The 61,707-nt window shown below is 33.6% G+C and overlaps 1 protein-coding gene across 1 annotated transcript; it reads left to right on the plus strand.

Annotated features, from left to right (window-relative positions):
* The first annotated feature begins 20,660 nt into the window (after positions 1 to 20,660).
* Positions 20,661 to 51,452, plus strand: LOC111057432 (homeobox protein E60-like). The gene is made up of 3 exons (XM_039441449.1): positions 20,661 to 20,739; positions 42,757 to 43,089; positions 49,274 to 51,452. The coding sequence occupies exons 1-3, from the start codon at positions 20,661 to 20,663 to the stop codon at positions 49,288 to 49,290; spliced, it is 429 nt and encodes a 142-aa protein (XP_039297383.1). The 3' UTR covers positions 49,291 to 51,452.
* Positions 51,453 to 61,707: the final 10,255 nt, after the last annotated feature.

The following is a 61,707-nucleotide window of genomic DNA, read 5'->3' on the forward strand; positions in this document are numbered from 1 at the left end:
GCGATTAACAATATTGGTAATGAAGTTCAAGCATTCAAGGTGCATGCACCACAATTGAAGGTGCATTGGTAATCGATTGTTTAACGTCGAAATTTTGGTTTTAAATTTTTACTCAGACATTTTCACCAGCTTATGAATTTTCACCATTTCACATTTTTACCATTTTATGAATTATATGTTATATACTGTGCTTTGCGGGGATTCGTTCGAAGCATGGATAGGCTTCTGAGCTCTCACTGGCACCGAACGTCATCTATTATTGATAGACTAGGCCCATAGTAGCTGCTTGAAACCAGCTTCTTTCACTGTTCACTGACATTTACAATTACTTCCCGGTGGTTTCAAACTCGTATCAAACTATAATAATTATTGATTACTCCCATATAAATTGATAAATAATATTATTAACCGATATTAGAAGCATTTAATTTGGAATTTTATTCAATAATTATTATTATTATATTCATCAGCATTTGTACGAATGCAGTCTCTCAATCTAAAACTGTGGGTCTATTCACCTTGTCATCCCTCACAAGACCCACGTAAATGCCTAGGGCATTATATCGTCCTCAACAAAAAGAATAAAACAAAATCTGGGATATCGAAAGAACACATGATATCATCCCACGTCTCAGGAGCGGTAGAAAGCCGTTAATTTGTGTTCCACGTCACAGTAATACTTAAAGTTCCTACTTTGTCAATGAGGCTATTTTGTGAGCTTAACACGACGATAAATCTTTGGAATGATTTGGAGGGAAGTGCCGCCAGCCGCCAAAATGAAACACGAGACTGTTTCGAGTCTTTAAGGTTAGTTTGACGTTTGAAAAAGTGCAGGATTAACTAAGCCATCGGTCATCTGAGGCTGACAGTCGGCGGCTCTCTTTGCTAGAGGTGAGTAGGCTAGAAATAATCAGATCCTTGTTATGTTTAGTTGCGATATAAATTATTCGACAAAATCACAAGATTTGGAATTGTCAAAGCAAAGGATTTTTGTGCGCTGCTCGAGTTGGGGACATGGCTAATTGCCGGGGGTGATTAATGTGCTTTACAGCTGCTGATCAGAACGCCACTTGCCACTTCACACTTGATCAAACGCAACGCAAAGCAACCATCGACTTGCCTTCTCCATGCGTGTGTCATTGCTATCTGTGTGTGGTCCCCGGTCCAACCCGCTCTTATCGTTTCCATTGAATTAATAAATTCTCTTTCTCGGCCATTCTGTCGTTCTCTGATCTTGATCACCGGATATATTCAGTTGCAAGTCAAGTCATCTTCCCATCGATCATTCTCATTAATCGCTGACCATGCCTAATTGACATCACAACTGTTTGTTGACTGCTGTGGCCAGTGGATGCCTTATCTGTTGCCCTGCAATTATCTTTCTCAATTCGGCTGTTCTTTTTTCGATCTAGCTGTCTTTTAACATTCCCTGTTGCTACTGTCCGTATGCTGCTCCCTATAAAAAAACTGGAAATGAAGGATGCAACGGTAAGCTCTGTAACTCTGTTTTTTCTCTTAATTCAAATCCCCAAATTCTCATTTATAGGAACTGAAAATAATGAATGGAAAAACTCTCTATGGATACTTATATTTCATCCACAAATTATGAGCGAACATGAATCGAAAGTGGACTAAATAAAAATTCAATTGGGGTTGAAAACCGACATCAACAAGGGATTGATCACTGAACAGTAGTCACAATTCCACGAGTAATTGAAGAGTCCGTGAAACAGGCCTAGAGTTCTTTCTCAAAAGGATATAACAGATCTTGGTAGATAGCAAGAGAGTTCTCCAAAAAAGTTGAAATGTAATTTTTCTGATCTTTAGCCCCCTCAATTAAGATCGACAATCTTTGATGATTGGCATTTTTTAGAATATATTTGGTTTATCTAATATATCATATCTTATGGGAATACTAGTCATACGGAATAAAAATCAAGAATTGGTCAGAGATATTTTATAAAATATTTAATTACGTAGTGGGCCTAAAAATGCTACTGACGAAACAACAGCTAATACAATTTTAAGAGTGTGAAATGATGACGGATTCTTTCTAAGTTTCAAAATCAAATTAGCTATTTGCATAATGGACAAAATTAACTGCTTTCTTAACAATGCACAAAGTTTACAGAGCATTAATGAATGAAGAGAGTATCGTGTGTGGTCTGTCTACAGCACGATTCATTAGCTCAATAACAAACTACTTTTTCTTCTCATCCAGATACGGTAGTGAACTCATTGACATATACAGTCCACTAAAAACGCTACTAGTTTAATAAACAGTTCATCAAACTATTCATGAATCAAGTGTCATTCAGCAAATCAATTCTTGAATGAATGAACAACGTTATAAAATATCTGAATGGCGTTAACTTCTATCACTTTACTTTTGCGTCAACGTATATAAGTAATAGTTTTTACTGCTCACATAGCTTCACGAAAAAGAACTACTAGGATCTAGGACTATCGGCTTGAGCTAACAGTGAAATTTGGAACATAAACATATACCATGGCCATAGGATATCTCTTCTTATGCTATATTTTCTCTATGAAAATTCGTAGAAGTCTTTTACATAATAGAATAAAATTGTAAAAACTGAGTATTAATTCTTTTTTGCCAAAGTTGTTATCTAGTTAATCCAATAATTGAAGCAAATCAACTTCTTATTATTAGGCTACAGATGTACTATACAAATTTTCATCCTCCATATTATTATTATTATTGTCATTTCATTCATCACATGACAAGTGAGTGGTTTATTGCAGTCAAAGTCGGCCTTTGGCAAGACTTTGGTGCATTACTAAACTGAAGTGTTCAAAAATGATCTCACAATGGATGCTGTGCTGAGAACAACTGCTTTTTCCATGGCATATTTTGCACTTTTCGATATTCCCATTCCGATATTCATTATTATTATTATATATGGCTTTTAGTGGTGGGGCGACCCAAAGGTAGTTCCACCTCGCCGTATATAGTCCAAAGTTCCCTAATGGGAAACATTGGGAAACCAGACACTTAGGTTATAGTGAGCACAATACATTAAATTTACACTTTTCACTTCGGAATAAAGTTCTTTTTGATTCTCCATTGTCGGTGTAGACTCATGTTTGTCAGATGTATGATAATTGGAAAACATAGTTTCTCATCAGAGTCTGAATATTTCAAAATGGATATCAATCACTTTTAAAAAAGAAAATGCTTCTTTCAACTGGTCACCAAACATCGAAGATTTCATGTTCAAGCTATCACGAAACTGACTATTGTTCAACGTTTAACCCCAATCTATGATACAGTAGAATCTGCGACCTTTTACTAATTTTCAAAGCAAACTTTATATAGTTTTTGAATAATAGAACTGACTTGGAATGCCTACTTATACTTAACTAATTTCGAAAGCAGCCTATACGAATTATTGAGGGTTCAAGTTTTGAATAACAATGCCTAAAATCAAAACAGGATGCAAAAAGTTCAAAACTCGTCATCGACTTGACATTTGGTGATTTTTTCTGATGTTGATTTATTTCTCGAAAGGTAATCCTTTCAATAAGTCATCTTGGTCACATTAATAGCTACAAACGATTATTGGTGATGATGATTACGACTGGCCAAATCGATTTTTGGTGCGGCTCCACACTTATAATTATTATAAAGTGCCTCAGACTCACTCAAGTGGAGGATTAAAAGGTGAGTTACCCAACAGTAGTCAGCACTCATACACATACTGATTGATAAGCGGGAGTAAATGGGACTTTGCTAATTTTGAAAAAAGGACTTAATGGGATCACCCTTTAGCGGACCCATTTAGCGTTCATTTCCTCCTCTAGTCACACGACTTTTCGCCTTCCACACATGCTTTTTCACGAGTAACAAACCCCATAAATTTTTATTATGGTTTTGGATTGGTTTCTGTATTTATCTTTCAGTTTTCCACGCACTTGACACTAATGTTGTTGTAAAGTGTCCAGACCAAGATGAATTGCTTTCAAGATGATTGCGTAATACGTCGCTTAGGAATTATGGTTAATTCTCAAAGAGGAGAATCATTCATGCATTATTGTTGATTTTTATTACTAATGCTTCAATACAGACTTAAACAGAAATACATACAAAATATAAATCTACAAAACTATTACTAGTATAGTATAAAAGTAGTACGCTAATTCAAAAACTGCGTTAAATTTGCAAGATATTTTCAGGAAGGAAAACTTATTTTAGTATTTTTCAAGAATAAACTAGAAAAAAGATTCCAATGAAGTCTGTACAGAATATTTGTGTATTAGCCATGTAGCAAAAATGAAAACGAACTATTAATTACTGAATTGTCCTGGAGGATACTGAATCAATAATAAATCGTTGAAATTGAAAAACATCATGAAGAATAATATAGGAAACACAACAAAACATCATGAAGAATAATATAGGAAACACAACAATAATCATAATTATTTATGAAGTGGCCACTCAGTTATAGGCTACGAATTACCATCTCTAACTTTGGTTAAGATTTTGTTGAGACGATCGCCCTTTATTTTTATAATGGCTTATCGGGAATCAAACTTTAATTCATGCTATTGGTCAAAAGCCTTGTTAGGTCTATATTCTTCAAGCCTAATTTCTCAAGAGCTTAGATCTATCATCCATTTCATAGAACTATTTTACAATTTTTGCAAAGCAAGCCACATGAAATGAAATGTTTTCACAATTACACAGGCTGAAATTGAAACGATTACTCCCAAAATTTAAAAAAAGCTATTTAGTTTACACTGTTGAGAGAATGGCGGACCAACGAATGCCAAAAGCAATGTATAAGGCCAGGATGGAGGGTAGAAGAAGACAAGGGAGGCCACGCAATCGATGGAGTGATGAAGTGGAGGATGATCTCCGGAGGATGGGAGTTGTGGCATGGAGACAAAAGGCATGTGACCGTGATGTGTGGAGGGCTCTAGTGCGAGAGGCTAAAGCTCACATCGAGCTGTAATGCCAGAAGAAGAAGAAGAAGAAGATTTAGTTTACACACGCTAGGCCTGTATAATAGAAAAATTTGTTCTATTTTTCTAGAGAGGTCTTGCTTTTATTGTTGACAAATGGTCATAACATTAATTTGAAATGATTGGGAGTGAAATCATGGGAACACTATTCGTTTATAATAGAATAATTCATCTCCCGAATTCAGCTGACGAAGTTCGAAACAGGGTTAAACAGGTGTTCACTTCACTCTCCACCAGTGAACTCCGTAATATAGATTAGGGTTATGTAGAGTTATGTAGTATAGAGTTCACTGCGATAAAACATCGATTTTCAGTTCACAAATAGTTGTGACTATTGTGACTACATTTGGACTGATTACATAACAATTCTACGTTAATATTTCCACTAGGTTCTAACAGCTATTTGAAACAGGCTAACTCATTTAAAATAGCCGTTTCATTCCACTCACTAAATAAACGGGTTGATAACATTTTTTTGCAATTTATCTTTACAAGTGGCTTTAAGAGTTCTTATTAGATGAGAGCAAAATGTTGTGAGAGTGTATGTGAGCGCAGCAAAAAGATAATTTTATGCAAATAATAGGCTATACCGTGTTCTCAACCTGAGAGCGTGTTGATTCACTGTGTAATGCCGTGTTATATCTAATGATTAAGTATTCACACAAAGTATCATGATTACATGTTGGAGAGTAGCCAAACAAATAGAACTGCTAGAGGGCATTATTCCAGCCACATTGGTGATTTCAATTGGGCGAATAGCACATACTAGTCTAATAAGGTTTTACTGTATTAGTAGCGCATTTTATCAAATACAATTTTTATGAATGCGTTTGAGCTTTCAATTAAGATATGGGGGAACAAGGAAACTCCTAGGTTATGAATTAAAATTTTTTTAAGAGCACTGAACTAATTTTTTGATCTGCTAGTAGTCCTCTATCTCTAAAGCCTCCTTATTATTTACCACTACTATAAACATGATTTTCTTTGCTAATTGCTAAAGATCTATCAATAATATTATCAGTGAAATCTGGAGATTGTTTTGCAGATTTGGCCAACCTTTTACTCTAAACTGTAACAATCCTTACAGTTTTTCACTCCTCTTTCCAAGTGGACAGTACTAGGTTTGTCAAAACCTAATAGCGTAAATTGAATAGTACAGGTCGATTATACAATCAATCAAGTTAATGTGATAATGTACATGGTAACAGCTAACTCTACGATCCTTGTTAAAATTTATCACCTTCTTATTACTGTATCAAACTATCAGGGAATCTAAATCAAATAATAGAGATTAATATCAAGTAAAATATTTGTCCTGACTAGGTCACCCTTTATGCTCGTTCACTGGTCCATTTATATTTTCAAGGGTGCTTTGATTTTTTAACTTCCATTGTAATAAATGAAATATATGTTCAAGACATCATGAAGCTATGTAGCGTCTACGTAACTTATATATACGAGTATGAGTAATGAGACATTCCCCTCACATAGGCTATTGCCTGTGAGAAAGGTTAAGGATGATAGGCGAAAGGTGTGCTAATCAGTTGAATAACTCAACTATCATTAGCAACAGTTCAATATTGAATTACTCATCTCTATAAATTGCTATTTTTCAAAAGCGCATGCTCTTTTCACTTCGCTCTGATATTTTCCAATAAAATTCTATGATAGCCAGGTTTAACTTACAAAATCACTGTTTTTATTCAACTATGTATCGATCAATGCCTGAATCCTGTAATCAATGTTCTACAGGTATCAATGATAATTTTTTAGTATTCATTTTTTGTAAATGCCCGCTGTTAAGAAACTTAATTGCATGCTCACTCATCCCATTGAAAGCAAAAGTAACGGCTGCCTACATCCAACTGCGAACGATCAACAGCAACCTCTTTCATTCAATTCCCTAATTTGAAGCTCAATTATTTCGACTTCTGATCCGATGATAGAAGAAGATGCATGGTATCCTCACCCGGAATCCTCATAATAGTGAGAGAAAGAATTAGTGAGAGTGCCTTTTATAAGTGAATCGAATCGTAGCGGAAGCTTCCGACAGACTGGTCGATGTCGAACAAGTTTTTTTCTGGTGCGAGGGGCGCTCACAAGAGCGAGAGAGCAGATCGGGAGTGAGAGCCTAGTTCGAAAACGTTCAATATTAAACGAGACCGATCCGATTTCACGAGGAGATCGAGCTATATGAAAGACTAATTAGTTGAATAAGTTAATTCCCAACAGCTCAATATTGAATTACACATCTACATCGTGTGAAAGAGCTTGATACCTGTCTGTGTTTTGAGACGTAATAATTTTGTGCAAGGAGTGGATCTGGCTTGTAGCCTGCAATGAGCACGCGATGCATGGTTTAGGTGGGCTAGACATTAGGCAGGTATTAGGTATTAGACAAGGCCATGCTTCGGCTCAATCTCAAGCTCAACATGCAAACCTATTGCTATTGCTGACGGTGTAGCAGACGAACGAGCAAATAAAATAAGACATCTTAATTATTTCGAACACCTGACTGTGCTACTACAGATTTTTTCTACTTCTTCAATTAACATCTTGATACTTTGAATCAATATCTCAGTCCGTTACTCCAACAGCAAACTTTTCAATCTCATGAGCTTCAAAGAACTTTTGTCTTGGCATATTATTTTCTCAAGGAACTAGAATGCATTCATTTTTTATATACAGTAGAAAATAAGGGCGCTGATAGGCATTATCTAATCAACTGTTTTTTTTGTATGATGCCTACATAAGCTCCTGATTTGTCTGTAGATAATGGAAGAGAAAATTATTAAGACTTCTGGCCCACAATCCATTTTCAATAATTTTGGATGAAAAATATTTTGTCAATTAGAATGGCTAATAGTCATCGCCATCAATAAATATGCAAAAAACTGAACAATTGTAATTTAGATGATATTCGTAAAAGAAATATATTACAGGAGACAAAATAATGTTATTATCTTATGATTGCTTCATTGGATTGTAACATTCTCCTCTATCTATATAATCTATCTCTAATCCATAGAAAAAAATTCAATTCCAATGGGAGAGGAAATCATTAACTTTTTGTCAATTGTATACTAAAGCTTTGTAGTTTTTTAGTAGGTTGATATTGTCCCCATTTTTTTGTGAAAACTGGTTTTGATGAATCGCTTGAAATGTGATAGCCCAACGTTGAGACCCATATCGTGTCTAGTGTCTAGTTTGCAATTAATATTGGCTGCTTTTTTGAGGAAAATATTTGGAGAAAAAGAAGCGGACGAAGAAGGAAGGAATGAGAGTCAAAGATGACGTGAAAAGGAGGGAAGGAGTGAACAAGATCGTCTCGTACTAATAGTTCTGGTCTGGTCCGAGTTCTGTGGGTGGGCAAGCTCCAAATGAAGACATCAACTTGTAGTGCAATCGGCCACACACGTCTTTCGATAGCACTGGACAAAGAGGAAACGAGAGAGGAGAGAGAAGAGCCAAGAGAAGGCCTTCTCTTCAGTTGAAGAGCCTCTCTTTCAAATCGTCTCGCCAAAAATCCATTAATCTGTTTTATCAGCATGAGAGCCCTTGACAGGCATTTCTCTACGCCTAAACTAACTTACTGAAACCTGATAATAAAATTCTAGTGCTCGTCTCCAAATGAACAGTTATGTCCCCAAAGTACCTTCCTCCTTCCTTTCCGTGGGATGATTCTCCTTCCTCCAGTCATCTCCAGTATTAAGCACCCAAGAATAAGTAAACAATGACTGTTACTAATGTGAGTTGACTCCACGCAGCCTTTATGCTAGCTGAACACAGGAAAATGACCAAGCAATAAATTACAGTCTATACTCCATAGTTAACATTAAACGTTAATTACTAATAAAATTATACATTACATTACTGATTTGTGAATAAAACTCAAGTGTATTCTCAAAATTAAAACTTTGTATATACTATCCGTATAGACTCAAGAATGGATGTTGAGTTCATGTAAGTTGCAAATAAAAATTGTACAATTGGATATAATTAAAAACAGTATATAGAATTTTTTAATGTGGATCATATAGATCAATCAAATAACGTTTGGCAAATGATAGGCTATTGTGTATAACGTTTCTGTTTTCTCCTACCATTTCAATAGAATTTTGCAATCATGAAGATTGATTAAAAATTGAGTATTTGAGTCTTGAACTTCCAGACCTGGAATTAATATCTAGAACTAATATCTAAAATTTTTGAATATGAATCATCTAGATCAATCAAATAACGTTTGGAAAATGATAAGCTATATTGTGTAGAGCGTTTGGGTTTTCTCCTACCATTCCAATAGAATTTTTCAAACATGAAGATTGAATAAAAATTAAGTATTCAAGTCTTGATCTTCCAGCATGATAAAATAGTGCGGATTTTCAAAATTGATTGGTGAGGGATTACAGGAGTCAGCACTGTAAAGTGGATGTAGAGAAAATTCATCGTCGATTCCTATGAATTTGATGCAATAGGAAGGAAAAATAGAAATGAAAAGATTTCAGTTACAACGCTATTTCCACAGCAATGCATTTTTCAAATTAGAAAAATAATTACAAGAATATGAAATATACATGGTACTTTAAACCAATTTTATCCATCTAAGAACTACAAGACTCAACCTATTTCGGACTATGTGTTATCTAAATTTGGGAGAGGATTAGCACAAGGTTACCTTATTTTTCCTCTCCCTATCATTTTGATGATGTACTTATTGTATAAATGATTAAAGAATATTATTTACAAAAGAGTGGGTTTGCGGGGACAACTCCAAATGTGAATTTTTCTTGCAAAGAGTTTTAGAGGGGTGTTGGAAAAGTGAACTTCCAAATCTTGTGCTTCATCCAGGGTACTTCAAAACACTAAGAAAGTGTGTTAGAAAAAGCCGGCGGAGAATCGAAGAGAATGGACTGTGATCATCTATTTTGACTGAGTAGGCCTGTTGAATGTCCATGCTTCACGGAAAACACATATTTTCAGCTGTGACTTTCATTGCCACTAATGTTTGGTCGTCACATTAAAATTTCCCTCAAGTTCATTCATTCATGGTATAATTTCCCACATTTTGTTATTTACTAGTGGAAAAGAATTTATGAGCCCTGAACACCTCAGGGGCTTAAAACTAAGGATACCTGTAGCTTAAAAAATTATCGTATCTCCTCAATTCATAATAGCTTATTCTTCTCAGCTCGCCAAGACGGGCCAAAATCATCTGCCAGATTTTGTGAAAACTCATTTCTGAGGGTATTCTATGGGTATTTCTATTTCCCTATTCCAGAAAGGTTCACTGATTCTGTCTTCAACGCTGGGTATCTCGTTTACATAATTGTACACCCGTCAAATTAGTACTTTGTGTTGAATTGTAGAACAGAATTTTCTATTGTATATTGAATGATTTTATTCAGAATATTCCTTCTGGGTTTCATTCGTTTGATTTATAAAGACGGTATTTCCCACTTTTACACGGCTATACTATCCTCGATCCACTGTGATTCAAGATGAATGAATGACAACTGCTATTGTAGAGGATGAAATTGTCTTGGTTTCCAACTTAGGTACAATTACAAGTTTTCTCTAGTCTGAAACATAAGCTGCTACAGACTCAGTATTTAAAAGCTGTTTATGAGCAGTGGAAGTATGAAAAAACTGGCTAAGACTTGAAATTGAAGTATAGATTTGGATTGATATCTGTTGCCAAGAATCAGCATCGAAGACTGGAGCAGTATTGAAAATAGATAATCCTTAAATTAAGTAGTTCTCTAGGATTGAAGGGTGGTTTGAATCATAATTATGTTGTACTATTCAAAATAAGGCAAAACTTCATCAGCTGTTACAGTGTGTGAGGGAGTGTCGTGAAGTCTCCAAATTTGCGCTACGTAATTTAGGTATGCTCCCGCAAGTGAAAATAGTAATAGTGAAGCTGGTTGATAATTTCCTCCCCAAAAAAATCAATAATAATATGCCTTGCAGCCACCACCTAATTCAGAATCCCGAAACAGGTTTAAAAGTAATATAGGCTAGGTCAGGCACTAACATCAGCCAGTGACCGGTCCAAAAGTCTTCGTTTTTTAATAGCTTCCTCTCACAATGGAATTGAACCCTCATCCGTTCTCTATTCCGTTATGGGCTATTTTTAGAAATGAACTCATTCATGGACTTCCTGGCTCTTGATACTATTGTCATTACGAAAATATTAATCAACTCACGATTTAGAATCTACTCAATCGGTTTATTTTAGATCTGAGATTGTACATTGCAGTTTGGTGAACTCCTACATATCTGTATCAATAAAGTGTCCAATACAGTGAGTATATTATTCCTATAAGTTCTAATAGATCCATTCATATACTCGATCGGCCGGCCAATGGGAAAAGTCACATTAGAACTGCTGAGAATTATAATACCGGAAACTGACTCTGATACTGATATCTGGCAATCTTCCTTCACTCATCTCCAGGGGAAGCTCTGAATTTAACTCTCATAATAATTGAAGGATCAATCTTTGGGCTTTAAAAGACCTTTGAAAATCTAATTACAGTCACTGTGAACATCAACCTGGAGAAGCTTTGAATTGAACTCTCATTTTGTACAGATTGTACCCTATTAATATTCTTCATATAATATGTGATGTAGTATTTTAATATAATATTGTACCTCAGCTGTGCTTTTAGAATTAAGTTTGTTTTTTTGATCCTTCAAAATTCTTTCTTTAATATGGGATTATTTTCTATTTTAATGATAATAATAATGTGAAAATTTTCTTCTATGTTTTGTTTTGAAGCATCTAAAACTACTTTGTGAAAATAATTAAGAACAGAAAATTTTGTAAAGTGAACAAGTACAAGACTTGACCTATTTCGGACTATGTGTAACCTTATCTAAATTTCGGAGAGGAATAGCACAAGCTTACCTTATTTTCTCTCCGTATCATTTTTGATGATTTACTTTTATGAATCAATAAAGAATTGTATTACCATTATAAAATTATAGGAATAGAATTTGTGAATCTGATAACTGTCACTGGAGCCTAATACTGGACCAAATTATATGCGGTTTGTATTAAAACAAAAACAAATCTTAGCTGTCTTTTATATGCACGTTTCAGTTGCTTGTGAGAAAATCATGTTAATTTATCCAAAAATGTAAAATAGTGGTGATATTTCGCGTCTTATTGATAACAATCAAAGGTCTCTGCTTGTAGCTGATTGCTAGATTTATGATTGGTTTGTAGTATTGAATGAGATGGAGGTATTAATTTTAAAAAAGCAAGTGAAGTGTTTGGCGCTGTGAGTTTAGCTGGATGGTTTGAACAAACTTTTTATCTTCTATAAACTCATTCAACAACGTGTTTTTGAACTACTCATTCAATCAATCTTTGTACTATTATTAGTCTTTAATCATTGTTTCTCCTAACAAAATCGAATCGATTTTCACGGAATTTTTGAGGCTTAAAATAGATTCTGATAGCTTTTGAATGGAGATTGTGATACTATTTTTGTAAAATTCATTGCTACCAGTTTTTTTCGCTTGCCTTCAAGAATAATCATTGTGTGAAAGAAAACAAATCATTGTTTGGTTCGATTGGAATTAGATTGGTTCGATAGGATTGGATATAACTATTTTTCAGTTACAGTTTGTGTGACTTGTTAAATAAAGCCTGACAGAATAATCTGACCGAATTAATCTGACGAGCTAGACATGTTTTTACCTTAGTTCGGTGCTATGCCAAGTGGATTGGATATGATTAGCTGGTTGAATATAGATAATCTCGTTCAGTGTTAACTCAGTAAATATGTCAATAACTGTTATAAAATATTGAATATATTTCGTTATATATTAGTACCAGTTTGAAAATCAAATTGCAATGCATATTGATCCAAAGAAACAGGTATTTTAAGATTAGACATTCATTGTATACATAATATTTGTGAAAGGGAGTGCAACATACAAGGTGTAGAACCGTTTATCAATTGGATTGCTGAATTATGAACTTTTTATATTCGCAACAAGAGTTCTTAGAATAATAGAATGTTGAAAAGCGTAAAATTATGGATATCCATTCACTCTGTATCGTGTTGAATCTTGCTGTTATTTGCCATGATTTGATATTTTTTTAAAATTTCATTATTTCTAATTCAAATTCAAAAACTTATATGCTTATGTAGCCTACTTAAAATTGTCTGCAACCTTTTAAGAAGTTTGTTTTTGTTATCTGTTCTTCCTCTTTTGTATCGTCTAGCTCTCTTCTCTGTACTGAAAGTTGATGAGGAGCATATCATCAGAAATTCTGTTCTGATAATTAACATCCATTCTGTGTTCAAAATCCACAATTCAATTTCATGTCGATACAATTACATCATCTTACTAAATATCATTTCCATATGTTTCAATATAGTCCAGGCAATGAATGCTCAAAAAAGGGTAGCCTATAGAGGGAAAAGTTGGGAAGACAATTTTTGACCCCGCAGTTCTGTTTAGGGTAGTAAGGAGGTAAACATATCAAAAGTCCCCACCCCTACCCCTGTGCTAAGGGCGTGGGGGTGGTTTAAAGGTACCATTTTTTGGTTTCTCGCATAAAACTCAAAAACTATGTATCTTAAGGACTTGACTGTCATATAACAAATTAAAGTTTACGTTATTCCATACAATATTCATCCCACAAATTTTTCTATATCTCCTCTAGTTTTCGAGATATCCGTTCTTGAAGGTGTGACATTTTTGAAAAAAAAACACGTTTGCCACCAATTTTTTTCCATTTTTGCTCTTATAACTTTTCAAAAATCGATGGGAAAAATCCATGCTGATTATGAGCTTATAGAGCATTAAATTCTCTTCGATTTGATGTATAATTTCACACTTTTACGAATTTCCCTACACCTTTTGAAAAAATCTCCATTTTTGCAACAATAGACAAATTGACAAAGGAATTCGGAGGGAATGTTTTAAACACAATTTTTGACTTTGCAGCTTTGTTGAGACTAGTTGGGAGGTGAACATATCAAAAGTCCCCATTCCTAACTCATGTGCTAAGGGGTTGAGGGTGGTTTAAAAGTTGCATTTTTCAGCGTTTTGCTTCCACGCTCATATCTTGAGAACAATGCGTTTAACCGACATAACTAACAGAAATGAAGCTTGATGAATTCTCTACACTTTTTTTGTACTGGGGTTTTGTGATATCCCCAACAGTTCCCGAGATATTCGCTCTTGAAGGTGTTAATTGTTAAAATAAGTGGTTCTTATGCTGATGTTTTGCTCTTTCAGGCTTATAACTCTCCAACAATGCATCATGAAAACTTATGCTTATCTTTTTTTTGTAGAGCATTGAATTCTCTTTGAAATGATGTATTATTTCACAATTCTAAGTATTCATTTCATTGTTATAGCAGCTCCAATGTAGGGGGTGAAATTTTCATTGCTGCAACTTTTCCCTCTATAACCTTTCCTTGACTGGACTAATAATTCTTCAATTCATATTATGACCATTCATGTACATCATGACTATTGATATAAATGATAAAATTGATGAAATTTATTATAATAATGAACAAGGAAGAAATAAAATGAAGAAGTTATACTAGTTGATTGATTTAAAAATATATAATAAAGCTTATTCTGTTGAACATCATAAATTACCTAATCCAAGCCAGAATTTATTTATAAGCTACATGATTGAATTTTAATCTAATTCAATGCAATCGCTCGAATCAGATGTGCGAAGAGTACTTCGACCCACATAAAAAATTTTCTCACGAAATTATCTCAAGTTATTCTGCAAGTACCTGCATCAACCTCCACTTCTCAACATGATATTGTAAGTCAAAGATTTAGTACAGTCTTAGATATTTATAAAATGTTAAATTATATGGATGGATAATAATTATTGACACCAATTATAATAATGATAATTTTTATTCTAATGATAATTTTATTTGCACACTTGACTATTAAATATTGAATATTACTAGAATATTAAATAATGGTGTGAATGAAGGTGAAGGATTAAGTTAGAGTTTTCAACCACGCAGAGATAGACAAGACTAATTAAATTTTCAAGCCAATTCAAAAAATTAGTTTCAATTTTTCTCATGTTTCAACTATAATCAACTAAATTTATTTATTTCTATTTATCATACTTTTCAACAGAGTAAATTTATCTATAGTGCTGGGCTATTCATTGATATCAATAATAAGACTATCATTATTTATCATTATATGTTAATAAATTACTTCATCAGATTTTTTTAATTAATTTATTAAAATTCAGATTTTTTTAAAATATTTCCTCTTGAAAAAATCAATTTTGGATAGCTCTTTTCTTCAGATGGGAGTTAATTATTGAATATAGTGTGAAAATGAAAATGTAATAGAATCTACTAAATTTTCAATGAATAGACTATTTATTCAAAATAAAAATGTTATAAAAAAGCTTGAGTGTATCGTGTAAATTGGAAATTGAAAGAAGGGTTTCATGTGTATTCACTTTGAAGTAACAAACATCATATCCGTCAACTCATTAAAGAGTTCATCAGCAAGGGTCTTTTTTATGAAGTTGAGTTGTAGACCATGGTGATGAGTCATCTTTGCAAAATGAATATAACAGGGGCGAGGCTGGAATGTATAGAATTTGTACGGATTGAAGCAGAAGTGGCAGCAGCATACCACATGCGCTGTTAGAAAACAATACGGTAATGTCGATTTATTAGTTTGCATGGCGGGGAGCGGGGCGGAATGGCGAGGGGGGAGGTTCTAGCGTGAGCGTGCAATGTTCAGTGATGTGTGTTTATGATCGTTCTGTTTCCAGTTGTAATTTTGATGGCAGTCCGTCTCCCCATAAATTAGAAGGACTTTAAGGATTAAAAGTGTTTTTATTAGCTTGGGAGACCGGCCGGTTGAGGGGGGACCGGTGGCCAAGAAGGAAGACGGGTCATGAAGCTGAATCAGCGGACTGGGTGAGGGGAAGGGGACTTCGTGTGCGGTCCTACCAGGGGTGTGCCTGAGTAGTAATAGAGACATCATCGCTTGAATCATAGGCAGGACCTACCGCGAAGAGACAGTACCACCGCAGTCCTGAATTATTATTGACCTAAGCTGCATCTTAGTCCGACTTACGTCAAAATATTTATTACTGGAAATATACTTCAAATCCGACCGGATTTAATACATCTTGCTACATTCTTGTCCATATTCATGAAAATTGAAATTACATTTTTTTTCTTTCCTCCTCTCCATCCACCACTCACCCACCTATATTAGCACTTCTCACTCTGCTCGCAACACAGCTGTTGGTATCTCATTAAACTGATTGCAAGTGTATAGAATACCAATGCAAATGCTTCTGCCTACAGCCTACCACTCCGATAAAAATTCCTATCTCCAATTCTAGGAATGGTGAAGATCATCTAATTGAAAGACACAATTATGGGCTGGCATATTAAAGTAAATGGCATTGTTGAGATTCAATTGGTTGACTCTGTTCTGATGAGATTCTATCCTACTTGGAAAATGCAGAATGATCGGATCCGTCTCTGTAGACTAAGATAGAAGGATAAAAAAAATTAAGGACCAAATACAGAATGGATTATACTATAAATTGCAAAAGCTTTGGAGTACTCATTAACCGGACTGAAGGACAATTTTTTTAGCAGACTCAAATGTGGCTTTGCATCAGCTACATCAAAAATTATAAGCGTTCCGTAATTTTTTCTATTGACAGGTGACAAGTTCAGCATATTCATAACTACAAGTAATTTGCTGTTTTCAGCAGATTCAATATATTCTTCTCCAGCTACTTCATCAAGTTCTTCAATTATAGTAGATTGCTAAAACGTACTGATACTGATGGCATTGCTTTCTCATATTCATGTTTGCAATGAAGTACTAAAACATTAACATATCTTCGTTACAAAACTTTGATGTGTGGAAAAATGAAATTACATTGAATGGAAAAATGATCTCTCAGAAATATATAATATTTCTTCCTTGCAGTCATTCATAATTTCATCGAGTAATAAATGCAATCTTACTTTGATCTGTGTTTCCAGAAGAGTATAAAGTGATATTTAACCTGATTTTTGTTTGAAATTAGAACAGAATACTTGATAGTATATGTAGAATGAGTGTATACATCTTTATACTTCATACAGGGCTATAATTAACTGTCATGGGATTGTGGGTTGCCGTGATCAAGAAGGCATTTTCCCTAGGGCGAGGCCTTGTCATTGCACTGCCACTTGGTTGACCCATGCAAATTAAAAGATGTTGCAAAAGTATAAAAGAAAAATGAAAATTCGTTTTATAGATAACTATTGAAGTTTCAAAAGAGGGAATAATTTCTGATAATATTTTTTTCAGTCATCATTGAATTTCAGGTGATGATTTCAAAGTGAAAGAATGATAAATTTCAAATGAATGATAAACTAAGCAATGTAGAATTCTTGTATCACTGGAGAAACCTGTCTCAAGTCCTTCTTCTTTTTACTTCTTCGACGAAACTGAGTTTCGGATGGATAGATAGAGATAGAGGGAGTATAAGAGAGTCTGAGAGGGAGAGAGAGATTGTGAAAAGAAGGTGTGAGTGTAGTGTAGAAGGGAAAATATTGGACAGATGGAGAAAGAGACGCCTGAAAAGAGAGAAAGAGGAATTATGCTGGTATAAAGAAGTGACAAAATTCTCAAAGAGATTGATGAGGTTGGAGGTAAAGGAACGGAGAGCCAGAGTATGTGAGTGAGCTTGCAGAGAGTGAGAGGGAAGGAGCCAGTTAGTAAGATAGTGTGAGTGAGAGAATGGGAGAGATTTTGAGCGATTGCTGTAGAATCGGTGAGTGCCCGTAAAGATCTATTGGGTCTGAATTGGTGTTATCATAATACAGCGCTTGTGCTTGTCTTTTACTTGGGAGCTAGACGGTCTCACTGGTAGTTATATCTTTCACGATTTTTTGTCATTGTCATTTCCAACGTTGATCTATAGAGGCGTTCATCTTCCATATTATACACGGTTGTGAATCTATATATAAGTCAGAAAAGTACTCTGGTGATTCTCAACAATGATGTCACTCACATATGAGAGAAGAGAGAAGTCAAAAAATACTTGAATGTTGAGGACATTTTTAATAGTTTTTTGATGCTAAGCTCTTGCATATTTTACGACCAAGTTTTACATTCGACTCTCTTCTTGTCAGACATTATGAGATCGTTTTCTTGTGCTCGAAAATATTGCTAATGTCAAACCTTTGAAACAAATCATAGATCCACTCATCCATGTGACACACAAGCATATATGAATGAATATATGTATGGTACACACATATAAGCTGGATAGATTTAATCAATGACAGCATGTACCATATGCCCTAGTATCATACCTTCCACAGATCCTTGTAGGTCTCTTGATGACGTGTTACATCTCATTCATACTCAAATGATGATTGAGTGAGAAATATTCATTGTTAAGTGAATGTCCAATAGTATGAATCACATTGAATATTATGGAATATTAGATTGAATTATGAAACGTACTAGAAATTATGAAAAAAATAAGATTAATTTTTTTAGGTTGTGAACATAAGAATTAAACTACATCTGGAAAACGAGTGATTCTCTGAAACTGATAATTTAATCCATAGATTCTAGAATAAGTGAGATTGGATTGAATTGCAATTTTTATTATTTTCTTCAATGTGATCACCAAATAAGTAGTGGTGAGATTACAAATATATATATATATATATATATATATATATATATATATATATCACAACGCTTGCTCACAGAACTCTCTTCCTTTGAGGACTACAGTACCTTATTCTTCTTCTATCTATATCTTCTTTTTCTGTAACTATACTATGTATAAAGGAAGAAATAGGCTTATAATGTACGGTAGACGAAATACGTGTTTGACATCATCACGTCTGAACTAGGTAAACTGATTAGCTTGAAATTTTGCATGAAGATGACTAACGATTTTTAAAGGCCTATTTTCATTTTTGTTAATCGATTAATTATAATCTCAATGATTAAAACAGATTTATTCAATATTTGATGTATTAGAAATAAGTTACAGAATTGCAAGTTCTCTCTTGTAGTCTTTTTGTATGTAAATAGTTGCATCGGATTGTTCTCATCCTTCTTCCACTAATCTGTCATCTTATTCTTGTATATACTTCCTTTTTTAAATAATTTCTCTTCGACGTTTCCGATTCAAAGTTCACTTAAGATGAAAGCCTAATCAAATCGTGAAGTTTTACTATTAAATAGTTTCTCAATTGTAAATTGTTACAGGTTTTAATACTTTCAATATCAATAAGAAACTCTAAAAATAGATTCGATCTATTTGTGCTTTAAAGAGACACTTGCGGAGCACGGGTTACCTGTTAGTATTTAATAAATTTATGGGTTCACGAGTTTTAATAGCCGAGATAGATTAATCCAAGTCATATTAAGTAACATTCCACGTGTCTAGAATCTATATTAATGGACAAATATCGACTGTACTATTCTAATATAGTAGGAGTATAGAAGATAGGTAGTATAGATTTTATTGAAGAAATTTACATTGATGGAACTGAGAGAGCTGCTTCATAATATAAACAAAATGGGAAGGAACTTGAGAATCTGCTATTTGAAATCCAGTCTAGCATCACTTTTTTTTTAGTTTTTCCTCCAATGTCATAATTGTATTATGATTATAGTATTTTATACAATAAATGAATAAATAAATAAATAAATATTGATTAAGAATTTTAATTGAATGAATTTTCATAAGTTAATTTTCCAATATAATTGGATCAATAATATGAGACCTGATAATATTAAACTCACTCAGAATTAATTGATATTATGGATGTGCAGTTCAAGACTGTATAGATTGAATACTATAAACTAGTTGAGACTAATCAATTTCTCGATTAGGGTAGTCTCTTAATTCGAACATGATTGAACGGCAATCACTGGCAATGGATTATTTATCGAATGGATTGGAATAAAATTATCCTTATATTCTATTTTCTTTCAAATTCACATGCAGAGAGCACTACCTTCCACGACATTTAAAACAGGTATCTACTTATGTTTTTTCCATCTGAATTCTGTTGGAGATCCATTTATTTTTTGCAGGCTGATTCCTGACATTGCCATTTTAACTAATATCTAATAACTCAAAGTGTAGAACAGAGTTGAAGTTTGTTTCTTGAATTCTAGCTTTTCAAACACTTTTTACAAGGGTTTCTGTGTATCAAATCTTGTTGAATAACAGGATATGAAATTGGATAATTTGGACTGATGCTGTTTACCGATTTTATAAATTCGAATTTGAAAAAAAAACTTTAATGCATTTACAAAAAATACATTTCGTATTCCACAGGTAATTTGATACTTGATTTTTCACACTTGAACAATCTGATGATGATGATGATGATAATATTGTGTGCATTGAAAGGCCTACCTTCATATTTTTCTATTATTCTGGTAACGTAATATGACATAAATCTGTTGTTTTACTAAATCATTTTAAGTTTGAGTAGAGCCGAAGGTTTCTCCAAGTAGTGGAGTTATTCGAAACACCACCTCACTGACAAATAATAACTAGAGACGCGAATATAAAACAGCCAAATCAGAATTCAAAATTGTATCGTGAATGTAGACTGTTTTGGGCTTTGATAACTCGATAGAGGATTATGATTCATCAGAGCTTCATCACTGTAGATCCATTGAGGCCAGATAATGAGATCATTGAGGGTGTAACAGATGACTCCTGTAAGTACATAAGTGCTGGCTAAGAAAACACTCGAATGCTTAGTATGCCATTGATTCATGTACAAGATCATTACGGAACAAGTGAAGCCTTGGATAGCCGGCGGCCAACTGTATTATTAACAGCTTCTCTAATCTTCTCCAACTACAAATTGGGGTTTTGTTGTTTGTGTTGGATGTTCAATTCTCTCAACCGTCCGTCACATCAGTTCGATTTATCGCTTCATGTGATACTGAATGAAGTCTCTGAATTATATTGTTGAATCACTAATGGCTATTTGAAGATTGAAATTTCAAGTAGAATTTGATGAATAGGGTAGAACAGAATAAAATAGATTATTTTAATTTACATTTGTTCCTTTTCAACGTGGAAACTGTGTTTCACTACCAGTATCACTAAAGTATCAATGTAGAATAAATTGAGAATCAAATTTAAATAATCATAAATCTCAATTGGAAAAAAAATTATACACAGCAGTCTTGAAAGTACATTCAGTTTAATTGTTTAAAACGGTTGGGTAGTACAGAAGAAGATAAAATATTTTCATTTGAATTTTTTTCAACATAAAAACTACCAGTGTTTCACTACTAGTATATTTATTATTTATTTAGAGTATCAATGTAGACAAAATTGAAAATCTAATTCATATCATTAAATAAATTTCATTATAAAGAACTTTCATTATAAAAAATATCATTATAAATTTCAATTGGAAGATGATTTATACACAGTAGTCTTGTAAGTACATTCAGTTTAATTGTTTGAAACAGTCTCTTGGGAATTTGAATCACTGTCCATATTCACGAATTGTCCATAATATCAAATAACTGGACAAGTATAAGAAAATGATATCTAGATTTGTTGGCGAGTCAACATGCAGCAAATTTGTGTAGTTCTCTTTATATTCCTGACCCTCTTGAAGATATTCAGTCAAGTACCGTATGGCAGAATATTGTTCAAATGCCGGGCATTCAAAAAGTAGAATTTGATGAATAGAGTGGTATAATATCTTTGTATTTTCGTTTTACCATTTAATAAAAATAATGTTAACATTCTTTATCATTGTTATGATTGAATAAACATTATTTTGAGTGAGACTAGAACACTAGGACAATTATATATGAACACTAATCTCGAAGCTCTAATTCTTCACACAATTCGACTTTCATGCTTCACACATTCAATTCATGATTTTGATAACTGATTCAATAAGTTTGTTGATTTATTGATTGATTTCTACAGTTCTGTTTCTCTTAATCTTCATCATCATCTTATGTTTTATTCCTATTGTCCTTTTTCCCTACTTTTTCCTTTTTCCTCCTCCAACATCATCATCATCTTCTTTTTCTTCTTCTCCTCCTCCTTCTTCTTCTTCTTCGTCTTCTTCTTCTTCTTCCATCAACCCTAATTCATGGCCACGCGCCACCCGCCACATTCCTAATATTCTGCTGCCTTTTTCTTCTAACATTTTTTGCCTTACTTCCTCCTCTTTTATATTATTTCTCCCTTCAATCCTTTCAACCTGTCACTCTCTCTGTCTCTCTCCATCTATTCTTCACCGTCTACTTATCGTTCATTTCTTCACTCTAATTTTTCATTCATTTTTGTCAAATCGTCATTACCTTTCATCTATTCTCATCCTCCTTAGTTTTTTTCCCAACTGTTGGTTATAATCAGTTATATTGAATGCTAGAAACGGTTATCAGAATCTAGTGGATTTTAGGATTGGAGAGGTTCTTATAACATTATCCCTTCGCTAGATTATATGAGATTGACACAATATACTATCGAATTTAATAAGTGGAAATCATGATCAATCACTTACAAAATAATAACACTTGTCCATCATTTGAGCAATTATATGAATCTTCAAGATAATACTTGTACTTCAATCGCGATAGTTATTCATGCAAGGAGTGATTACACTCACTCCTGCAGTGAGGTCCACGTTACAATGGCATTTGGTAATGGTATTGCTATCCTTGACTATCATTCAACAAAGCGGATAGCGCTATCTCTTTCTCGCTTTGCTCTGTTGCCAGATCGTCTTTCAACAATGTAGAATCAATAATTAATTGACAAAATATTTCATCTTCATTATGAAATTATTGAAAGATATAATTTCTTGCTTAATGAAATATAATTGATTTTTAAATGAGAATGAACAGTTAATATTACATCAATAAGCCTGTATCAGCTACCGTCTATAGAAGGAAGCCTGTATCAGCTACCGTCTATAGAAGGCATTGACAAGACAGAGGATCGGCAACGTTGATCTCCACTGCCATTCTGTGGATTCACTGGACCTCACTATAGTGTGTTCATTGGCGTATGACGTAATAGCAAGCCCTAATGAATAATATTTAGAGAGAGAATATGAACACGAGGAAGATGCAAGAGACAATATATGGCATTTTGAATCCGTTACTTTGTTCTCTCATTTTGAGATAGTTGTTTCCTGATTAATGAATCATAACATAAAGTATAAAAGTTTTAGAAGCTCCATTTAAAAGTTATCATGATATAACAGGTGAATCTACTGATGCCTATTGGTAATGAATTTTCAGTTCTCCTCAAACAATACTAAGAACTTATTACAAAAAATACAAAACATGGTACATGCAGTGAGTATAGAATGTAATAGCATAGAGGAACAATAGCGTAGATATCCCATGGTTTGACGACTTGACAAAAGACAATGCTCTCATAGCATGTACCCAGAGAGTATAGAATGTAAGAGAGTATAGATGTATAGAATGTATTACCATAGAAAAACAATAGCATAAGTAGATATCCCATGGTATAGGGCGTTTATGTCGCGATAGTTCATGTAATTCTTTCCCGTGAAGCTGTGTGACACTGGTAGTCTCTCATACTGTGCCATTCATACACTTTCACCCCAACAAAACAGTGAAATTCGACAATAATCAAACGTAATCGGCTTGAGATAACAGTAAAAGTAGCGACATAAACGCCCTATACCATGGGATATCTACTTATGCTATTGTTTCTCTATTATTTATTTTTATGCTATTGTTTCTCTATGGTAATACATTCTATACATCTATACTCTCTTACATTCTATATTCTCTGGGTACATGCTATGAGAACATTGTCTTTTGTCAAGTCGTCAAATGTACAATAGTTTCCTAATTTTATAGACCACTGTATTTTGAATGAAGAATGTTTACAAACTGTTGACTATTTGTAATGAATTTGCAATTCTTCTCAAACAATACTAAGAACTTATTACAAAAAAGGTACATGCAGTGAGGATAAAATGTAAGACATTCTATACATCTATACCCTCTTACATTCTATACTCTCTGGGTACATACTATGAGAATATTGTCTTTTGTCAAGTAGACGAATGTACAATAGTTTCCTAATTTTATAGACCACTGCATTTTGAATGAAGAATGTTTACAAACAGTTCGAGGTCTGTGCTGAGAGGATGCTTTGACAGATTCGCAGGTAAAGGAAAATTGGTGGGTTGTAGGGCTACCGCTTAGCACATCATTAAACAGCAGGATAGTGTTGGGACAGTTGGGTGTTGGAAATCGAGAGAAAAGCAGATTAGCTAGCAGTGTTTGTTGACACCTGGCGATGAGGTGAGGCTGAGGGGGATTTGTATTATCAGTGGTTGATAGTGGTCCATTGGACGTGGGATGCTCAGTTCAGCAGCTGATCGTGTGGGGTCTGTGATGAAGACATCACAGTTGTCATAAGGACCACCGTGAGAGGTACAGTCAGCGACTCGCTTGTTAGCCGTGTGACGACTACGAGGACCGAAGTACACTCGCTTCCCGCACCAACTGGACCCAACTGGCTTGTTAATGTGGCACGCACGCCACGGTAGACCTATCAGTCAGTCAGGTGACCGACGTTCGTGCTCATGTTTTTACATCGAAATCAACCCTACTGTCCCTACTACATCGGTTCTCTCGTACTCTCCTCAAGGTGTTGACAACTACTGTAACGTCTGCTGCAACCCACTTAGGATCGCACCATTCAGAATCCAAACAATTATAAACACAATACATACATAATAGACTGTGCCTTACCATTGATTTCCTTCAGCAAAATTATTACTCTGCATCTCTCATATACGTTTTTTGATAATAAATAAAAAGACAGTGAGGTAATTAAAAAGATAATTTCACAATTAGATGAAGCTTGAAAAACTGAATAACTTGATGTATAATTTGTAGTGAATTGAACTGTATAACCCTACGAAATATGTATTCAAATGCAGATTCGAACTAACACACGTTCACTCACTCGACATAACACAAGAGAGAGAGGTATATACAGAGCTATTGTATATAAGTGTAAAAGCCAGTATATATTGTAATCTACATAAATAAAGTACTCAATCAACCAATCAATCAATCAATCAATCTAGTACACTCCTGGAGGTATCAGCAACTACTTTAATATGAACTGCAACCCACTTAAAGCTGCGTACAGACTTGAACGCCACGAACACTCGCATTTCACTTTCGATCATATCTGATTATATCTGTATTTGTACAGAAACAGTAAGGTACTTTCTTTTCTTTATTGACTCATAAAATAAGTACATCATCAAAATAAAAGGGAGAGAAAATAAGGTAACCTTGTGCTATACCTCTCCCAAATTTATAAAAGGTTACACATAGTCCGAAATAGGAGGTTAAGTCTTGTAGTTTTAATTCTGATCTAATAAGCTAAGCATCAACTGCTGATGAAAAGAGAAATGCACGTGTTCATGGCTCTCAAGTCTGTACGCATCTTTAGTTCAGAATCCAATAAAATTATTATAAGCGAAAACCACAATAATTTATTGTGTATGACATTCTGTGGAATATCTAAATCTCCTTCAGCAAAATAATAATATTGAACTCGTGAATAAATAATACCACCAGTAAATGTGACATTACAGTTACAGTGAACAAATAATCATATAAACATATATACAAAGTTCCGAATCTAAATATGTACAATGACTGCAGAATTGAGAATAAGTGATTCTACAGTACCAATCAGGGTTGCCAATATATTGTCTCATTGTTTGATATTTGATGCAAACTAAAATCAAAAATTTACTTGTCTAGTACAATCTAAATTTGGATGAATGTTACAGCACAGTAAACTCAAAATATGCACTTATTGTCTCTTTTCTGTTTAGATAAATATAATATAATTTTCTGTTACTTGTAATATAAATAGAAATACAAATATCATGTGGTATTTTGTGATAAAATAATTCAAAAAAGGGTACTGAGATTTGTATTTATATTCAAAATATGCAGTATTGAATGGCAGAAATTTCTGAACTGGAATAGGCCTGGAAGATCATTATCGATGTCTACACCTCCTATTCCACATTTTCGAAACATCTCCCTCTGTTCTTTCATCAAAGTCTGTGTTGATAACTATCAGTTTTAAACTTAAAATTGCTCTTAACGCAGATAAACAGAATAGCGCCCCTTAAAGTCTACGGAATTAGAAAACAGAAAGTTCTAAACTACTGTATTTTGAACTCCAAACTACTGTATGAAAGTCTACGGAATTAGAAAACAGAAAGTTCTAAACTACTGTATTTTGAACTCCAAACTACTGTATGCCGAATCCCTCTAAATACCATTTATATGAGTTTAAAACTTAACACTTCTTACTGGTTCGGAAACGGAACTCATCCAAAGCTGTGAGTCGATTCATCTCTCATTACATCCATTTCTTTTTAAAAACACTATATAAATATCATCACCACCGTCGCTCTGCCATACAACTCTAGCAGAATTCTTCTTAGTTTATACTTGAGTTTCCACTTCTTGAACATTACTGTCAGTAAATAATGTAATGTAGTATCCAATTAAAATTTTTTCCAACGGCACAATACTACTATAAAAACAAACTATAGTCACCGCACGAAAACTGTTCGATGTAGATTGAAACAGATGAGTCCCCCCTCACCCCACTACCGCGCACCCATAGACGTTGCTAATTCGACAGATGTATTATAAAAATATCAATATTAATTCTCATTAATAATAAGCAGTGGAACAACGTTGAACAACTTGTATTTGGCAACGTTGCACTCATTAGTTCCAGTTTCCATCGGACTATTTTCTTGCGGTGACTATAATTTTGTACTTCTTATAACATTTTCATAGTAATGTATAGACGGTAAGGGTCCACACTATTTGATCCACAATAAAATTCCTTCTCATATAGATGTTCAACCTCTTTCAAACCTATTTTCTAATTTTCTATTTATAAAATATTCTCTCTTGTTTATCTTTTCCTCTCTCTCTATATTCTCTTTTTGTTTCCTTCCCTTTCGAGCTTTCATCATCTACCTGTCACACTTATTTCCATGCAAGTTCTAACGTGGAAATTTTACTCACCATAAGAACTGAACACACATGTAATACATGTAATACACATCTCTCTCTCCAACTGCGAATCTCCTTCCAACTTCCAACTTTCAACTTCCAAAGTAATTCTCTTCCAACTGCGAATCTTTCGAAACATCCTCTTAGCACAGACCTCAAACTGTTTGTAGAAATTCTTCATTCAAAATGCAGTGGTCTATAAATTTGGGAAACTATGCTACATTTGACGATCTGATAAATTATACAAGCTGAGAGTTGATGTACACATACAACTTCTTGTAATACAACTACTGTATCGAATTAAATACAGCTGTTCACAGTGAAAATACTGTTAAAAATGTTGATACTTCATTTCATGTCTCTCAGTTTATAATTAAATTCATCCATGAGTTCTGCCACTGTCTCTGGTTTGAGCAATTATGAAGTCTTCTCATGAGATCGATAGTGGTTTGAGAAGGCTGTGAAAAAGCGTTATGAATAATCTGATGTTATACAGAGCAGCATGGCAAAGCACTGAGTAGTGAGCATGGCTTCAGCGCCTAACCTAATTGGTTGTGCGGAGTTGGCGTGCTCTGCTGAGTTGGATGACAGCATAGGTATATGAACCAGGGTTTAGAGGCATAGGTTTATGAGAAGGTAGGTATAGTTATATAATATGAACCAGGGTGAGAGGCTAGTGAATAGTGAGTTTGGGCGACTTTTCTAGATCGATATAAGCCTCGCGCCTACACAATATTGCCTGTCTACTAGCGATTTCTTTCGCACCGTAGTTGGAACTGACAAATCGAACTAAGTGGACAAAGAAGGTTTGCTACAAGATGTACCTACAAGAAGAAAAGGAAGAACATGAAAGAAGAAGAAGAAATAGAAGAAGAAAATACTGATTCCTTGGTACAATTTGAAATAACAGTTCCAGTTGTTACTCTTAATAGTCTGGAGAATCGATAAAAAACAACAAATTATTTGTAAAGTAACAACATAGTACCTTTTTTGAGATCTTTTTAATATAAAATAACAAATTAATAAGGAAATGGTAAGTAACTAACAAAACCGAATAGAAAAAATGAGTGAAGATGGAATTATAATACTTGTCGAAAAGTTATGAGCTATATTGTACACGATTAGGCGAATTCTCACGGTTCCAAAGGGAAGAAGGAGTTTAATTGAATCGCCGATTACTGCTGCTTATAGAATTAGTTGCTTAACTTATGAGAAACAAAGATTGAATATAGTCTGAAATTCTTTATCTGAGTGCACCATCTGAAGAATTTAATCATGGACGACGATGCGATAATTGGAAACACAATTTCCGCTTCTCTTCAACTATTATATAATCTATGTGATAGTCGTCGACTGTAGATTTTATTCTCAAAAAATAACTTCAGCACAATGACCAAATTATATGAGTTGGAGAAATTCTAGCTCCTATCAAGAGCCTATCAATCATCATTATTAACCAAATGATAGAAAAGTGTAATTGAGTTCTATGATAAAAGTGATTCAATTGTCAGTATATTCAGTATTGTCAATATTCCGGTGCAAATTCTACTCACGTTTATGTTTATATGTCCCTTTCTATTAGACCCACTACAAGAATATGCAAAATAATACTGTAAAATGGAAAACTATTCACATCTCATACATCAATTTTGACTGCATGGAGTCTTTCACGAGCATAACAGGAAAAATAAACTATTTTTGATGGAAAACCAATAACATGCTGATTTTCGTGTGTGTGAATTGAAACCTATCAATTGAACACTCATCTTTCACTTACCTTGTCAAAATTGACGATCAGTGAAAAGAAACTACCTTATAAACGAGCCGTTGATAGCAATATTGCAGTTTCGATCCTTATCCTTCACCAGCGGTTTTGATTGTGAATTCTTATTTATCCACAACATAAAAAGACTAAGATATTGTCAATACTGTAGTTGTTTGCTATCCTTACTTCAGTTAGTTGTTTGCTACAACTAACTTACTTCGAAATACTCGAATTATTTCCACAAAACTCTCTTTAGAAATACAAATGTAAACGATCATCCTTTCCAATCACCTACATGAAGGAAAGGGAGGTAAGATCGACTATTATTCTCAGACGTGGAGTTGATTCGAGATCTCATTGAACAAAAGTTATTCAATATATACTTCAAAAAATTGTCTTTCAAAATAATTCCTCTCTGCTTCAAATTAGTCCCATCTTCTACGTTGCTTATACGAAGACACATGAGAAGCTATATGAAATTTTTAATAAACCATTCTAGAATGAATATTGAAATATTGTCTTTAAGAGTTGAATTTCAAGTATGACTCGCTCACAATATTCCATTCACTTTTGATATTATGTTCTTGTGATTCAAATTATCTTTAAATTTATTATAGATTTCTGAAATCGTGTCAGCTTTTGTCAAGGCTACTTGACAAAATAGCATCACTTGCTGTAGAACTCTAATTTTAATATTAATCCCCTTCAAATGTATGATATAGTTCCAAACATGATTCAGCTTTAAAAATATTTGACCTAACATCTTGAATAGAAGAAATATTTGATCCAAATATATGAAAGTGGTAAAAATGATATTATCCAAATATATGAAAGTGGTTATGTATTTGAAGTTTAACATAAAAAATATTCCTGTATTTCACAAAAAATGCATCATTTTCTGATTGATTCTAATTAAGTATTTGAAGGCAGTCGAAGAGTAGTGTGAGGACTGCTAGCCGATATGGTAGGCCTAAGTGAATACCAATGCCAATGATGAGTATGGTATGGCATGGGGTAGTAACGCAGCCGTATTAATGACCTAGTCGTATTCAGTCTCTCTCAATCACCGTCTTTCTCATTTCAGCACTTAGCCCGTTCATCTGTCTCTGTTCAGGACTGCTTTCTCTCGGCACACTCTTCTTTCTTCATACCCATCCTCTCTCTACTATGTCGTGTAAAATATTCCTTTACACAACTTGGGTGGTCTCTGAGCAAGGTTGTTGCAGTTTTTTGCAACGAGAACTTTTCACATCAAACGCTTTATCCTTTTCCTCCGTCTCGATTCGCTGTTTTTATTCTTACACTTTCCGGACTTTCCTGCCTTCTGTGTTGCTCGCTGTCTCTCCTTCTCCTTCAACTTGTTACCGCTGAGAGCTTTGCCTTGCTTTGTGCCGTTGGAATGAAGTTTGATCGTGGAGATGAAATTCACCAATAAAGGATATCACTCTTCACTCTCCGCTACACTAAATTTCACAGAAAATTAGTCTAACAAATCTCAACTGTTACGATTTCCATACGACTTCCGTTGATAGTCAACCCATTTTTTTCTCCCCAACGATAATAGCTTTTGTTGCAGAAAAATAACTTGATTAATCAACTAATGTTAGTCTACTTTTTTAATGAAGTATCTTTGAATCGCGTACGCAAAAACGGCTATTATAAACCCCCCTCCTTTTATCACAACGGGCCTCAAATGAAGAAAAAATATTACCCCTCCTGAATTTTGAATTTGACAATTTACTGTGATTTATAGCAAAATAATATTCAAAATAGCTTACAAAATATTCTTACTCTGCCTATTGAAGCAGAGCTTATTCATTTGATCCTCATATCCATACCTGATTTACATGGTGAATTTTGATTCTTTTGAATAATTTCTTCTTTTATTAAAAGAGCGTAAGATTGTTAATCCTAATTATTTATGATCAAGAAATGGGTTCTCTCAGCTGTTTTTCCTCCAATAAGAACTCTTTAACCCTACCATTTCCAATATCCAGAGTTTTGATTGGGGAAATGAAATTGGAGTTTTCATTATTCATCAGAGAACATTTAATTGGGATGTTCATAATCTGAATCATCATGCTAGATGAACCGATGGTTTATCTTTCATGATGTATATTTCCTATGTATATAGGTATATCATTATCATGAATATACTTCCCATTTACACACACACTTACAAGGAAATTATGTGAAATACCGGTATATACATGCTTATAGTATACCTCAGTATTTAAGATCATATGTATGTTTCCTATGAAGGTATTACATACTTTTTTCAAAAGGAATGTGTTTTAAAAGGGAGAAATGAATTTTTGCTTTTCAAAAGACGTATTATAGAAAAATCATTTGTGGAGCATATCATTCAAATTGAGGAAGATAGATGTTAAAGAGTGTGATAGGCTGAATCCAAAAAATTTCGTTTATTCAAAAGAAATAATTATTTAGTTTGTTGATAGTGACATTTTTAAAATTGTTTTTGTTTTGGTTATAATGTTAGTCCAAGTATAGAGAAAACTCGACTAGAAAGGTTGCTGAAGTATTATTTTGGAGTTAGATAGACTGACTGATAATAGAACATTTTTACGGAGTCGGAAATCACTAGCCAAATGGCCTGATGAATTTTAATGATATATCTCTCTCTCACCCCTCTTTTTCACTCTCTCTCTCTCATATCATCGTTCCATCACCCTCACTCTCATGCTCTACCGTTTCCTCTCTCATTCCTGGAATGAGAATAAGAATGTAGGTGGGACCGCATGTTGAACGAAAACACAATGACCAGAAACATTCGATAGATAATGGGAGATTAATGAGATAATTAGTGAGAGTTAAACTAATGTGCCGGATATTGAACCAGAAAATGAAGGAAGTATGTAACTTATGCAAATGACATACATTAGTAATGAAACACTGGAATAAGCACCTGAAAAATTGATTCCACTATTATTAAGTATAATACTTAGTGCAGGTTGCACAAAAGCCGGTTAGATTTTAATAATGATTAATTCCACGAGAACCAATCAGAGAAGCCGGCTTATCAAAAAAAAACTTTCTCTGATTGGTTCTCGTAAAATTAATCACGGTTAAAAACTATCCGGCTTTTGTGCAACCGAGCCAAAACCACTAAACCAACCAATATAGTATAACCTATAATCCAATAAAACCAAGCCTATACAGAGAGTTCTTGAAATCGGCCCATGGCCTAGTACTTCAATATAAGTACTGTAATTGCTATAGTTGATAGACTTTTGCTTCCACATTTTCATTCATCTATCATAGAGTAGTCTACATAATATAACTCTTATAATCATTTTTGTATATTGTAGAGTAAATGAAAGATTATAGAGTAGAAAGCAAGGTTCAGTGAAAATCACAGCCGATTATTATTGCAATCTTGCAATGCTTTCAGTATAGATACAGGTATATATAGATACATAGATACTTATGTATTTACTAGCCAACAGATAACGAACCAACGCTTACAGCCAGGTAATAGAAACAATAAAGCACAAATGGATCTCAAAAATCGTGAATTAGAAGAGTGGAATAATTTTATCTGATTTACCTCTTCAGCGTGAAATAAGTAAGCTGAATCAAATGGCTTCTTTTGTTATACGACATGAAATAGGGATCAGATTAAAGACTAGCTAGAATACATTTGCAGAACAATTGATGAATTTCCAACGTCAAAGATGACGTTGTCATCTAGGATACTCTTATTGTTATTGTTCTGTCAATTTTGTAACATTTTGAAAGGTCCACATCTGAATATCCCTTTGATTTAAAAAAAGGAATTGTGGGGGTGAAATATCAATGAAGAGATCTAGTTTTTTACATTTCCAGTCAAAGATGACGTTGAAAATGAATTTGATGGATAGAAAGCATCTAGAATACTTATTGTTCTGTCTATTTTGTAACATTTTGGAAGGTCCACCTCTGAATGTCCCGTTGATTTAAGGAAATGAATTGTGGGGGTGAAATATCAATGAAGAGATCTCGAAATTTGACACATATTCATAATCCAATGTATCACAATAAACTATACAACTCAAGAACTCTATACCATGTAACATTTTTGTTTTTAAATTTTCTTGCCCATTAATTTCTGCTCAAAATTTTCAAGTTTATTTCAATATTATTGAAACTTTCAGATTGTTTAGTGTTATTTTCGGCTCTTATCAACCCTTCGAAATTCAAAATTCATCAGTCATATCTCAAATAGGTATTCTCTGAGTGTTAATCTTTGGTGAAAACAGAAATTTTTAACTTAACCTCACTTTGGACTATTTATGTGCCAAAATCAAGGAATTGAAGAAGTTTTGGGCAATTGCTTGTTTCTCTTTCCAAATATCGTGTTTGTGACTGTTCTAATAAATAAATAAAGCTAGGAAATGTAGGAAAGTCATCTTGTCTCATCCTCAACTTTTCTTAGATTCAAACTCGAGAAGATTTAATGGACTGTTTTGATTTAGAAAATCTTTCAGTGAAGAGATCGCAAAATTTGATTCATATTCAGGTCTATTCTATCCAATGTATCACAATAAACTATACAACTCAAGAACTCTATACCATGTAACAGTTTTGTTTTTAAATTTTATTGCACATTAAAGCTAGGAAATTTAGGAAAGTCATCTTTTCTCATCCTCAACTTTTCTTAGCTTCAAACTCGAGAAGATTTAATGGAATGTTTTGATTTAGAAAACCCTTGAATTTAGGAGCTCGGTACTCCCACATATTATTATGATTGTGGGTGTATGTGGGACCTGGATTGTTAGTGATTTAGTTACTCTGTCCATTAAAGATATGATAGTAGTTAGTAGATATATTATGGAAGCCAGTCTTTATCTGACCAAACGTCAGAAACATTATTGAGTTCTTCCTGTGAGCTCTCAGCTCAACAAATCAATCATTTTCCCCATTTATTTCACCTTCACATCACTGTCAAGAATGAACAGACGGTAATTCAGAACAAAAGGTGCGCTCGTATTACAATAATACTATAATTGAAATTCATTGGAACCGCTCCTAGATCTAGGGCCATGTCCTATTTGTACATTCAAAGGCATAGGCCTATCTCGATTGAAAATATGTTCCATTGTTGTCTGTAAACTATTAACTTGAATCGGTCTCAAACTTATTTTAATTGACTTATAAACTTCTTGACTAGAGTTATGGTTCCATGAACAGAAATTCCACTGTCAACTGTCATACAAAAAAGTTAAACTCAATTTCACTCTCTGACTTGGGAGAGACTAGAGTGCTCTAAAACTCAAATCAACGCTCATGGAGAACATTCTTTTGTTGTTTCAATTGAATGCTCTAGAATTGATTGCGAATTAAGGATTCCCCACCAAAATTCTATTTATCATCATTCATATGTAGATATAAGGGATTTAGGATATGTGCACAAGCAGTTTCTTGTAGCGCTTGAAAAATGTATGAAAAAAGTGTGAAAAATGTTTACCCGAATCTACATTATGCTATTGTTTTTCTAGAATATAGAAATCTTGAGATAAACATACTATTGTATATTAAAATCACTTCACTCATAAATGGGCTACTTTATCTAAATTAATAAAAACAATATAACAACTTGTTATTTTAAATACTCCTTGAAATATTTTAAAGTTTTTAATAAAGGGTAGGTACTACAAGTTGTTATATTGTTTTTATTGTATAATTATATTTTCCTATTTTGAATTTTATTTGAATATTTTCCATTAGCTTTATGCTGTCTGTGTGCATAGGTGCAGAGAGATTCAAATTGAAATTCTACCTTCTAGCATGTTAATACATATCGTCCGTTCGTCCTATTCCAGTTGAAGTCTAATCAGTGATTAATAGATAGGTTTTCATTTATTCATCATTTACAATCAACTTAAGGACAAAGAAACAGTCTACATTATTATACTTAATTAAACTTCAATTATACTCAATTGAGTTTTTAAACAACACTATTGTTTCCAACTTACTGAATGCATTCCGTCTAAGAAGATGGCGGACTTAGAAATTTTGATCTACACTTTTCTAGTGTGACTGATCCTCCACTCCTTGCCACCTGCTTGGGTGATTATCATCATCCAGTTCACTTCATGGTTTGGGCCAGCATGAGAACATTAGAGCCCTCTGTGGGCTATGCCCGAACTATTACCAGACCATTTCCACGCACGAATCCACCAGCTATGAACAGTATTTGTGTCTCACGTCAAAGCTCGATCTTTTTCAATAATATTGAGTACTTTCAATACCTGTATTCAGTAGACCATAGTTCCATTGCTCCATTGCTCAGTTGAGTATTTTGAAAACACAATAGCGTCTCTCAAAACACATTTTACTGTGAGATAAATATTAAATCCAAAAATATTCAATGAATTTTAAAGAAAATTCTGGAAGTTTCAATTTATTTCTTGTTTTATGTTTGTCTCACATAAAGAGGGAAACTTTGTTATCGTTATGAAAAAACTTCCCTTTTTTGTAATGAGTCTCACATTATCCATGCTTTATTTATTAGTATGAGATTTTTTAGTACTGATGTGGAAAGATGCATCACTAGTTATTCACCTAGCAATTTCTGTATTAAGTACCTAGGTTGAAATCTACTGTAGGACCATTACCATCTCGTTATCGAAGCAGAAGCGCATTCTTTCATTGAATTGATAACGCATAAAAGTAGAATTTCAAACCAAGTGGAGAAATTAGACTATAATGTTCAATCCCATTACAAACTTACAATCCTAACTAAATTTCTGTACCCAATGATTCTATTAATTGATACCTTGAAATTGCTGAAAGCAGTTGTGCTAATCAATTATGGAGGCTCAAGTCGTGAGGTTCTGTGATCCTTTTCAACTCTCATTCCCTTGTTTTCACATCTAATCGCACATAAGTTTTGTTCGAGTTTACGGCCGAGCGAAAAAATCAAATATGTAGAAATGAGCGGCTACGGATTATTAATGTGTGGCCAGATCATTAAGAAGAGAGGATTCCAGCTTTCCTCAAGATGGTTTATTTTAAGTGGCGAGTATTTCATGAGGATTAGGCTATTGAGCGTTCATAACACTTGAGGAAATTATTCAGGAATGCTCGCTGGTCCCCAGCCGAAATGCTTGTTTACTAAGACGCAGCAAGAACATCTCAAAGTGAGCAGCCGTTAATAACAAGTTATTGGAAAGCTTGATGGATGAAGTGCTAACTCATTAGCACTGACAAGTGTTCACTTGGTTCTTGGTTCTTGTAATCACTAATCACCAGAAGGAAGCTACAACGTCTGAGTCTGAGTTTACGGTTTACCGTCTCAGCTTCATGGGGAGTTGAGCGTCTTCAGCTCTTGCATCTTAATGATTGCAAGAGCAGTAAATATCCTCCACTAACAAACATTCTCTGCAACAGATCAATATTCGCATACTGTACGAACAGTGTACAATGTTTACAAAGGTGTTTTGTCCTAGCTACGTTTTGATGCTTGGCTAATATGCTCCACAAAGCTTAGTTGGCAAAAAAAAACTTGGGTGACCATTGCCCATTGCCGACTGCCACCAATATATTCCGAGCCTCATAACCATGGAAAATTGAATCTAATTTTGAAATTCACACTTGTATCCTCTCTAAACTTGCATTGTCTTCACACTTGTAATAGTATATCTTCTCCACACTTGAAGGATCCTCTTTGATCATAACGCAACTAGAACTGCTCATTTGAAATTACAAATGTTCTCACTGTACTATGAGACAAACACGAAGAAATCAACAATTATTGCCGTTCAAATTGCTCATTAAACTCACGTATCGAATTTAATCAGCTCACGAAACAACATTTAATCAGCTCTTTTTTAATTCTCTTCATATTTTTTTAATTCTAAAATTTTCAGATGTTGATACCGAAACTCCTAGCCCCTCTAGCGAAAAGAGTAGTTCGATGATGGTCATTTCTAAGATGATGGCGTCTCCTTGCTCCGTATAAATTTATTGCTGATCCTCTTGTCATTTCGCTCTCATTTTTCATACTGTACATTCATAAATGAAAAGGACATAAGTAGTTTATCATGCAAAATGATGCTCTTGTGAAATAATACATACGTCATCCTTCACACTCAACTAGTAATAGACCAAACTCAATTTGTGAAAATGTAATCATAGTTTCAAAAATTAAAATGTAAGAGGACGTCACTGTTAGCTCGGTATCATTAACTTGAAATTACTCTCAGAAAGTTTTGATAATTATTTTTGTAGAGTAAGTTTCCATGATCATCTTCAACTTATCTCTTTATCACTCAACTAGTGAAAATGTAATCAAGGTTTCAAAAATTGAAATGTATGAGAACGTCACTGTCTGCCCCCCGGTATCATCAACTTGAAATCACTCTCAGGAAGTTTTGATAATTATTTTTGTAGAGTAAGATTTCCATGATCATCTTCAACTAATCTCTTTATTACAACTAGTAGCTTATAATTTCTCGATATATTGTTCTCTTTAGTTTTTGATAATTATTCTCGTAGAATAAGCAACTCAACTGAACTCTATATCGACTATTAGAATTTTCAAATGTATTGTTTTCTTCAAACAGAAATCAATTAGTACATCATTGTGTGAGAGATATTATCATCGACAGTATTCAAAAAAAGTAGAATAAATGATTCTTCAGCCACCTGTACATCTTCTTCCTCTAACCTTCTGGGTAGATGTTCTTATTGGAAATGTTCCGGCCCAGCTAGTTTCGGCTGCAGTCTGTAGACCTCATCCCGTGGATTTGCACTCAAGCATGTCTGGATCCACTCTGTCAAGTTCTGCTTGATAGAGTCAATTCATTTTCTTGTCAAATTGGCCGTTTGATGGGTCTACCTTGCCTCACTATCGATTCAAGGTTTCCAAATTGAGTTGAGGTTACTTCTGTGAATATTCTATTTCCTAGTAGATGATAGACTGAACAAAAACCAAATTACATAATTCCATGCTGTTTGCAGGTTCTGATGAGATCATTCACAATTCAATAATGATAGTAATCAAGCTATATTATACATCAATTTAGTCCAATCCTTCACAGTGTTTCACTGCGATAGATAATAATGTATTTCATGGTGAAGGATCTTTTTTCGCTTGCTGTTTATGAGAGTTTTCTCTGCCTCATTGGTAGGGGCGCCCCCCCACTCAAGCACATGGACGCAACGGGCGCAACCCCCTGAAATTGGGAAAAAAATCTGGGCTGCTTCCTACCACCCACCCTTGAATGAGAAACCCAAAAAAGATACCCTCAGAATTTCAAAGACGCAATCTGCGTCCAATCATCCAAACCCCCACTTGTAGGCACCCCTTTCATAAGAAATATTTGTAGAAATTGAAATTGTTCAGATTGTTTTCGAATAACTTCAAAACTATATACCGTACCTGAAAATCAAGTACAATACAATATTGAACCCAATAAATGTTAATTGAGATGAAGATTGGCAACTTTTATGCTGTTACCATTATTCAAAATTATCGAATCTCAATTTCGAAATGATCAAGGCACTACCAATCATACAACCTACTCAGTTCACTGTATTTTTAGACAATGAGTAGAATAGAATTGAAAATAAATTATTTCCTCAATATTCGCAGGTTGAATTTCTGATGTATCTTTTGAAAATACAGTATTCCACTTGGAGTTTGAATGTTGGGGAGACATCATAGATTCAATTCAATTCAATCAATCAATTTTATTCAAATCAACACAATACAATATACATAAAAGAAATCACAATCAAAAATAAATTTCTAATAAAATACAAAAACAGGCTTCATGGTGGTGTGTGCTGAATAGAAAGTAAGGAGGAAAAATACCTAGCCAACTATTGTTTCCCATGTAATAGTGAGGTAGAGGCTATAAAAGTAAGGAAAGAAGGGTGAAGAGGAGAAGAAAATGGTAGTATTGGAGAAGAAAGTAGAAAGAAGAGAAAAAAATGTGCAAAAATTGTAAGCGAGTCCACTTTCAGCAATTATTGTATCTAAAATAATTGGTCTTGCAAACAGTAGTTTGAGCAGAAATCCCGAGATTCATACGTCGATATGGAATAAAAAGTTACTGTATGTCCAATTTTCAATTTCTAGTTTAGTTTTTCTACTAATCTTAGAGTCTATGGGGAAGTGGTCCGGAATAAGGTTTATTATTTTAGTGCTTTTATAGAGATTAGAGTTTTAAAACTCAAGGATGCTGTTACTGACCAACCGACGTTTCATTACCTAAGGTAACTAGTCACATTTCTTTTTTAGGCCTTGTTCAGTTGGTACAGTGAATAAAACTGCGGTTTGAAACAATCCATCAAAACTGTATGCGTTGTTCATTCAAGAAAATCTACAACTACAATACAATAACTGAACATTGAATTTCCAACCAATAAACTGATAAATTGAATTTTAATTCATTTGGAATGTAACACTCAACACATTTGAATAAAAATGCCATACACAGTGGAAATCACACTAAAAAACAGAATAGTAGAGTACAATCAGTGATTAGAAATATGTACCTATATGTACATAGTCAGTTTTCGAGAAATAATAAAGTTTTCCAACAGTCTCAAGCGAGACAATTGGTAGCTGATTCATTAGTTTTGTATTGTTCCAATAATAGTATTTTATTAATACTTAAGACATAAACAGATACCTCTACAGATTTTACTATCTGATATATTTTCTGTGACCTTCCTTGAACTGTTGTTGATTCTGAAATCATTGGTTTGGTATTGTATCATCTTATGCTGAAATAATATAATATTCGCTATGCACTCCTTGGAACAATAAGTGAATAAACAGTGATTATTCAATCAATTTCCAATAACAGAAAAACTAAGATTGATGGAAGAAGCAAGCGATCCAATTACAAAGTTCCACTCTCTTCTTGTGTTGGTGGATAGCCATTCAAACGTTAGCTGACAGATTTACGCTAATTGGACCAATCACACGAAAGTAAACTTCAAGTGCCTAGTGCAAGTCCACGCCCACAATACGCTCTCATTGGCTGATGCGTTTGCTTCATGATAGACACAATTTTGTAGAACGATATAAATTGAATTATTTGGGTTTTCGAATCCATATTCCCATATTCAAGTCTTCAATACAAAATAATGTTTTCAAGATGCAATGTTGCTGAGCTTGGAGAGTTAATTTGGCTTGATCTAGGGTGCATAACAAAACATTTCGTCATGATCAATGTCATAATGATTAATAATTTATTTATTTATCTATGAAAAAACAGGTTCCCGTAATGTGTGTTACTTCATACATGATACAGCATTTACATAGTGTTAAAAAGGAATTATAATGAGGCAAATTTCATTTGCAACAATAGTATATGATAGAATATAAGTTTATAGAGGATTAGGAATTCAATTAGAATCTTCAATGTGGAAATTGGAAGAAATTATGGTAGGTTTTACCTTGAAACGTTTTTTATAATAATTGATAGATTTTCAGGTGCTCAAAGACCAAAATAGCAATTGGAAAGTACTGTATTAAATTTAGGAGGTTCATAGCTCAGAACATGTTTACATGTTGATAGGTTACAGCAGGTCGCGTCGCAAGAAAAGGTAATGGATTCCAGTTGATCATGAATCATGAATCATGATTGTCGAAGTCTCATTTCCTCAATTTCCCATAGCTTCCAGAAAGTCCAGCAAAAACCTTATCCCCTAACCTACCCTTTTACCTTTGAAACATAATGCTGTGATGTCGTGCTTTGATGTGATGTGAACAGCTAACTTCCATTTTGCTTCAGTTTCTCACGAAATGGCCAAAATAGGCGCGTGATAATCTAAAATCGTGAGTAAATGAGTCCCTATCGTTAAGAGCTTGATAAATAATTAGAGAAATATTGAAAATTTGAGAAATATAACAAACTCATTCACTATTAGTTCAGCTAAAAAACGAAAAAAATGTTTGACAATATGAGATGAATGACTTAGTAAGAAAAATGTATCCAAGAAGTAGCTGATTCCAATGTTTCAGGTTTGAAATTTCAAGAGGCTTAGTCAATTTGAATTTAGAAAAATCACAAACTCATCCACTATTGGCACAGCTGACAACAATGTTAAAAGAATATGGTTTTTGATGAATGAATTAGGAGAAAGATAAATTCATTCATAGCTGAATTTTAAACCTATTTTATACCTCGAGAAAAACAATTTCATATAATTCATCCCTTATCGAGTTATTGAGTTTACTAGAGTGCCGGGCAAGGGACATGCTAGCCCGGCCATCTTTGAATTTCAACATCTAATCTACGTCAATATTTTAAACCAATTTTCTATGATATTACACCTTCAAAAGAAAAACAATACCACACAGATAACGGAGATATGATACACTGATAACGGAAATATGTAGAGGTCAATGACCTCTCACTCTAGCCATCATTAGATGTCAATATCAAAAGGATCTCAATTTTCCTCATTTTCTACTATATCTCAATATATCTAAAACCAGATTGAAATCGCAACACTCATGATGGAGTTATTTAATTTTAAAGGTTTTAATTTCCTTCAAACCACCCGCTTGGAAACGCACGTCGCTGGCCCGGCCATATTTGAATTCCGAAAAACGAAATGAGTCAATATATTATACTTATTTCCTACTACTCTATACCACCAATAACAGAATTCATACCTCAACCCCAAAGTCTTCAAGTTTGATAGGAAATTTTAAGTTTTTTCCACCCCTTCGCCACTAGTACGACACATAAAAATGTCTCTGGCCCAACCATGATTGAATTTCTAGAACAAGCTATGCTAATATTAAGTAGCCTTACTAGACACTCATTAGTGCCTTACTATTCCATACATATTTCATACATGAACTGAATTTATACCTAATCACGAGATGAAGTTGATGTGGGGTATAAAAATCACCTTCTCCTCCCCCCTCGCCAGTCTTTCGCAATCGCCCTATAAAGGAAAAGAGCTATAGGCTAATTTTTTTAGTAATGTATGTATGATAATTAGTGATCTAAATTCAATTTATACTATTTTTATTATTTTTTGTGTAGTTGAGGAGTTGATATTGTGGTAATTATTTATATTAAATAAAAAGACTTAGAAATTGTCAAAAAAACCACAGACTTATTGATAGTTAGAAAGACCGGTTTCGGTTGTTACACCATTGTCATTCACTGATAAACTCCAACATTGTTTATCAGAGATTGACAATGGTGTAACAACCGAAACCGTTCTTTCTATCAATAACTCTGTGGTTTTTGACAATTTCTTGGTCTTTTTATTAAAATTTTTATTATTATTAATTTGTTGCGCGCAGCATGCAACACGACGTGATCTCCATATATAGCATTAGCAATCTATTCCCTAACAGCTTCACAGCATTCAACCAATGTGTAGGGTACTCAAACTACCAGCCATTGAGTCAGAGTTCTCGAAAGCGTCCCAACATCCGTACTTCACATTGATGTGGGAATCTGATTGAAGAGCTTCAACCCTGGTTATCTCTCAAATTCGTCCTAAAAATAATATTAGATGAATATACTAAGAAACTGTCAAAAACCACAGATTTATAACATATTTATAAGATTTATAACAGATTTAAACTGTGTTTATCAGAGATTGACAATGGTGTAACAACCGAAACCGGTATTTCTAAGTATCAATAAATCTGTTGTTTTTGACAATTTCTTGGTAATTCTATTTAATATGAATAATTACCATAATATCAACTTCTCAACTACACAAAAAGTGACTATGAATAATTCTTTTAACGCCTCAAATTGGCTAATACAGGAGGGTAATATATTCCAGGTTTCCAATCGTATATTTTGTGTAAAACTTTGTTCTATTCTATTCTTTATTCTATTTTGTTGAATGTAGTAATGTATGTGTATTGGCTGTTACAGGTCCTCGCACGCGGCGCAGCAAGCGAAAAGAGAAAAAAGGAGAGGAGAAAAGACCGCGCACGGCATTCAGCGGCGACCAGCTGTCTCGCCTGAAGAGCGAGTTCTCGGCCAACCGATACCTCACCGAGAAGCGACGCCAGGCGCTGGCCACAGAACTCAACCTCAACGAAGCGCAAATCAAGATCTGGTTCCAGAATAAGCGCGCCAAAATCAAGAAGGCAACGGGCTCCAAGAATCCGCTCGCACTTCAGCTGATGGCGCAGGGCCTCTACAATCACAGCACTGTGCCACTCTCCAAGGATGAGCAGCAGCAATCTGGTGATACCGATTCTGGTAAGTTACAAATTCATTATACAGACACATTTATTATACAGACAAATTCATTATACAGACGAATTCATTATACAGACAAATTCATTATACGGATAAATTCATTGTACAGGCAAATTTATTATAAACACAAATCCATTATACAGATAAATTTATAATAGTGATGTAAGCTAGCCCTACATGGATGCATATCATGTGAGCACGGTCATCAAGGTGATTGTTATGGCAATATTTGCCATATTTCAATATTTAATGAACTGTGTATGAACAGATAACAAATTCAAAGAGTTTTGTGATGAACGTTCCAAATTGATGTAGTATTTTATTTTTATCTTGTTAAAAAATGTAAACTTCAAATGTAATTAAGTGGTAATTACAAATGCACATTCACAACAATACAGACAAATTCATTACACAGAAAAATTTATTATACAGTTAAATTCATTATACAGATAAAGTTATTATACAGACGAATTCATTATACAGATAAATTTATCATACAGACGAATTCATTATGCAGCTAAATTCATTATACAATAAAACGAGCTGAAACTCCCAACCACTTATTTACAGAAGTAATGGTGTTCACTTCAAGAGCAGACTTCATCAAGTATCATTTTTACATGAGTTCAAAATTTGCTTGTGTTTTGAAAAATATAACATTGTATATATTTTTATTTATGATCAAATGGTGGAATTGATAAAAAAATTATCTTTCAAGCAGTTGAGTGCATCAAGCAGGGGTGCCCCCGCCACAAGTCTTTTTATATTAAACACTGCTGCCGAAAAATTGTTTTCAACCCCCCTCCCCACAAAGAATTGCAAGGACGCAGTCTGTGCCCTGCTATAACCCCCTCCTATAGACACCCATGCATCAGCAATACCTTTGAATCAACAATATCTTCTTCTATTCATCACTGCCTCTTACATCTACTGTATATGAACTCCAAAATTTCGCATAAAATATTTATTTATTTTATTTGCTAATCTTCCCTTTTATATTTATCAAATTTCTTTCAATGAAAGGGAGGTGAAGTTTGATACACATCCTTACAAGCTCGTTACAATTCAAGCACATCACATAATATTACATGCTGGATTTAATTCCAATTTATGCTACTTATTGAAAAGCACTATTTGAGGTTATTTCATAGAGTACAAAGTAAAGTATCATTAGTCAATATGAAGATGAGATACGATTTGATGATGATTCTCAATATTGTATTATATCTACATTAAACCATAGAGAAACAATAGCATAAGTAGATATCCCATGGTATTGGGCGTTTATGTCACAACTTTTACTGTTATCTCAAGCCGATAGTTCATGTAATTCTTACCCGTGAAGCTGTGTGACAATGGTAGTCTCTCATATTGTGCCGTTCATACACTCTCACCCCAACAAAACAGTAAAATTCGGCAATAATCAACAGAAATCAGCTTGAGATAACAGCAGTAAAAGTTGCGACATAAACGCCCTATACCATGGGATATCTACTTACGCTATTGTTTCTCTATGATTAAACAGTAGAGTTTGAGCGTAGGTTATGAACTGGACGTTCAAACTTGAATATCCTGTCCTGAGATTGGACTTCTTGGGAAATTATTTTCAAGCATGTACGCATTACGAGAGATGCAGTGCGAGATACATGATGAGAGTAAGATGTGGTTATGAGCTAGTGGACCTGCAGCTTCCTCAGCTTGAAAAATCTGAATTGATTTTCCAATAAGATTATAGTTAGATCGGTAACCACGTGTAAATTAATACTCCAAACCATAGCTTGAAGAACGTCTCTACCAAGAGGTCATGAGAGCGGCAGGTGAAAGAAACGATGAAGTCTGTCACTCCAAGTACTGCTTCCACTCCACTACCACTACTGCATCAGTGCAAGTAGTGTGACAGCGTAGTCATGGCAACGATCAAAAATATCCTTCTCTGTTCAATTGGACAAGAATACTTAGTCTACTGCCTTCTGAGCTGCAATAGCATTGTCTGATATGAAACATTGCTCTCATAGTTTTAAGCTTGGCTCTTGATATTAGTACACGTCTAATCAATTAGTCTCACGTCTGTGAGAGAGGATTTGGTTTAATTTGAAGTAATATAAATATGAATATCACTACCTACTAGTCTGTTAACAAGATATTTATCATTATCTTCCTATATTACAGTGCATTTCTCTTATCATCATTGTGATACGCCTCTCAATGGTAGAGAAATCATTTATCATTTGAATAACTATTAGGATTAGACATTTTGAAATCAAGCTGTTTGACTCGAGTATTAATAATTATAAAATCAATATTGTTTTCGATGTGTAATAAGATATCATGAATGATCATAAGTTTAATTTCTCATTGAAACTGCAGTGCGATGCTAGTAGTGTATCCAATTGCTAGGGGTACTAGATTTGATAGGCTACTAATATTGATGTTATTATAAGATTCAGATTCTGATTCCTTTATTCATGTGTTTAACAAAACGAAATTCAACTTACGTTCTAACGTTATAAATAAATACCAGTAGCAGTAAAATAACATAGTGAATCATGTAAACTAAAGAGTTCTACAATAATATTGAGCTATAAAAATGATAAAGTATGCGAAAGTTACTACTGTAATGTTTTCACATGAAACGGTGAAGTTTGGACCATTCTCAGAGAGCGTATCGAGGATACCCTCCCCTTCAGCACTTAACCGTAGATGAAGAATGTTGAAAATTCAAACGAGATATTGATAAGCAGAGAGTATAGAATTTAATAGTATATCTGTTAGATTGTACAATTGTTTGAATTCGATTCTAGATATATTCGCTGATAATTTGCGCAATATTAATGAAAAATTTTATCAAGCTCTTAAATTATAAATGCTTAATCAATTTTGCAGACCATAAAAATTTAAATTTCAAATTCTTCTTCTTAAAATAGGCTTGCTATCTATTCTCTTTTTTCAATTAATCTATTTTTTTATTATTTCTTCAGTCTTTTTCCTATTTTCTATTGTGTCTTGTGTTATTTTCTATTTATAATGTTTCTTCCAAACTATTTTTATTGTTATTTTTTGTTTTTTTCTCTCTTACTAATTTAGTTTCAGTTTGTGTAAACAATTGATTTTCAATGAGGCTTGTTTTGGCATAAAGCTGTAAGCCTCTATATGTTGTTGTAATTTTTCTATTGATGTAAATAATAACATTCTATGTAATGCTCTTTCTATACTCTCTGATTATAAGATATCATTCGTACTGAATATGGTAGCAGTTCTGTTCCAAATAAATAGATGTATATTTCTTGATTCAATAGGAACTTGATTAGTACAAATAGCCTGAGTCATCTAGTGGGACTAAAAAGTTTGCAAAAATCATTCATAATTCATGGTAAGGCATTTTAATATAATTATTTCTTCGAGAAGTGTGACTAAAGTTGAAAAACAACACAGCAGGTCCACCTTCACTTTCTTTCTTCAACAGGAAGATGATTCAGAAAGAAGTGAGCGTTGCGAATAATCTGGTTGACCAGGAAAGTGAGTGTTGAATGAGATTTTTGAAAGGTGTCACTGGCACAAAGCACTCGCCAGAAACGCTTAGCTGACCAATTTTTAGTGCTCGGTGTCGATTTCAAGCTTGGCCTTCCCACTGAGATGCTCGCTCCAGCATCCTGTAGACTCTGTCATCTTGTTGTAATGCTATTCCCGAGACTGTTCATCAGATCTATTGTGCTGTGGAAACACCATTAGTTTGTTTACAGTTTGCTTGTTGTATTTTTGACATTCGTTAAAAACATTTACCACTCGACTGACAGTTGTTGCAATATCCTATTGGACAGCTAGAAACGGTCACTCCACAAAAAGCAATCTATTGTCAATGGTTTGAAAGAACTGTTGATGTTGAAACGCCTGAATGGAAAGCCAGCCTCACAGACCAACACTCCACCTCAGTCACCTGGTGGACGAAGCTTTCTCACGGCTATCTCTAATGTACCTTGACTATTTTTTATACTTTTCATTAAGACTTTCCCAATAAAGTCGTGTCCTAACCACATTCTGGTCAACAATACTACACTCCACACCTTATACCTTTAACCCTGGATTCTCGCAAGACAATGAATATATAGATACAAGAGAATGGATTTACAAGACAATATTATAATATCGTAATTCAAATTGCATTCATCTTTAATACCGTTCAATTATGCTTCAGTTCATACTTTGGAAAACATTAACTTTTCATAAATCAGTTATAGGCTATATCCAGTTATTCAATCGATCAATCAATCACCACATTCAACACACAAACACAATAAAAATGAAAATACTAAAGCAATACAATTAAAATACAAATTTCTAATAAAAATACAAGAAAAGGCTTCATGGGTTGTTGTGCTGAAATGAATGGAAGGATGAAAAATAGCTAGCTTACTATGGTTTCCCATATAATAGGCTGGTAAAGGGTAGACTACAAAAGTAAGGAACAAAGAGTGAAGAGGAGTGAAAATTGAATTAATGGAAGTAGAGAAAAAAGAGGAAGAGAGAAAAAAGATGATGTGATATTATGTGACTTAGTTGCCAGTAAGGATTACTAATTATTATTGTACATACTGATTTTCTTGGCCAACATTATCAACTTCCATTTATTACAAAATTACTTTTCCATGTATTTATATTTACAAAATTACTTTTCCATGTATTTATATTTACAGAGTACTATTATTCATTGCTAATAAGATTAAATCATTGAGAAAGAATTGTGATGTTCATGGTTATTCTACTCGTGGCAATGGGCACCCATTTATTAATCACCACAGATTAAGAATCTGTGACAAAAGTCCTAGTGTAATTGGTTTGAGATTGTTTAAAACGTTACCAAAATGTTTATATACCCGATCAATAAATTTTAAAAGAGAACTCTATGCATACTTAGTGGATAGGGCTTACTATAGTGTTGATGAATTTCTGAATGATGACACTTGAATTCTGCTGTTGTATTATAAATGTATTCTTACCATTGTTATATGCTTAAAGTTTTAATTATACATTGTTATTCTGTCTATTTTTATGTTTTGACTTGGCCTGTAAAATGTTCTTTTTTGGCTCAATAAAATGAATTTGAATTTACTTCCTGGAAGTTCGTATATTACCAAAAGCTCTGAAATAATTCATTTTTAGTAATTTCTTCTATCATCCTTTTTGGAATCTAACGACTAGTTGCACAAAAATTCAATAAAATTTGACCCCCGTGATTGCGTCATCCAACGGTACTCATGCTATGAGAATCAATGAACGAGTCTGACGTCAGTGAAATGATTCAGAGTGCAGTTGCCTTTAGTTTTTTGGCATTTTACTCTACAAAAAAATTCTCATACCACACAGTTTTCCCATAGAACCATAAGAAACACATAGAAACATGCATAAGTCATTACGTTGAAAGATATGAATTGAACTCATTATTATTGGAATCCATCCCGAAGAGACTGGTTCATGAAAATTGTAATACTGGAAGAATCTTTACGTGTGTTGGCAGTTCTAACCTGTATTACAGGACTCCTGAATTTTTATGTGACAACTCAAGTTTTTTTTTAAAGGTTTTGATAACTGGTGAACGGTTTGCAGTTATAATGTAGACCTATAACCATAGATGAAGGATAAGCATAAGCATAAGCATAAGCATAACTATATTTCTTGTCTCTGCTATAACCTTCAGGAAGAGAATTTGAATATTTTATATTTATGATTGAATCATGTAATAAATTTGAATTTCAATATTACTTTAGTAGTCTATATTATTCATTCTTTCATTCATTTATTTGTGGACAGAATAACAAATCATATAACTATGATTAGGAAGGAACAACAGGTTTGGTCCAAATCTATTCCATTTCCAAATTTAGATAAATTGATAAAATGTATAAAAAATAGGTTATGTTTCTACTGTAAAACCTTCAAGTTCAATTTTCGTCCAAATATATACATAAGCTAAACATTTTGAATTTAGAGAAATTAAAACACCAAACTATATTTAAATATATCACTTAATTATCACTTCATATTAAATTAATCAATTTATTTTATAAAATTTTGAACCCAAAAATACACACAACTTCTCTCACTAAGCACAGCTGTTGAATATTTGTATTATTCCATGTTCTGCACGCTTTTCACTCAATTTTAAATGAGTTATTTTCTTTTTTTTCAGAGAACGCATATCAATGAGTGCTCCCTTGATTAGAGACTGCCAAAGGCGATCGAGACAATGAGACTGAATAAATTATTATGAATAATTGTGAGGACTCTCCGACATCGTAGCACTAAAATAACTATATCCATAAATATTCTCAAACGAAATCTCGTTTGGGACCTGAGTTCATAGACGTGAAACTGAGAACCTTATCGATAGGTTGTTTTCTTGTATTTAAATTATATTAAAATTTTCTATTTATGTAATGTTTGGGTGTTGCGAGTATGTATGTGAAACTTTGAACTCTTCCTGAAGTAAATGTTGATACAATGCACGGGTGTGATGCCTGATTTTAATAAACGTTTCTAAACATTCAACTGTGAACTGGTTTTACAAGCGTCAATGAAAGTCCTATTCAACTAAACAACAATCATGATCTTTTTCTACTATTTCTATGGATCATTTTCATGGTATTAAAATTACCAGACCTATTAAGGACTATTTGATTTTTATAAAATAGATTATTCGATTTTCGTAGTTGGTTATCCATCTTGTTTTCACTGTTATTATTACTATCGTATTCTATAAAACTTTAAAGTGAAAAAACACTCACATGATATGGCAAAGTATTAGATTTTGATAGGCGTTTGTAAAACCGGCTGCATGAGCTGTTGGATAGTGTTAAAAGTGACTCCTCTATCTTTTAAAAACTATTGTGTATATAGAATTTTGAATCGTATGGTCCCAGATCACACATCATACAGTATAAAGATTACTAGTTCACAAGTGAGAAAGTTGTGAAGAGATACATCAGCAAACTCCAGGTATGAAGTGATGAAATATAATATTAGGAAGCTGCGTAGAATTTGACTATCTGAACTCCAGTGTATATGTATTCATTGTTTGTTACATACTGATTACAACAGCCTGCAAGACAAAATAATGCATTTATTCATGTTATTCCAGTTATTCATGGCAATAATAAGTAACGTACCGCCATTTTGAGCCTGTTGAACACATTGTTGATAATAGCCTATGGAACAATGAAATAATAAGATCATAAATTCTCGTTACTGTATCAAGAATGAATTATTGAGAGGGAAATGCAGTTACAATGTGTCTTTCGTATTTGCAGAGACATTAGGCTATCACTCTCAAAGCATTAGTCTCATACAAATAATGTATAAGTATAGTGAGCTAATGATATCTTAAGTGTTCACGGAATTTACAGTATTTGCATTATGGAAATGTATAGGAAAAGCGAAATTTCCTTTCTTGTTCGAATGCGATCAAACTGTTCAGTCCTGTTAACAACATTAACTTGTTGGTTAAGCTTTAGAGTTTGGAGAAAAGAATAGGTTCAGAGAAAGTTTCTTAAAAAAAGAAAAGGTTTCTCAATATTCTCTCAAGGATATCATGTTAGTAAGAAGGTGTTCATTTGTGATTTTTTACTAAATAAGATTAGTCATTTATAAACATTTTCGTAAAACAGGAGAACAAAGTATCTCATCATCGATTGTTATAACACTGTTCGAAAAAAGTATTCTTTTTTCTTCTAGTCTAGAATAAGACCTAATTTATCTATTCCCATTGACAAGTTATGTCAAAGACAAAAGAAAATTTAAAAATCAATAGATATTGATTTATCTTGTTTCTATATAGAACCAGCTGTTTTGTGGTTTTCTTTAGTGTATCTTGACTAAAACTAGTTGATTTTTAAGAAACAGTCTGATTTTAAAAAGATATGTACATGATGTTCATGATTCAATAACTTACTATAAAAAATATTCTAGAGTTCTGAAAAGTTCCTATTTAGAAGGAAAAACCCATCTATAAAATAATACTCTTATATCTAATACTGTACTTATAAAATTTTTCAGTTTCTAGTTTTAAAGTGTATTCATTTCTTGGATTATATCTAGTAATCTCATACATAGAGTAACTCTACTCAATCATTGCCTATTAGTATACCTTATACGCTGAATTCCAATAAGAGCAAAACTTTTAACATCGAAATTATTATTCCATAATTGTTCAACTATTAAGTACAGAATTGATCATTTCTTGTAAATATAAAGATCAAGTGATCATAGAGATATGTATGTACGAAATATTTTATTTATAAGATTATAAATGTTTTGTATGTAATTGTAATATTTTAAGATGATAACTGTAAATAAATGTTTTGTCCACGAGAGAGCTTGTAATAATCATTAATGCCTTCCCAACCTAAAAATATCTATTTACTAAATATTCATGCATTTCTATAAATATTAGTTTGAAAAATATCCAGTGCCAAATGGTTCAAAACTATAACGAACATGAGTTAGTGGAATAAACATGTTGAAAAATCCATCTCATCCAGTTGATGAATAAAAAAACATATTTATGATTTCTGGCTCACAACTCAAAAACATCACATGATGGTTCTATGAATGGCAATAGTTTCAGTTATTGCTTGAGAACATTCTAAACTTTAATTATTACAGTAAACAGAACTTTATTTATTTTCAACTCTAACAAGAGTTTTTTGTGAATTTCGATGGATCGGAAGAGCTCAAAAATTAGTTGCGATTAGTATTCAGTTTTTTGTTGAAATAGTCTATTGTAGACACTTTAAAAACTTGACTACAATCTTCGATACCAGTCATGAAGTTAACGATCCAATTTGAATAAAGTTTTCCCGTAAGATTAGAGTTGAGAATTTACTCTTCAATTGTTATACTGTGGAATAACTCACATGAATGTTTTCCTATATGATAAACTCAAATTTTACAATATTAGTGAATCAAATCAAATCAAATAGCTTTTAATTCACAAAAATAAAATATAAATTTATAAAATTAATCTTAACATTTTACAGTGAATACTCTCCACAAAGCCTTGAGTCTGTGAGAGGAGAGTGAGTTCTTTCAAGTTGATTGAGATTATGTTCTCATGTTTTGTACATATAATTGAATTTATTAACATTCTTCAACAAATCAGAGAAAATAAATTGCACACAAAAATCCATACTAGCAGAGAAAACTTCTATAATATTTGCTATATTTGTATTCTGTGATACTAGATATAAGTAATACAGACATATTATATGAATAGTAGCTTAATGGCTATAGTACTCATTAGAAATAGCAAATTCACTATTATGAGTTCAAGTTCTGAATGTATAGGCGGATTGAATCAGCTGCTCCGCAGCATCCCTGCCAATTTCTAATAACCATCTACTCAAATGTTGCTTGTAGGTGTTAATACAGTAGAGTTAATCACTTTCTCCATTGAATAACTCATCTATGAAAAACCTCTCAAGAAATTTTCAACACAGACCACATTCACCAAAGTATTAATTCAGAAATGATGGGAATTATTCAAAGAGAAGCAACTAGCACAACCAAAAATTATTTCTTTCCTGAATTTAGAAAATAGCCTACTTTAGTTAATAAACGTTAAGGATATGTTTTTCAAATCCATCTACTACAAATAATGAATACAACCCGAAATTGAGTTGCTATTTTGAGTGAAAGAAGTTTATACTCGTAGTAAAGTCGTTTTTTAAGAGTACCTTGAAAAAGATTGAAGAAATTGACGTGAATTCAAATTTATTTTTATTATACTAGAATAGGTCTAATAGGTTCATTTATCAACGTGAAGATCAAATAATTTAACTTATTTTTGGATCAAACTTTGGGAAGAAGAAAATTTTTTGGTTGTTCCTGTTGTTCTTTCACCAATCTTGTCCATGATTGGTTATAATTTATTATAACTAAAGGGATAAACACATACAGTGTCCATCTTGGGTTGGACTAGATCAGAATATCTCATACTTGCATGATAATTATTTGGTATTATTGAAGGTGTAAGTTTCAAGTAACCAATCATGTATGTTCCGAATACTAATTTCTACAATGTGTTAGACAATAAACCGAGTAGCAGACTGCATTTCAATTTTGCCATTCTAAATAATAATTGTCATTGCACAGCGACTTGGTTGACCCCTGTGAATGCCTCTACATTCATCAACCAGCATTAAGCCTAACTCAATCTTATACAGTACTACGTCAATTATGACCCAGGAACCACACATTACACGACACTTACAATTTAGAGAAAGGACGAGGTTGTCCAATGCTCATTTATTTTGATCAATAAAACTACAAACTCAATGACACATCTAACATTTAGTTCTAAGTTAATCAGTAATATGGACCCTAGAGTCGTTTAGAATTTAAATATACTTCAAATGTAGTGTACAATGCGTACAAATAATTCATGAATAATTCTACAAATACTTCTGTATGAAGTACTGTGGAAATGTTTTGACAATTGAACAATCTGAAAATTTGTAACCTCGTATTATAGAGGTATAATAATAGAGATATTTTGGTTTGGTGAAGGAAATTAATTTGAAGAAGCCTTGTGGATTTATATTGGATGAACTGTATGTTCTCCATATTAATTTTTGACAGTCGTTTTTGTGAATACAAACTCTGCGGACGCTCAGATATCTGTGCTCTGTTGCTCTGCCACTCTACAGATCAAAATAGGTTGGTGTGAATAAGGCTTACAGCCTTTTTGTTTCAATCTATGGACAGTCGTATTCAGGCGAGGAGGAGCTTCCGTCGGGAACTCCTCACCAATAAAAGCCAGACGAATATTATTATTATCATCTTTTATTAAAGAAGATGTAGGCCTCTACAGCTATAGAGAAGTTGTAGAGGCCTTTTCTGTTCTGTGAGTACAGAAAAACTGTTCTTGAAACTTACTAAGCAAAATTATTAATGAAGTAATATTTTGAAATGTAATTGAATTGTTTGGAAGCTTGATAAAGTTATGGAGTGTAGTAGAAGAGGAGATCAATAATATATTATCATGAGCTGAATAAGTGAATTTGATCCTGAGGTGAGAGGTTCATGCTAATTATTTCTCAGCTGACAATAACTGTAAAAATCAGACGATTACTGGTGTTTATTATTGCCAGCTAAAATTATAATTACCGATTTGGTGATAAAAAGAGGAGCAATAAACATGATACATCTGAACACCTTTACCAAGCAGTAGCCCAAGCTATAAAAGGCATGAGGAAAAATGATGAACACTCAGATACTGTTTTATGACATCATCAATCTAAAATCAAAACTGTTAACTTGAACTTCAAACGATTGAGCCATTTAAAAATAATTAAAATCATAATAATGCATGATAGGCCATTATCCTCTATCGCATGAACTGTCATGACGTCTATTCTTAGACATGATGACGTCTAGTCTTATTTATTGAGTGTGAATAAATTCCTGTATTCAAGCCAATGAAGCATAATAATCATGATGAGCACTGATTGCCAATTGTTAAGAGATACCGGTACTTATGATGCATTATTATGATTTTAATTATTTTTAAATGGCTCAATCGTTTGAAGTTCAAGTTAACAGTTTTGATTTTAGATTGATGATGTCATAAAACAGTATCTGAGTGTTCATCACCTACAATCTTCTAAATCATTCTGGCATTTGAATTTCAAAACTTTGATCACAATATTGGTGTATTTCCTTAAATTATTAATAAAATTGGAGAAACTGTTAATTATCAGGAAAACTTATTAATACAGGGTGCTAAGAATCCAAATCAGGATTAGCTTGAAGATGTTGACGGGAACAAGGATTTAAAAATATATATGTTGATACTGTATATGATTATTCGAAAACTTATTTTAATAAGCAAGAGAAGTGAAATTTAATCAACTAATAACTATTGTGTAATGGAATAGAGTCCTACACTCTTCTCGAATTTATCTCGAATAGCTGCATTGAAGGAATAATGCATTTTGAAACATTTCAATTTTGCACCACCTGAGTGATAATATTATGGGTACCCTGAGTGGACACATACTGAAAAGATGTTCATTAGGATTACAATATTAAAAGGTTAGTATAAAATATTTTCAAAAATTTGGAAAACTTAAATTCATTATCTATCAAGATACTTCTTGTACGCTAAAAATGAGACCCAGTATCTTGTAACGTGTCTGGACCAAACTCAAGATAATGTAAGAACTGTACTGTTATATGAGTGAAATTCAAAACATTTTTATGAGATTATTGAAAACAGTTTCAGTTAGAATAGAATTGCTAGGAGATATACTAACAGAATTTCAGTCTTTATCTTAATTCTGTGTAATGACATATTATGTTTATGTTCATGTACTTAATTCTTGCCAATGACATTGGATAATATTCCTGAACTTAGATTCAATTAGTTTACTTCCACTTGTGAATCAGTTTCGATTCCACGATATCTATATTTTATATATTTATTCTTTATTGATTGATATAATAAGTGTACATCATATAAATGATAGGGAGAGGAAAAATAAGGTAACCTTGTGCTATTCCTCTCCCCAATTTAGATATGTTTACACATTGTCCGAAATAGGTTAATTCTTGTAGCTCTTCACTTCGCAAAATTTTCAGTCCACTAATATGTTCACAAAGTAAATTTCCAAATTTAGATGCTTCAAAACAAAAAATAGAGCAGATATTTCACATTATTACCACTGAACTATCAGTTCATTTTTTACTTTAATTTGACTGTTAGTCCAATCTTGCATTGTTCATGGATTCATTGATTTCTATTAGTATGAGACTAATTAAGACTTAATTAGGAGACTATAGAACTCTACCGTTTTGACTTTTATTCATCTGTAAAAACGTCAACCATTGGGCGGACATTCAATTGTATTTATAGATAAGCTACACCCACTTGAATATAAGGAAAAATGTTTTGAATCATAAGAAAAGATTTGTTGTTTTGGTTTGAGTTTTAATTTGTTATTGATAAAGCTTGAAGGAATTGCACGAAATAATACGATTCATTCAATTTATCCGATGGATAGGCTTAATTGCATTTGTCCATTCTCTGATTGATATCATATGAGTTTCAGATTTGTTCAATTGAATGTGGAAATAGATAATGTGAGGTTGAGAATTGGAGATGTTTATTATCTATAGGAGAATTGAAATTGACCTGATGGAAAGAAATAATTTTTCAAGCATTCTAAATTGATGAATCAAAATTAACCATTCAATACAATTTCGAGTTATTTCTAAATAAGAGCTCATATCCTAGATTTCTTCCCAGATTCAAAATTCTATCTGAGTTTGTATTTGACAGACAAAAATACGGTATTCTAGAACAACTGGGACTCCTTCACCCTGACTATGAAGCCAATGCCCCTCTGGCTACGGTTATTTAGATTTAGATATGGAGCTGAGTAGCACTTGTATCCTGCTTTATGTTTCTACTTTCTAGAAGTTCTTAAAACGATTGATTTATTGGATGCCATTGAGTTATCTGATTTTTTATAAACCTTTGCCATTGTTTCCATTTACAGCATACCATTCTCATAACTAAACGTGTTTCTGTGGCAATACTTTCTAACAGTATCTTTACTATACGTTAATATTTGAAAATATTATTCTCAAATTTCAATGTCTTGCAAAATGTGCAGAAATTTACTTCGGTACAATATATCAACTGAAACACACAAAAACAAATAACAAAACACAAAACAATTTTATATACAATAACTGATCTTTATAACAGTTACAGCGAATCGTGATTTATTCGAAAAATAAAAATGTAGTTATTCGTTCAGGTTCAGTTTTTTATGTCCAAAGTGCGACGGGAACTGGCGATTCAGCACTCAGAAATCAATGGATGATCTTCTGTCAAACACTTTATTGAACGAGCTTAGCGAGTTCCTACTTCTGATTTGAGTGTCGATTCGTTTGTGGAATTGTATGTTCCACGTTAGTTTTCAAATGCTTTCATCAATCATCTTGAAATTTTCAACACATATTCAACACATAATCATTATACAGATCGAGTTCCTTGGACAATAAAACTGACTAACTCCTATTCTTCATAAGGCGAATAAGGGAACGTGCTCAATGCCACTACATTATCATGTACCTAAGCTATAGCATCAATAATCACGAGAACTAAATATGGAATCATAAATCGAATCCAACCAGGGATTTAAATACAACTGCTGAAAGAATATCAGCGGCATCTCGAGCGAGTTCCCCAGTTCGGGGCTCACACTAGTTGGAAACATAACAGCCTAAATATATGATTGAATTGAAACGATTCAATTTTTGATAAAACACGTCAGCAATAAGATCCTAATTTTCTGATGATTACAATGATTGATTCCTGGAATTTGCTAGTACAACGGAGGTACGTGTTGATGGTAATGTAAAAAGTGGAATTTCATCTGATCCAACGATCTATAATATAAGATTAGCCTATATTACTATAGCTATGAACTAAAAATCATAATTACACCACCAGCCAAGTACCATCAGCCAAGTGCTACGTTACACGTAGAGCAGAAAACTTGCTCAACTATTATTGACAATTGAACTTTATGAGTTTTTGAGTTTGCATTTTGGAAACCAATTTTCGAAAACACATTTTTCAGCTACTATCCTGAAATGTGTACTACCATAGCAGAAAAATTATTAGAAGAGAAGAGCCAGAATATCCAATTCTTGAGACTGACTGATAACTGATAAGGATTACAGCCACATATTGGCAGCGATTTTCTCAATCCATTTCCATCACTAACAAAATGACAACTCATCACTCATTATTTACGATAATGTGTCCCATTGAAGAGTTCACTCCCAACGATATCAACAACTTAAGCCAGTGATCTTCCTTTCAATCTCAGGTCCATTTTAATTCCTGTACTCAGAAATTAATGGATCTCAGAATAGATACATCATCGAGAGCCCAATTTGGAGCCTATTAAAATATAAATATCAATGAGGACCCAGATAGAGATAGAAAAGAGGAGAGAATGTAAGTAAGAAAACTGAACGTTGACAAATATGAAGGAGAGGTAGAGAGTGTGTGTGTGTGTGAGAGAGGAGGGATTACTGGATGAGAAAGTTGAAGAGAGAGATGATATTATCTCATCGAGAGTTGAAAGCATACAACGAGGGATGGATTGAGTGAATTTTTGAAAGAGGGTGATAGAGGAGGACAGAGATAGTGAGTAGTTGGGAATTATTGGATGGAAGATGGGGATGAGTTAACAAATGTGTGAAAGAATTAAGTGATGATGGATGGATGAAGAACGAGGAGTGTAAGAGAGAGAGAGAGAGAGAGTGAGTATGAGAGTTTGAAAATGAATAGATTCGGTGATTCGGTGTGTGTGAAAGTGTTACAGACATTGATTGTATATCTCTGAGTGCCTTCAAGATCTCTCAATGCCTTCAACTTTTGTATTCCTCAAATAAGGGAAAAAAACCCAGTAAATTCCGGAAATGGAATAAAAATTGAAATAGGAATCGTCGACTGAAGATTGTCTGAAAATAAAACAATCTGGAAATAATTTGGTGGCTAAGTTTGGTACGAAAATGAACAAGGGATGAGTGCGTAATATGAATTTTACATTTCATCCCGATTTCAATCAAAGAAGCCAGCATAGAATTTGAAAGTGAAAAGAACATGTAATGTTTGGCAAGTTATTTTTAAGCTTACTTTCCCTCAAGTTCAAAAGAATTAATCTCTATCATTGGCAAGTAATCTTAAATTTTAAAAGCTATGATTTTCGAGATACAAGGTAAAGTCAAATCATGAGAAGTCGTCAACGTTCCAAAACCTCACAAATCAAAATTGAACTAAACAGGCTACAGTAAGCATTTTGAAGATAAATGGAAAACAATAACTTTGAGTTTTTGTTGAAATTTAGCTATATTTTGTAGAAAGAGTTGCATAAACGGGTTTACAATAAAATGTATTTTTGTCTTACAATTTTTGATTTCGGGTTTGCAATAAAATTTATTTTTGTCTTACAGTTTTTGATTTCGGGTTTGCAATAAAATTTATTTTTGTCTAACAATTTTTGATTTAATTTTTTTGCATGTTTTTCTATTCAATTTTCAGCTATGGATTGCTTTGTGGTTGATGATAATAAGTAATTTAAGTTTGAATGAGTGTAGTTTATATACTGGGAAATTACTCATGTTACTTATGTAACGGAATATTTTCCAACAATGTTGGAATGGATAAGAGGCCTGATGAATTGAATATATAAATAATCCATGATGAGTGAAATAGTGCACAAAAATCTGTGACTTGTTTCAGAATACAGTCTTCGTTACAACCATGCTTTCTACAAAGCTCTTTCTGCGTAAGATAAAAATAGATTTGAATTCTAATGTAACAATTGTACCACAACTGTACCTTCATCTATATTTCAACTCATCTAGACTGATCAACTAATTAATTAAGGATAAGTAGCAATGGAAGAACAATGATGATAGTACAGAAATTTAAAGTGCAGAATTGAATTGAATTGCTGCCTTTCAATCCAATTTGCAGAAATGGAATAATAGATTACAGTAGAGTATTTATTCAAGTGACTAATCAATAAGGAATATGTAGCAATGGAAGAATGAATGTAATGTTTCATGATGATAGTACAGAAATTTAATGTGCAGAATGGAATTTAATTGCTGCCTTTCAATCCAATTTGCAGAAAAGGAATAATAGATTACAGTAGAGTATCTATTTAAGTGACTAATCAATTAAGATATGTAGAAATTTAATGTGCAGAATTGAAGCCTTTCAATTCAATTTGCAGAAATGGAATGATAGATCATTGTAGAGTAAAACTGTTACCTATGTGTTCACATGAAACTATACAGTTTGAACACAATAATGGAGAAGGATATTTAGGGTTCTCAAAAAGAGATAGATTGTGTACACGAGTGCAAGCAGGATGGAGGTGGAGAGATATAATGAGAGAGGAAAGAGACAGAAGACACTGATTGGAATGGATGTGTGAAAGAGGAGGTTGATGATGAGGTGGTCCTAAGCAGGGCAAACGAGATGGATTGTTATAGCTGCGGTGGATCAGTGGGCAAGATTATCGTGTTGACAGGGTTTAGCTGTCGACAGGTTGCAGCTACTGTCTATAGTTGTATCATGCCAGTATTCTGGCACTGGTATATGGTATTGGCCAGACTACTTGGGTGGTCCAGCTCTTCGCCGTGTTGTGTCGCGCATATGTATCTCACGTTTGTTGAGCTGCCACTTGGCGTGAGTTGTCTCTCTCAGTTTGCGGATATCTACTCTTCTACTCTCTCAGTTTGCAGTCAGTTGTTTTCCGCCGATTTCTTGCACAAAATCGAACTGCTCCACGGTCGCGCTCGCTCGCATGCTTCAAGTCTCACCACTCACTCTCTCTTTCTCTCCTCTCCTCTCCTCTCCTGTCCTCTCACTCCTCACCACTCCACTCTTCAACACACCACTCCACTCCCCACCACTCCTCTCCTTTCCTCTCCTTTCCTCTCCTTTCCTCTCCTTTCCTCTCCTTTCCTCTCCTTTCCTCTCCTTCCTCTCCTTTCCTCTCCTTTCCTCTCCTTTCCTCTCCTTTCCTCTCCTTTCCTCTCCTTTCCTCTCCTTTCCTCTCCTTTCCTCTCCTTTCCTCTCCTTTCCTCTCCTTTCCTCTCCTCACCATTCCACTCCTCTCCTCTCACCACTCCACTGTTCTCTTCATGTCTTGCAACAGCTATTTGCAACAACCATATGTCCTAACTCTATCATTCATTTACCTTCTCACTCAAACATTATTTTTCACTCCCTCTCAAATCATTGTTATTATTTAACAGTATAATAAGACAGTATTATCACAGTAAAGTTTGACAGTATAATATATTGTCAAATTTTCCTGCCTCATTATCTATTGTGACCATTTCTATCTATTATTATCCATAATTATTGTTCAATATTTTTTTTTATTTTACCTCAGGATGATGCTCACATGAGCCATAGGCTTGGGCGAGAAGAGAAAATAGGGGGATGACAATTTCATGAAAAGTATACTGGTAATATTTTTGGAATGCCTTGAGTTTCTCGAAGCCATGCATGATAATAGAGATAAATAATAATGAATAATATATAATTCTATATATTATTATTTATAAAATAAATAATAAATAATAAGAAAGTATAAAGAGTAAACTAATGAGCTCAAAAAAAGTATCAAGAGCTAGCATTTGAGCTCAAAGATAATATGTATGGGCTCAAGAATGTCAGAATAATCCCGATCGTAATATCCGTGAATGGTATGATTCTTAATTCAACAGTGGAGAGCTGTAAGGTTATTGATGTCTCAGAAACTCTGGTAGGGAAAATGCAGAAGTCTGTTCTGCTTGATACAGCTCGGATAGTACGCCAAACGCTCCAACATACTTGGTAAAATACTTGATCAATAATAGAAAATAATGCCAAGAGGTTGCATAAATTTTGCCCCTCTTCGCATAAGCTAACCGCAATTGCGTGAAAAAAGGGAACCCGGCCTCTGAATCATAAAGCAAGCATCTGATCCACTCGACAGAAATCAATCAATATCTGATCTCTCTTGCATAAGTAATTGAAAATTG

This window comes from Nilaparvata lugens, chromosome X, assembly GCF_014356525.2.
Source record: "Nilaparvata lugens isolate BPH chromosome X, ASM1435652v1, whole genome shotgun sequence".
Taxonomy (NCBI): domain Eukaryota; kingdom Metazoa; phylum Arthropoda; class Insecta; order Hemiptera; family Delphacidae; genus Nilaparvata; species Nilaparvata lugens.

Bases quoted from the DNA above. Each gene is read 5' to 3' on its own strand.
- LOC111057432 (XM_039441449.1), top strand. From the start codon at position 20,661: ATGATTCATCAGAGCTTCATCACTGTAGATCCATTGAGGCCAGATAAT. The intron at 20,740-42,756 runs GTAAGTACATAA...TGGCTGTTACAG, and splicing joins GGGTGTAACAGATGACTCCT to GTCCTCGCACGCGGCGCAGC.